General features: G+C 38.6%; 1 long non-coding RNA gene and 1 pseudogene across 2 annotated transcripts; one reads left to right on the top strand and one right to left on the bottom strand.

Annotated features, from left to right (window-relative positions):
- Nucleotides 1-18,238: 18,238 nt before the first annotated feature.
- On the bottom strand, nt 18,239-24,570 carry LOC149029199 (uncharacterized). Of its 2 annotated transcripts, none has more exons than XR_016170926.1 (3): nt 24,327-24,570; nt 23,974-24,087; nt 18,239-22,974 (listed from the first exon to the last, which is right to left on the bottom strand). It is a non-coding gene; the product is annotated as an uncharacterized LOC149029199 (long non-coding RNA). The 2 variants fall into 2 exon arrangements; XR_016170925.1 differs by having other exon boundaries at nt 24,311-24,570.
- Nucleotides 24,571-26,508: 1,938 nt separating this feature from the next.
- On the top strand, nt 26,509-35,140 carry LOC149029200 (subtilisin-like protease SBT2.5; annotated as a pseudogene).
- Nucleotides 35,141-72,089: the final 36,949 nt, after the last annotated feature.

Raw genomic sequence — 72,089 nt, forward strand, 5'->3', positions numbered from 1 at the left:
GGTTCGGCCAACAATTTTGAATTTAAAAAATTCTTAGATGCAGCTAAGAGTTCTAAATCAATTGGTAACTTTCCTCTGAGGAGTTCAATAGTGGGACCCGCAGAAACGAATGAAGTTTGTGGTTCGGCAAATACATGTGAATTTCAAAAAGTCCTTGATGCGGGAAAGAGTTCTACTCACATTAGTAACCTTCATTTGGGGAGTTCTCTTGTGGGCCCTGAAGATGAATTTGAGGTTAGTGGTTCGGCCAATATTTTTGAATTTCAAAAATCCTTAGATGCGGCTAAGAATTCTAAATCAGTTGGTGAATTTCCTTTGGGGAATTCACTAGTGGGACCCGAAGATAAGAATGAAGTTTGTGGTTCGACCAATTCATTTGAATTTCAAAAAGTACACCTTGCTGCGGGTAAGAGTTCTTATCAAATTGGAAACCTTTCTTTGGGGTGTTCATTGGTGGGACCCGAAGCTGAAAAGGTAATTAGAAATTCGGCCAATAAAGGAAAGTGTTTAAGAAGGAGCTCAATGGGGGCTGATGTGGCAACTAGGGAGGATGATTTGGAATCTAGTGGGACCCATTAGAGTTCAGCCAAGCTTGAAAGTGATGGAACACTGCAATTGGAAGTAGTTTTTCCTGGTCGTCCTAAGGCGGCTAACATAGTGAGGAAAGTGTTAACAAGTAAAAATGATTCTATGGCAGAGGAATTCAAGAAAGTAGATGCATCTTTAAAGAAAGTATCTACAGTAAATAAGAGCCTCTCATTGGGAGAAGACAGTGTTGCTATGTAACTGTTACTATGAAGCTCTTCTTTTAGAATATTCACGACATTGGTAATGCGTCTGGGAGGAGGGCTCTTAAACTTTTGTTAATGACACATCAACCAGACATTTTGTGTGTCACTGAACCAAAAGTGGATGTCAGTAAGTGCCCAATTCTAATGGGTTAGTTGTTATCAAATGTGAGTAGGAACCAATGAGGAAAGGTGTATTGGGGGCAACTGTTGTTGCGGGTGAGCGAGGTTGGTTCCTCTTAAGGTTTTAATTGCTTTATTTTTTTTCTTTTTCTTCTTCGCTTTATAAAATGACCCTTTTAGCGAAAAAAATGTTATCACCACTATCCGACCTTTTGACACCCCTACCTTTATGGTTTTTGCATTCACTAGTTTAGCGAGTGTCCTTATTCTTCTTTTTTACTCTAAGAGTCTATGTGCATCAAGAATTAGATTCTATGGTGGATTTATCTTCAATATCTGATTGCACTATTGCAGGTGGTATCTATCTATTCCAATATGACTCAACCAATACTGTTCATCTATTTAATATTAGCAAGACTTTCTTTCATGGATCCTATCAATATCATCTTATTTTCTTCAAGGAAAGCTTTACAAAGAGAGAAGTCTTGTAACTCTATGCCCGAATACAGATAAATATCCAGCACAATCCTTTGAAAAAATTTAGGCATAACAACTTCATGCAGAGTCCTTCCAAAGGTTGATCTCCCAGATGGATACAAATTCTGTGAGCAAGACGTCACAGCAGATAAAGCCGCAGACCAGTGGCAAACCTCATTGCTCACTGCAGAAGGGTATAGAACTTGGAGCTTAAGGGTTTAAATCATCCAGACATGTTTCCCTTGACCCAATTTTCAGGCTCATAGGGTGAGAGGCGAAAGAGATTGAAGTACTATTATTTATCACTGTCAATAATGATAGAAGCAGGAAGAAAGAACAAAGCCAGTACCAGGATCAACGATGAAGGAAGACCTTCAAAATCCTTCAGTGCAGGAGAAACTCATAAGATGAAGATAATCTTGGAGATTCCTTGTTTTAAGTTTCAAATAAAGCAATAAACTTTATGCCTGTATACTCATGCACTACAATACACATAAGGAAATATAAACTCACACCAATCTCAATGAAGAATATGAAAATGATAACTGGCCAGAACTTCTACCTGGTGCTCCTTTTGTTTCCCTCCATTAATTGGTACTCATGATAAAGAGGAGTGCCCTTATCATGAGTTATGCTGAGATAACTGAGTTGCAGTGGAAAGATATATGTCCATATTTCTGCTTCAGCTAGTAACATTTATTTTGGTTAAACTCAAGCTTGATTGTTACTTTCTGATGTAACTAGAATAAGATGTTTTTTAATCAGAATTAAAATCTTACTAGGTTTTCCTTCTAAGGATTTATTTGCTTGTTCAACATGAAAATGAGGTAATAAATTTATGGAAGGATGGCTTATCTACTCGACCTTCTTTTGAGTATTACAAACAAGTGAACAATGAAAGAGAGAGAGGCTCAGGTTTTTTCGAAGGAAACATGTGATAGTTTCCAGAGGCAATTGAAGCAATGGGAAGTTGCTCTTCTGCAGACCGTGGTCTTGATGATGAAGGTAAAGGCATCCAGGACCCCAAATTATAAGGTCGCATAGTGGGATTAACAGAACTGCCGCTGATTTATTCACTGCCAGAACTGATCCAGGTGGGATAGGTGAAGTGAATCTTAATTCCGCAAGATGAGTATGAGGTGATGAGAAATCTATACCAGTTTGCCTTGATCTTTGTGTGAGGGGGGGGGAGACATGGGGTGCAAACTTCAGATTCATAACATTGGATCATATGCGTGAGGAGGCCAGGAAGACGTGCAAACTCAAATAGGCCACACCTAGGGTGCTACCGGAGAAAGGCTATGTTATTTTCAGTTCAATAGTTAAGGTGATATGGCAGAAATCTGGCGACGAGGACATAGCAGTGGGGTCTCAGCTTATCCGTTTTCAACAATGAAGGCCAAATTCTAACGTGCATGAAAATCAGCAGCATTTCTGGTGTGGTTTCATTTGCTGAATCTGCCTAGAGTATATGGAATTATATGAACAAGCAATGCAGAAAATTCACCTCAAACTACAGAAACCAGCAGAAGACCGATTGCTACCAGGATCAATACAATAAAGACAAAATATAATCACTACAACATGTTTTATTTTTTTTTTTTTTTTTTTTTTGGGGGGGGGGGGGGGGTTCTTTTTACATTTGAATGAACAACATGAAGAATAAGAAGAAGAAGGGGGGATATAGAAGAAAGAGTACCAGATGGGTTATCTCAGCCCTGGTCTCTCACCCACAGCCATGATACAAGATCTCAACAAATTTCGCCGAATTTCAGAGATCTCAAGGGTACCAAGCAAGGTGCAAAATTTCGCTCCATGTCACCATTTTGTCACCCATCAAAACCCCGATATTTTGGCGATATGTCACCAAAATACGAGAATATTTCCGTGAAATTTCGCCCCCCCAATTTCGGGGGTATTTGGGATCATTTTGAGCTAGTTTTTGGTGTCTAGCCTAATTTGAGGCCAATAAATACACTGAAATGTTATTTTTGCCTGAAAACTAATGTAAAGGGATGTTCTTGATCGGCACATGTCCGCCTATATGGGGGCGAAACTGGAAGTCCAAAACATTAATTTAAACAAATGTAAATATGCCAATGATGCAAGAGAACACAAAGATCTCCATTAAATTGCAAAAAAAAAAAAAAGGAACAAGTGATCCCATCATCTCAATACCAAACAAGTAATCAAGTACATATAACATACCATGTACAATAGTCAACAGTACAAGTATAAAAAAGTGTAGGCAAGTAAATAGTGATCACATCATCAAAATACCAAGTATCGCCCTGTTTTAGCGACGTATCGTCGATATTTTGTAATTCCGTTTTCGCCAGGGGTTTTGTGTCACTACTTACCAAAACACCGAAATATCGCCAAGTTTCACCAATATTTCTTACCATGGTACCACGCCTAAACCAGTAGGCAATACCGAGATGAATCATATGGCAAAATCTCCGCGAGATCTCACGCTGAAACGAGATATAGAATATCGGGGGCCTTTGTAATTTGGGTCTTTAAAAGTCGTTGAAATTTCGCTCATTTCCGAGAGCCTTCATAGGCGAAATTTCGCCCCATTTGGTGGATTTTGCTCAAATCTCTTGATTTTTTATTTGATTATTCTTGTTCTTGCATGGATCTTACTAGAAAATGCGTGCCTTTGGTGGATCAAGCCTCATTTCAGCTAGATTTGGGAGTTTTTCATCCTTCACGTATACCATTCTTCTCTAAGCTAAATTTTGAAAATGCATGTTAGATAGTTGTTCAATGGGCATGAAATAATATATGCTAAACATCGTGAGCAGCCTACGAATTCACAAGTGGCAAAAAAAATTTCACAAAGTGGATTACTTTTTCATTTTTTTGAGTTAAAAAATATATTTTCCTACATAGAGAATCTAAGAAATATATATATGACATACAACTTGTATAATGATGGAATAAATATAGGTTGAACTCCATAGGCTGATCTACTGTCTCATAGAGTCAAAATATTTTTTCCACCCCAATAATTATTTATTTTATTTTTTGAAAATTAGTATAATAATTATAAAATTTATAAATAATCATGAAATATAGGGAAGAATACGGAAAAGAGTTTTGAAAATTATAGAAAATATAAAATGAATTTCTATATGTTTTTGAAGTGTTGTTCATATGGTTTCATAACCGGTTTTGCTATGGGCAGCAAATTTTATTGCCAACTAATATAAAAATGATTTTATGTTTATACATGGGTAAGGAGAAAAGTACTAGATATGTATAAAATTGTTTTCTTTGTCTAAAAAAAGTTATTTTGACTTATGCACATGGTACAAATTTCAGTGAAAACAACCAAAATATCAACTGAGATCTTAGTTTTTCAAAAAACCAAGATGAAACTTGGATGGAGTCAAAAAAATCCCAAGTTTCGACCAAAACTGGTCGAAACCTTCTAGTCGGTTTATTATTATTATTATTATTATTATTATTATTATTATTATTATTATTATTAATAATAATAAAACTCGTCACTTTCGGTCGAAACCTATGAGATTTCGTAAGTTTCAATTGAGTTCCACCTGTTTCGACCCCAAATTGGAGTTTTCTCTTGCTTTTGTGATTTTAACCCCATTTTCACCCTAAATCAGCAACTCATTTGCCTTCAAACACATCATTTGCTCCTCATTTGGGGATTTTGGGAGATTCTTACAAGGTTTGTTCCAATTTCCCATTTTTATTTTTGATTTGTTCATGGCTCAAATGATCTTGTACTGTTATGAAACTAAAATATGTTTAATTTAAGACTATCATCTATGATTGTGTTGTTAAATTTATTTTTTTCATTAATGCTAGTATTTTTTTTTTTTTAAATTTAATGTATGTGAGACACCATTACTTGATCTACACTCTGATGGTGTTGAATTGAATTTATTGTTGTCAATTATTTATTTAAATTATTTGAAAATTATTAAATTTTTTCTAAATTTTTTTATAAAAATTCAAAAAATGCTAATTTTATCTTCTATTTTATATTTAAAAATAGGAAAATAACCTGACCCAGATGGTCCAACTCTTACAGCTCTAGAGGGACCAGCTCTTGCACTGCCTTTGACTCTCTCATGCTCCTACACCAGTGATGCCCTACTCTGTGCTAGCATCTGCCTCAAATCCCTAGCCTTTGCACACATATGTTAATAGGATCCTCATCCTCATAGTCGAAATCAGAATCAAAAAGAAAAGAAGGCCCTCACTACCTCCTTAAGTGCAGCCCCCACTCTGTCTTAATTTTCCATCCTCTTTGTTCCTCCCTTCATCTGATCTTTGAATACCCCTACTACCTCAACCGATACCTATGACACTAGATAACATCTTTCGCACCGCTAGTCAAGTGTTGCATAAACCTAGTGAAGCCACCTGCAAGAAACTTCTGGTGGAAGAAGTTACACTAGGTCTTTTACTTATCCCATCCACCAGTGTGCAATATTGCCATGCAAGGTCACCCCTAGGAGGTGTCTCTCTGAGCTCCCTCTATGAGAACTCCCCTCCCCTTGCATTTGGTAATAAGAACCCCTCTCCCCCAACTTTTGTGATCCTAATCGCCTCATACTCCTTGACATTATCACTGTTGAATACACAAAATGATTGCACAAGGATTGGAATCTCAGTTTTGACCAGGCTAGAAACTGAGATATATAGGTTTCGACCGAAATTTTGGTTGGAACTTGGAACATTTCAACCATGTTTTCAACCCTCATAGATCATGTTTTCATCTGCATTCTTGCCTCCTACCTATTTAAAGCATAAGAAACACAAAGGAACTAAAATTTTGCTTAAAAATCACTGGAAAGTTATCATTCAAGTATACTAACACAAGATTGGCTCCAAGAAGTACAAATTGTATTGCATACAACATAAAAATAAGCATACATCAATAAACAATAGAAAATTACATATACAAGTCAACAAAATACAATAACCAACTACAAACTCCCTTGCTTCAATTCTATGTTGAGTGTCTGGCTGGTACCAGTGGATGCATCCCCAATCTATAATAGTACTTCAAATGGTGGATGAAAGTTGGCCATGACATGTTATGCCTGAAGTTGTCCATGCACTGATTCACTACGTTTCCCATAAGTGTAATCATCAACATAATGTAGATATCCCATCTTAGAAAATGTGTCATAAGGGAAGATACTCTGATGGACACCTGCTCTGGAAACTGGCCCAATTGGTTATGAGTACCCTAATCGTACTGGAGCTGGACAACTAGCATTGATGGAACTCCAAAGATGGAGTCCGCCAATGATGCATAGGTTGCCGAGGCTGTCAGTCCATCACCATACTATCCATACCCATATGTAAACTGCATCTTGCTGCCATCATAGTCATACGACAAGGCAACCAAAGCAGTTGGGGCACCACTTAGGCGATTAGGCGACAACGTGGCTCCTAGGAGCACGCTCACTTGTTATGATCTGAAAATATGAATGAAAAAAAAAAAAAACCAAATAAAGAGGAGCAGGCTATTAGCAACAAATAAACAATGGAAAGTAATACCAGCCTTTATACTACAAGGTAGTTTGAATGTGTTATTCCTGAGGTTGACACTGAGAGGGGGTTTGAATCAAGGTCACAAAATGACTCATTCAATTCCTACAAATATTTATCACACAGTCATGTACAAGCCCCACCAAACTCAAAGGCTCTACCAACTGTGAGCACTCATGCTACAGACAACACACTTCACAAACAAGGACTCGGTGATGTAAACCCAATTTTAGGGTTAGGGTTTCTTGGATGAATTCCCCAAAATTTAGGGTTTGCCCAGAATCTTTTAGCAACTAATCTCAAAATCCCATGTGTTGATCTAAAGTAAAAGAAATATTAATGGAAAGGAATATGGGTTGTTAAGGAAAATCTAGGATTTTACTAAATTCCCACGGGGAGACTTTGGATCATTTTTTTTCGCTAAAAGGGTCATTTTATAACGAAAAGAAGAAAAAGAAAAGAAATACAGCAATTAGTACCTACCTTGCTCACCCGCAACAACAGTTGCCCCCAATACACCCTTCCTCACTGGTTCCTACTCATAATTGACAACAACTAAACCATTAGAAACGAAATGAAGGATGTCTAGATGCATCCAAATCAAGATCTTTAAGAAAATCTTCATAACAATAGTTACAAAGCAGCACTATCCTCTCCCAATGGGAGGCTCTGATGCACTGTGGATACTTTCTCTAAAGCTGCATCTACCTTCTTGAATTCCTCTGCCAAAGAACCCTTTTTACTTGTTACTACTTTCTTCACTGCGTGAGCCTTCTTCGGACGACCAGGTTTCCGACAAGGAGAACCTTCAGCCCGCACTGATATAGACGAAAACGAAAGTGGAAGAACTACTTTCAATTGCAAAGTTTCATCATTAGCCGAACTCTCCAGCCTGGACGAATTCTAATGGGCCCCACAACAGTCCAAATCATCCTACCTAGTTCCTTCAATGGCCGAACTTCTAATCATATTTGCAACTTCAGGTCCCACCAATGAACACCCCAAAGAAGGGTTTCCAATTTGCTTACAACTCTTACCTGCAACAAGCACTTTTTGAAATTCAAATGGAGTGGCCGAACCACTTTCGAGCTTATCTGTAGGTCCCACTAGTAAACTCCTCAAAGGAAGTTTACCAATTGAATTAAAACACTTTGCCGCCTCTAAGGAATTTTGAATTTCAAAACTAGAGTCCACGGCCAAAGAAGCTGCTTCAAAATTATTCAAATTATGTTGGGCCCCGCATGACCCCACTTAAAGCTCCAAACTAGAGTTCACGTCCAATGCAGCTTCTTCCAATCTAATCGAATTTTGTTGTGTAGAAAAGTCTTCCAAAAACCGAATTCTGTTCCGTAGAAGAGTCTTCCACTCTAACCGATTCAGCAAGGGCCCCACAAGGCCTCTCATGAAGCTTTTCAAACAGTTCAAAAGAGTCAATATCCTTAGGGGCCGAATTGGGTGGAAGTTGGTTGGTCGTGCGACCAACAAAGGTAACCACTTTTTTTGAAAGATTACCAACCAACATTGAACTCTTGCCCTTGTCTAAAATTTTTTGAAGTTGAAAAGGATCACTTTCAAAAGAGAGAGAAAGATCAAGAGAAGAGTTCTCGCTAGACATGATCACCACATCAGAGGGAACCAACCTTGTTGATTTGAAATTTGAATTGAAATTTGAAATTGAATTTTCCACATCCTCATTGGATGAAATAGAGTCCTCTAAACCCGCCACCTCTAGAGCCACACGAATCTGATGTTGGAGTGAGCTTGGAGTCAACACTCTCACACAGTCAGTAGGAATCCCATCCACAATAGGATTATCTGCTGGGAGGTTTTCTGCAGGAACGATAGAGGGCTGAACCTGCAAACCATCCACAGAATCGTTTGAAGCAAACCTACAATGAAGACCCAAGTGGCCTTCTCGATTACACTGTGAGCACCGCAGAATATCATCCTCAAAAATTACCTTCTGAAGAAAACTAAAAACTCGAAGAGTTCCTAGTTCAAGGCGCTCAATCTGAACCTCATTTACTCGAGCAACATCGACCTCCAATTCAACCAAAATTCGAGCATAATGACCAATAGAACCAAGACGAGTTCGTCTATCAAGAGAAACAGGTCTCCCAACAAATTTTGCTATAGAAAGAAGCACTTTGTCATGCCAATACTCAAGGGTAAATCAAGGAAACAATCCCACACCAATTTACCCGCTGGTTAAGGAGAGTGGATATAAAATCCGGGCTCCATCGCTGAAAACGGATGTATTGCTTTCCAACATTCCAAAAACCTCTGCGCCACACCTCAGTCATATCTGCCTCACTATGAAACTGAAAGATGATAAACCCTTTCCCTAATGAATATAAGATCACCCCTTGAGACAATTTCCAAGCACCCCTAGCTAGCTCTCGCAATTCATCCATGATAGTGTTGCGAAAATTAGCTTGCCCAATCAACGAAAAACGGAATTGATTTCGTTGCAGCTCGTATTCCTATTGCGGGATTACAATCCTGCGAAACTTACCCGCTTGTATAGGAGAAGGGAGGGAATCGATCTCAGGCAACAACGAACTCCCCACTACTCCCGCATAAGATTTGTCCCCATTGGTAGGCACCTCTGGAGGCTTCAAACGCAGGAAGACCAATTCCCTAGGCACCTCCGAATTTCCTAGAGCTTCCATCTCCTCCATCTCACATCTTCCTTTTTCCTTTTCAAACCTAACCCTCACAACCATTACAACCCTCATTCTTTATTCAAGAAAATATTATCATCATTATAATGATGCTGCCCAGGATGAATTGCAAGAGCTAGCTAGGGGTGCTTGGAAATTGTCTCAAGGGGTGATCTTACATTCATTGGGGAAAGGGTTTATCATCTTTCAGTTTCATAGTGAGGCAGATATGACTGAAGTGTGGCGAAGAGGTTTTTGGAATGTTGGAAAGCAATACATCCATTTTCAATGATGGAAGCCGGATTTTAATATCCACTCTCCTCAACCAGCGGGTAATTTGGTGTGGGTTCATTTCCCTGATTTACCTCTTGAGTATTGGCATGAGAAAGTGCTTCTTTCTATAGCAAAATCTGTTGGGAGACCTGTTTCTCTTGATAGACGAATTCGTCTTGGTTCTATTGGTCATTATGCTCGAATTTTGGTTGAATTGGAGGTCGATGCTGTTCGAGTGAATGAGGTTCAGATTGAGCGCCTTGAACCAGGAACTCTTCGAGATTTTAGTTTTCTTCAAAAGGTCATTTTTTAGGATGATATTATGCGGTGTTCACGGTGTAATCGAGAAGGCCACTTGGGTCTTCATTGTAGGTTTGCTTCAAACGATTATGTGGATGGTTTGCAGGTTCAGCCCTCTATCGTTCCTGCAGAGAACCTCTCAGCAGATAATCCTATTGTGGATGGGATTCCTACTGACGGTGTGAGAGTGCTGACTCCAAGCTCACTCCAACATCACATTCGTGTGACTCTAGAGGTGGCGGGTTTGGAGGACTCTATTTCATCCAATGAGGATGCGGCAAATTCAATTTCAAATTTCAATTCAAATTTCAAATCAACAAGGTTGGTTCCCTCTGATGTGGTGATCGCGTCTAGCGAGAACTCTTCTCTTGATCTTTCTCTCTCTTTTGAAAGTGATCCTTTTCAACTTCAAAAAATTTTAGATAAGGGCAAGAGTTCGATGTTGGTTGGTAATCTTTCAAAAAACGTGGTTACCTCTGTTGGTCCCACGACTAACCAACTTCCACCTAATTCGGCCACTAAGGATATTGGCTCTTTTGAACTGTTTGAAAAGCTTCATGAGAGGCCTTGTGGGGCGATGGTAGGGTAAAAATTACTTTAAATTAACTTGGGATGAAAAGGATCAATCTAAAACTAATGTGGGAAAGCTCAATTAACCCAAATCAAATGGGTTGGCATAATACTCAAATGAAACAAAAGATAAAGAAGATTTTAAGATTGATAGGAAAAGGGAGGGAATATCCTAAGGTTAACAAAATTGGTATGGGTAAGGATCTGAGATGTTAAGAAGATCAAGAAAAAATAAGGGAATTAAGTATTCAAATGGAATGGGAAGTACCTTAGATAACGGAGGGAGGGATGGGAGATCTTGCAGTTGCAGCAAAGGTACAAAGGGATTTGAGACTTGCAGTTGAGAGGAAGGGATAGGGGAACCTTGCAGGAAGGGGAGGAGTGTTCTTGCTGGATTCTTTCAAGAATCTTGATTTTCTTCTTTTTTTTTTTTTTTTTTTTTTTTTTTTTTTTTTTTTTTTCCTTTTCTATTTCAGTTTGCCGTAAGTTTCAGAACTAAAAGAAAACAGAAATTAAAAGTTCAAACATCTAAAGCACTCTATTTCAACCTCAACCAATGGAGGAAATTTGTTTATGTTGTTATACGTCATATCTCTATTTTGTTTCTTGCAATTTGCCACTTTGTCTCCAAAGTTGTTGCATCTATTACTTTATGATAAACTCTAGTATAGGATTATAGTCATCTTTAACGATTTTTGTTTTGGTGGACTTGCCAACATGAGTTCTTTTGTTGCTGCTCATCAAGACTCACTGGATTTGTTGAAATTTCATTTCAATTGATCTTCACTATATTTGAACAATCCCGTTAAGAGTACCCAAGTCCAGTTTCAATATGAGCAGACCTCTAGACGCTCCAAATCTCGTCTACACATTTTTTCTTATCTTAGTAGAAGTACAATGAATCAGACAGTCGAAAATCAAGTGACTGAGACTACTCATTCTACTACTAGTCGGGTAAGAGACAATGTGCTAGATGAGATTTTAAGCGTTCAAAGGTCACCTTATATCAAAACTAGACTTGGGTACACTCAAGGGGAATGTTCAAATGTAGTGAAAACTAATGGAAATGGAAATGCAACAACTCTTGTGAGTCTTGATGAGGAGCAACAAAAGAACTCATATATTGCTAAGACCACCAAACTAAAAATGGGGGGTAAAGATGATTATACTAGAATTTAAAGGACAGGGCTTTAATGGGTATTATTATGGATGCAACAACTTTAGACACAAAGTGGCAAATTGCTAGAAACAAAATAAAGATGTGGCATTCAACAATAACATCAACAACTTTGCTCCATTAGCTGAGGTTGAAACAGAGTTTTAGATGTTTCAAGTTGGGACATATTGTAGCATATTGTAGGATCATTCTTCCTTCACAAAGGAAGAGAAACCCCAACAGAAACAAGCTCAAAGGCATGCAAAAATAATTCAAAGAAAGACTAAAGAACCTATTATTGTATCACATAAAGCAATATAGGTTGAGAAAGGACCAAAATAAATAAATAAATTTCATTGGTTGTGCAAACAGCTCTCAAGGCTAATAGTAGTGAAGCACCTTGGATTTTTAAAAGTGGATTTTTCACCCGATATGATAGGTGACAAGAATAGGTTCACAAGCTTAGACGCAATAAAAGGTGGCTTGGTTAGATTTGGCAACAATGATGGGGCCAAGATTGAAGGTAAAAGCTTAGTTAAGATGGACAAAAGGAAAGCTAAAATCCATTAATGTCTTATATATGAGTGAGCTAAAAAACAATGTTCTTAATGTAAGCCAAATTTGTGATGGTGGACAAGAATTTCTTTTTGCTAAAGAATGATGTATAATCAAGAAGACAAGGAATGGCAAAACAATGGGTCAAATAACTAGGACTACAGGAAGCTTATATGTCTTGTCAATGCTAATGAAGACAAGTGCGTGGTGGGTCAAGAGGATGAAAGCTTGCTGAAAGCTTACTATGGCATATATGATGTTGGGGTATCTAAATTTCAAAAATCTTGCCAAGATCAATAAGAGGAAAGCTTTGAGAATCTTCCAAAGATGAACAATCCCGCCAATGATGTATGTGGTCCATGTAAAAAGGGGAAGCAAACTAGAGCCACTCACAAGCCCAAGGAGTATTACCCATGCAACCACCTTGATTTGATTCACACAGACTTATGTGGTCCTATGAGAATGGAGGCTATTGGAGGAGAAAGGTACTCCATGCTTATCATTGATGAATGCACAAGAATGACTAGGATATCCTTTCTACAAAAGAAGACACAAGCATCAGACAGCTATATAGTTTTCAAGAAAAGAGTTGAAAATGAAACAGGGAAGACTATAAAATGCCTAAGGTCAAATCAAGGTAAGAAACATACATGAAGAAAATATTCAGAATTTTGTAGTAAGCATAGCATAATCCAACATTTCAGCTACTACAACTCCAAAACAAAATAGAGTGGCGGAAAGAAAGAACCGAACTGTTCAAGAGATAGCAAGAACAATGCTCTCTGAAGAGTATCAAAAAGGTTCTGGAGAGGAGTCTACAATTCAGTCCACATCTTAAACAAGTGCATGATGAGACCAAATGTAACAAAAACTCAATATAAAATGTGGCATAAAAGGAAGCCTACCGTGAAGTATTTTAGAGTGTTTGGATTGAAATGTTTCATCAAGAGAAAGGAAGAAAATTTGAGAAAATTTGATGATAGAGCTGATAAAGGTATCTTTTTGGGTTATTCTTCTAAGAGCAAAAAAGCATACAAGTCTTAACAAAATACTTGGAAAGATTTGTAGAAAGCTCAGATGTGAAGACCGGTGAAAATCTACCTTAGCCTAAATTTATTGTGACCAAGGACCCTACATTTGACAATGTTGAAGATAATGAAGAGTTTGAAAATGAGACACCACATGTAGTAGAGTCTGATGAACATGAGCCTGATGTAGAACCAAAAAGAGATGAAAGGATAACAAGTGGATAAAAGTGCATCCTCCAAATGAAATATTGGCACTCTAAATGAAGGGATACAAACAACAAAGATAAAAATAAAATAAAAGAAGATTGTTTTTTCACTAATAACTCAAGAAGAGCCCAACAGTTCATGAAGCTTATAAAGATGAAAATTGGGTGAAAGTTACGAATGAAAAGCTTGACCAAATAGAAAAGAACAATGCTTCATAATTAATTACTAGACCAGCTGACAAGAATGTCATTGGCACCAAGTGGGTATTTAAGAATAATATGAACGAAGAAGGGCAAGTTGTTAAAAACAAGGCTAGATTGGTGCGCAAGGGATATGCTCAAGTGGAAGGGATAGATTTTGATAAAACTTTTGCAACAGTGGCAAAGTTGGAATCCATTAGGCATTAGGATGTTCCTAGCTTGGCAGCCTTTAAGGGGTTAAAATTTTATCAAATGGATGTAAAATCAGCCTTTCTAAATGGTGATTTAGAAGAGCTGTACATTGAGCAGCTAGATGGATTTGAAATAGGTGATGATCCAAATATGGTGTGCAAGTTAAAGAAAGCATTATATGGTCTATAGCAAGCTCCAACAGCTTGGTACTCAAGACTTGACACTTACTTGCTGCAATTGAGTTTGAGGAAAGGAACAGTAGATAGTAACCTCTATGCCATGGCTAGGATTGTAGTAAATTAGTAGTTGTTGCATATGTGGATGATATCATCTTTGGAGGCCACTGTGATGAAGTGTGCCAAGGATTTGCAAGAAGGTGAGAACAGATTTTGAAATGTCCATGCTTGGAGAGTTATCCTACATTTTGAGTTTATAAGTAAATCAAATGGAGAGTGGCATATTCATAACTCAAATGAAGTATGTCAAGGAAATGTTAAAGAAAATCATGATGGAAGATTGCAAGTGAATGGGAACACCTATAGTGGTTGGATGCAAGTTGAGTTCAAGTGACGAGTCCCCTTATTGGGAGTCTCTTATGCCTAACAACATCAAAACCAAGACATTTTACTAGCAGTGTATCTAGCATCAAGATTTCAACCAAATCTAAAAGAGACTCACCAATTAGCAGTGAAAAGAGTTTTCAGAAACTTAAAAGGGTCTATGGAATATGGGTTATGGTATCTTAAGTCTAAAGACTTCACACATACAACCTTCTCATATGCAGATTAGGCTGACAGTATTGATGATAGAAAGAGCACTAGTGAGGTGCATTCTACTTGGGGAGAAGTTTGGTTACTTGGCATAGCAAGAAGTAAGATTTTATATCTTTACTTACAGTAAAAGCTGAATATATAGCAGCTGCAACCAGTTGTACTCAAGTGATTTGGATGAAGAGACAAATTTCCAATTTTGGCATCAAATGTAATGAATCTGTGGCTATCAAGCATGATAACAAGAGTGCAATCAAGAATCCTATGCAACATTCTAGGACCAAGCATATTGATATAAGATATCATTTCTTGAAAGAAAAGGCTATAGAAGGTGAAGTGAGCTTAGAATTTGTTCCTACAGAAGATCAAGTGGCTGATATCTTCACAAAACCACTATCCAAAGACAGCTTTGAGAGATTAAAAGTAAAGCTTGGAGCGGTGGCTCCAAGGGTGAAGTGAGAGAGTACATAGATCATCATCTCTTCATAAGATAGGAAGATGTTGTGGGCACTCCTATAATATTCTATGTAAGGAGTTTTATATTAAGGAGAGCGAATGCACCCTTTATACTTGTTGTCAAAGGGGGAGCAAAAAGACAAAAGGTGGTTAAGTTGCCAACAATTCGAAAGGGGGAGATTGTTTATCCATTGGCTGAGATTGCATGTGTTGTCATTGTTAGCGACCAAAATGCAGCGTGTACTAAGAGTGTGTGGCTTGTACTGAAGTGAAGGTTCCATAGAAGACTTCTAGTGTTTGTTATGTTTTTAGAGGGTGATCAACACTACTATAATGGTTTTGAGCGCTTATAATAAGATTTGAGATTTCTGGGCGGCAAAGGTTCCTTAGTATGGCAGATTTCATAGGTCATAGCGAAAGGATCATCTTGAATGAATTTTTGGATGGTCATGCAGTTATTTTTTGAGTTCAATTGGAAAAATGTAGTTTGTGAAGTCTTCTTTCCAGCGCACTTTTCAGATTGTAATTCCAACATAAAATGGAGTTATGGTGTTTCTCGTGAGGGTGCACAATATGGAAGCAAATCTGCCCAGTTTATAGATTAAAGAGAAATTGCTCTCTATGATGCTGTTTTGCAACAAAGGTTAAAGCATAATTTTGAAGAGTCTTAGGGGTCTTTTTGAAAGAAGAATTAAGTCTCAGGGAGAAATGTTTAATTATAAAAGCTTGAATGATACATATCCAACGGCTATAAGAACGCCAAGTATAAAAATCTGGTTATAAAGGTTGGGGTTGATGTGCTTGGAGTTTTAATACTCAAGACAAAAAAGATTCCATCGCGTAGCTTGTGGTCGGTCGAGAGCATGTATATATGGTGCACCGCAAAGCATTATGATTAAAATGATCCAGTGTATCACGGATTTAAAATATAATCAAGAAAGATTCCATTCGAAATAATCCTGTGAAATGCATATCCAAGAGCCTAGATTTGACCCACCACTTTAAAGGGATAATCCAACATTTCATGAGTTAGATTTCATTTAGGATTCATCCAGAAGATATAATCGAACGGTTCATATACATTCGCATTCTCTCTCCTAAAACTCGATTTTGGGTGAAACAAAATAGCCCTTTTGGTGATTTTGTCGTGCGTAGACAAAGAAAAACAAGGCAAAAAAACCAACCATTGGTGTGGAGAAGAAGCCTAGAGGTTTATTTTGATTAAAATATTGAAGTAAGTAGGTGAGTTTCCTTTTGTAATCTCCCTCGTTTGAATAGTTTTACCTTTCAACTAGTTGCTTTTTTTTTTGTATTAGTTGTTTGAGTTTGTAGTCTCATTTCTTTATGGGTGCAAGAGTTCATGTTGAACTGGGTGCTCCATGTATTGAATGTATTGGGAAGTGGGTGCTCTCTGATCATTATATTGATCAGATTTTTGTAAGAGAGTATTGAATAAATACAAAGCCCTATTAGGACATCACTCCATGGATGTAGGCAACTTGTCGAACCACATATATCTTATGTTCTTTGCATACTTGTTCTTTCTTGTATGTAAAGTGTGTTGTCTGCAGGATGGGTGTACACACTTGGTAGTGCATTTGAGTCTTGCTAGGGTGTGTGCACAACTGTGAGATAAATATTTACAAGAATCGGAAGAGGTATTTGTGACCCTAACTCATCCCCCTTCTCAGTGTCAGCTTGGGAATAACACTTCTTAAAGATCTTCACTCTTTACACTTGAGAAATAGGCAAAATGATAAGTGATTTATCATATGCTATGATTCACTTATTGTGACTATTAATTCCTTGTTTATTGTCTTTGATTTTCAAGTTGATTTTTCATTTATTTATTTTTCTTCCTAACCATTTTGAGATCAAGCAAGGCCAAGTACAACTCACCTACATAATTAACTTCACCTTGAGTTTCTTCATCATCATCAGATTTTTGTTGAGTTTGAGGTGATTTATCATCTTCAATAGCCACAAATAGAACTTCATCATCTGAATCATTATCTGCATATGTTTCTTCTTATAAAAAGTAGCATTCCTTTTAGTCAAAAGACTTCTTCTTGAAGTGGCTTTTTCTTTTTACTTTGGTAAGAATTTCCCCCCCCCCTTCCCATAATTGCTTTCTTTCACTTCATCTTCTAATTCATCTATGTTTCCTCTCTTAAGAGATTTAAAGGCAAAGTGTCCCATGCCTCCACATTAAAGCACTTAAAAGGTGACTTTACCCTTATATTTACCCATTCCTTTCTCGAACTTTCAAGCTAGTACGCGATTAATTCATCTTCAGATCCTTGGATTCTTTTTCTTCTTTAATCTTTAACCTCTTTGTTGCTTTGACTTCTGATTCTTTGTTTATGAAGTTACCCTTTTCAATTCTCATCTCACAAGTTTTGAGTGTCACATGTACTTCATCAAGAGTAATTGTGTCCAAGTGTTTGGCTTCTTCAATGGTTGAGACTTTGGACTCATATCTAGGTAGCACAGATCGAAGAATCTTCCGACATATCACATTCAATTGTTTCTCCAACTCCCTTTATGGAGTTCATTGATTATAATCATGTAGCTACGTATGTCATCTTCTTTAGTCATCTTAAAGCTTTCAAATTGTGCTCTAAAGACATGTAGTTTGGCTCTCTTAACTTTTCCATTCCTTTCATAGATGCTTTTCAACCTGTCCCAGACTTCTTCAAGTATATCACAGTCCATTACTTTAGCCATGACCTCTTCATTCAGACCAAACATAATGACATTCAATGCTTTAAGATTGTTTACATAAGCCTTTTTAGCTTTATTATCTGTAAATGGAGCTATTGGTTTCTTACAACCATTAACGACCGACTACCACACATAATATCCTGAAGACCCAATATATATATATATATATATATATATATATATATATATATATATATATATATATATATATATATATATATATATGCATTCTTCTTTTCTAGAAGATTTATCCTGTACCATCAAACACCATAACTTTTCCAGAGTCTTTTGAACTTCCTTCACTTGTGGCCATTCTTACAGCCTCTTTGATTAGATCCCGAAGTGGTTAAACTCCTCTTGAAGGGAACCTTGCTTTAATACCAGTTGTTATTCATAGGTTGACACTAAAAGGAGGAGTGAATGAAATAACTTCAAATTCCTACAAATACTTATCACACATTCATGTACACACCCTAACTAGACTCAAAGGCACTAAGAGTGTATATCCATCTTGCAAACAACATACTTCACATACAAGAATGAGGCATTCAACAAACATAAGATATGCATGGTTCAGCAAGTTGCCTACATCCACGGAGTAATGCTCTAATAAGGATTCGTATTTATTTTATACTCTCCTACTAAAAATTTGATCACCACAATGATCAGAGGGCACCCGTTCTCAAAATACATTCAATACATAAAGCATTCACTCCAACATGAATCCTTGCACCCACAATAAAATGAGGCTACAACCTTAAACAACTCATACCAAACAAGCACACCTTTAAAAGGTATTACTAATCAAATAAGGAACATTACAAGAGAAACACTCACCCAGTTTCTTCAATATTTTGATCAACTCAAAATCTGGGCTTCTTCTCCACACAACTTTTTCTTCCAAGCTTCTTCTCCACGATTTTCCTTGTCTCCACACGCCAAAATCACCAAAAATCCTATTACGTTTTGCTCAAAAGCAAGTTTTACATAAGAAACAAGGCGAATGTACAAGGACCATCCAATTACGTCCTCTAGATGACATCCAAATAATATCTAGAATTCAAAACCATTAGATCAACTCCTTAAAGTGGCATGTCAGATATGGACCGTCAAATTTCTCAAATCACGTCAGATCAACTCGAATTAAACAAATTATTTCAAATAGAATATTTCATGATCATACTCTAGATCCGCAATGCACCAAATCATTTTACTCACTATAAATCACAGCACACCATATCACAAAGCTCCCAACCAACTTGAAACCTTGCGATGGAATGCATTGGATTTGCATAATTCAAGCATGGAATAGCCAAAATAACCTTTTATAACTACACCATCCTTCTCTGAGACTTAATTCTTCTATGAAAGAGACCCCCAAAACTCTTCATAATTATAATTTTAGCCCTGTAGCAAAACAGCATCACAGAGAGCAATTTCTCTTTGATTTCAAACTGCTAGGATGCACTTCCCTATTGCACACCCTCACGAGAAACACAGTGCTTCATTTGATGTAGGAATAAAAATCTGAATAGCGTGTCGAAAAGAAGGCTTCACGAACTACGCTTTTTCAGTTCAAGTTGAACCTTAAAACAACTATATGACCACCCAAAAATTCATTGAATGTGATACATGTGCAGCAAGCTGTGAAATCCGCCATACTAAGGAACCTTAGCTAAACACTTAACGCTTCTCATAGGAACTCAAATAGTAGTGCTAATCACCCTCAAACAACATATTGAATACCCATAATCTTCTGAAACTATATATTTTCAACACAAGCATGTACACTTTTAGTACACAATACATTTTGGTTGGCAACAATGACAACACATGCAATCCCAGCCAATAGATCAATAGATTGGATCAAAGGCCAATCTCCTAAATCAAACACAAGAGTTTCTCGATTAAAAACAAGATTTTCTTAGAGGAAGAAGTAGTAGAGCAGCAATAGCAGTTTTTTCCTTAATCCTATTGAAGTTCTGCAATTGCCAGGTACAAGTCCTATCGGCGACCACAGGGGTACTTTGGTCCATGTTTTCCAGCTTTTATTAGGTTATTTTATATTAAAATTTAGTGAAAAAGATATCTCTCAATGGTTATTTTGAAAAAATGATAAGCAAGATAATATGGAAAATTTTGAAAAGGTAACCACATAAAGAGAATAGCACACAAAAGTACCAAAACATAAGAACATCCAACTATGCCTAACAGTTTATTTCAATGAGTTCTCCTCGATGCGACTACGAACGCAATGCAGCTAGCACAGTAGGGAGGAATGGTGGAGACTAGAACTTCTGTTCAGTGATGCGGATGAAAAACATGAACCTCTCCTTCAAATGCTCCTACACTAGAGACGGGTGAGACCCTGGATTAATGAATTCCGGGACATGCCTAAGGATTCCTGGCAGGCTGAAGTCAAGTGGGCCTCGGTGCGATTCCATGGCCACTCATGTAGGTTCAAAGGTTCAGCTTCAGCTGGTTGTTTACAGGGTTTGGTTGGAGTACAATGCAAGGATCTTCTCGGATAAACACATTCATGTCCAAGGTGTTATAAGGCAGGTTATCTGCAACAGGCATGTTAGATTCTTAAACCCTGAAGTCATGGTGCCAGACAAAGAAATTAGTTGCAACTTTTTCCACAGACAGAAAGGTGAGGTTTATGACCCAGATTGCCAAATCAATAACTTGGGAATGACCACCTAGCAGGTGGATCTCTCTAATTGTGATGGCTCCATTCACAATTGCTTGGGAGGATAAAGTGCTCTTGGACATGATGATAATAGGAAGGCAATGTTAACTCTTGCTAGTGCCAGGCATGAGGATAGAATTCTTTTAAAGTGAATTATTGGCAATTAAAAAGGGTCATCAATCTGCAATGGAGACAAGTTTCTCTCAGGTCCAAATCCAATTTGACTCACTTACCACAGTGTCTATTGTCTTGGAAGGTCCAGAATCCCTTGGGATGTTGTAGGATGGGTTGATGACATCGTGGAGCCATTTAATGGGTTTCTAAGTTGTAAATCATCCACCAAGTCACACTAGTGCTGATTACTATATGGCCCACCTTTATACACCTAGAGAGGTTCTGATAGAGCCCTGGGATCACAGTAGTAGGCTACATTGAGGAGAGAGAGAGAGAGAGAGAGAGAGAGAGAGAGAGAGAGAATTAGGGTTGATCAGGGGTTATAAATAGGGGTAAGATGTTAGGAGGAGTTAAGGATTATTTATGTGAGTGTTTGGGCAGCCGCAGGCTGAGGGGCAGCAATGTGCTGTGGGGATGACTGGCACCATTTTAACCAGATTTTTATTATTCTTCGTTATTCTATCAACTAAATAATATTAGTTTTGCATTCGACTCGTGGGTTCTTATCAGGTTCTCTTGCAGTCCAACTACCTACCTGAGAGGCATCATCCCATTCGATATGGAATGATGCCAATGGGAAGGTTTAATATAGATTGAGATTACTTTACTCTGTAATTTTCTTTCTATTCTTTGCATTTATATAAGCTACCAGTTTCCCCAAAAAAAAAGTCTTCCTGGATGGCACATCCACTTAGCAATCTATGGAAGATCCACCTAGTTGTTACATAGAAGGGTTGTGGCAATTCCACAACTGAGTACCTACATGTCAAAACGCAGAATCAAATTTATTATCCACCCTTCCATGTCATCGAATTTTTACAATGAGTTTGATTTCTTATTGGATTTAAAACTTTTACTTTGCCACTTGACCAACTGTGTTTGGGCTGAAATTGATAGGTGAGTAGAGGACCGACGGGTTTACCTATCCGCAAAATTCCAGCCCCCTCCGATCAATATTTTGGCAATCACGGATTCCATAATGGTAGGTTATCCTAGAAAACTACTCAAATTTTCAAGACAAATTGATCTCAGAACAATTATATAGACAGCTTAATGTAGTACTGTATTTGATTGATCAAAACAGTAGCCAAATAGGATCTTTCACATGAAATCAAGTTCAGATTTGATAGACTTAAGATGAAACTGAATTTAGATGTAAAAGAGGGTTGAAACTAGAGTGGTATTATAAGGATAATAGCATATAGTACGGACTGAATAGATCTTCAAACATGGGCAGAACTATGATGAAGAAATTGAAAGGACAATATGAAGGAATTGAGAATAAAAATGTAACACTCGGGTTTCACACCGCAAGGTGGATCGATTGGATCGAACACCAACCTACCTTGATCAAACACAAGGAGTCTCCATAGAAAATGAATGCTAACAAAACAATTTGATTTCAATAGATGAGTTGTGTATTCACCTCTTACATAAATCTCTTTATATAGCATTCTAAAGAGACATAAACATTAATGGTAACATCCAACCACTAGCTAACACCACCTACCTATTAATAACTCAACTACTACCTAACTCTTTGACAAAGGAAAACTCCTTTGACAATGAGTTCTTTTATTTTCAAACCATAGCCCATTTTATTAACTTTTCAAAACCTAAACTTGGGCTTAGGTATAAACTATGAAGTTCAACATATGTGAGGTAACTTTAACCCACTAAAACAGTCATAGCCCATGAAAGCCATGGGCTGATTCAAGTGATAGCTTTAGGTCGTTAATGGGCCTAACCCAATGGGTTTTTTCTTCTTTAAATATGTCTTTAATTTTGCATCACAGCTATCCCTGCCAAGCTACAGAAAAGTTGTTGCAGCATTTAAATATATACGCAAGAAAGATCTACAAACTTGGATAACTAACTAAAACTGACCAATATAGTAAATGCATGTTAACATCAAGAAAATCATTACCAGATATGAATTGTATTATCTCGTGATCATGTTCAGCACAAGTGTTACAGGTAAAAGTCCATTTTTATAAGGATGTGCAGAAAAAACTAACCAATAAAGAGATCTGACCAGCAACCGTCTATTCCCCGACACATTTGTTAATGTCATTAACAATAAATCAGAACCTGTATACATTCAGAAGATCAAACACCTACATAAATTACGCAATATAACAGAGACATGCATGCTAATGATATGAAAATTTAACTTAACCATCTAAAATAACTGACTACTAGTAGAGCTTGCAAAGCAATGGCATACTGTGAATTTGTATTTGGAAAGTGTCCCTACTGCCCAACAGACTTTAGAGGTAGCCCTGGCTTTGAATTTTCAGCATGGAGGAATAAATCTAAATCATACAAGAATAAATAAGAAAGCAATCAAGAAACTGTTGTATCTTAGCTGTCAAACTGGCATACATGGTATTGCCCATCACCAAAAGATTTAAACATGAACTTAACACTTACATACACATGAAGAGGAATTATTCATGGTCAAATGTAGAAAGTGATTGAAATCTTTTGGGGCATCTAATGTCTTTACCCAAAGAACAACCACTGGAGAATAGAATTAGTCAGTCTCTCAAGTTAGCAACACAAAAGTAAGCCATGCATCATCAACCGCAGGACTAAGGTCTTCTGGTTCAAATAAATAAATCCGATGCAAATGGTAAACTATTTATGATTTTATAGTCCTTTCGAATTGTTGAAGTCATTATACTGAATAGTCTAGGAAAGATGCATTATTGGAAGTTAGGATCACCAGATTCATTCAACGTTTCCTTGAAAAGACCTAAATCACTTGGTGTTAAATCTTACAAACCATTTAAAAATACATATTTAATAACAAAAAGGAAAAAGAAAATCAAAACAAAGGAGATTACGGGGAGAAGTAGTCTGTTATAGTAAAGACACATGGACAATCGATCAGGGCCTAACAGAGTCACAGAGATATAGACTACAAGCCTGTATTTTGTGATATCCAAATTCTATTCATATGATTCTGGTTCATAAATGCAATTACAAACTAAATAAGTGGAAAGAAAGCATAACCAGGGATTTCAATTTTAAAAAATTATAGATAATAAAATCCCCTCAAAAGACAAATGCTTTGGAAACACATACATATATTCTATGGCCTTGAGGATAACTTCCATTAAAGCGGGTTGCGAGCTTAATCGGTGAACGCAGGTGAAGCAGAACAGAACCCTTCTTCGGTGACAGCGCATTTTAGGATACCTAAGGTGGGTTTTGCAGACAAGAAACTTAATTACTAACCAAAGAAAAAAAAAAAAAAAAAAAAAAAGGGAGAGAGAGAAAGAAAAATGCCAAAAGGGGCAGAGCGTGAAGAACGTAGATCGAAACTCCTAGTTCAAGCATTTGGTCGTCTTCTTTCTGAACCTTTGGCACGGCCCGAAAGGATAGGGAGCAGTCAATTGAGTTCAGAGCATCAAAGGAATACCTGTTTCATTGCTTACCTAGTGGCTAGTTGGCTACTGCGTACGGGTGGTAAATGGCTTTAAGAATGAAGACAATAAGCTCTGGCTTTTTAGGGTCCGTCGAGGTTTCAATGGCCAAAGCATTCGATCAGAGAAGAACTCTACTCTCCTTTGTTCTGGAAGTACGAAAATACTAAATAAATGTTACCCTGAGGGGCTGCTTAATTGGCAACACGCCTTGCATGGGAGGTCAGACGTCAGGTTTGAATCCCTAGGGTCCAAGGACGTTCTGTGGCATCGGCTTTACATCCCCTACCATTCTCACCCCCACATTTCTTAATTATTCAATAGTTAAAATTAGAATTCAATTAAGAACTAAAAATTTCATAAATTTTTAAATTTAAATCTCAAAAAAAGAAAGGGGATAAAATTGAAAGAAATTTTAGGAATTTATTAGAGCCTGTTTTTAATATAATCGGATTCTAATTCTAATCCTCCTTTTTTTACCAAAAAAGAGAAATTTATAATCCTTGGATAATTAATTGCTATGTATCACAATCTTAGATAAAAATTACAAGAAATTACAGGGCACGAAAATTGTAGAGGATGTGAATCCGCCTTGTTTTATATTTAAATTATATATACATAACAGCTACTACCCGAGGAGCAATTAAGATACATGTAAGTTGTCCCTAGCAAACCTTAGTTTCTCAAACAAAAAAAAATCATAGCAATGCTAAAAAAAATTATTTTACAAACCCTTATTGTGCATTTTATCATAATGCCCCTCCTTCAAGACATGAAACTGCAGGAGTACAAGTTTGGACCTAGTGCCTTGACCTACCATAAGCCGAAGAAAGCCTAGGCTCAAGATTTTGATCTTGCAATTGGAACATTTTGACCATAAATTAAGGTCAATAGTAGGCTTGAGATTGGTGTTTGTCTCATCTGACCAATCCTTTATTTTATATTCTAATTTGACGTTGATCCTAATATTGATTTTGACGTTGATTTTTGTGGTCAAGGCAACCAAATTTGACTTTTAAAGTATTTTATTATCTTGTGGACAAGGATACAGCATGGAGTTCGGATTGTTTTATACTTTAGGGCGTTTTATTTTTAGTTTACTTAAAAAAAAATTTATATCGAATTTAATAGAAAATTGTAAGTTCTATTGCTCGAATTTAACAACTAATAAAATTAGGAAAAAATTATTCTTTTTAATTGTGCATCTAGTTGAAAGGTGCAACTTGGAAGTTATTTTGCTTCTTTATTTTATTTTATTATATTAAATTATTTAAATTTACCAATAGATTAATTTATGATTTTTTTTGGTTAGGCATCTTGTTGAGATTATTATATCAAATTTAATAATACTAGCTTGGAAGTTTCCAAAAAAAAAATACTAGCTTGGAAGTTTATATTTTAGGAAATTCCATTGTTTGATTGGATATCTTATTTTAAATTTAACTAAGATGCTTTTTATATTAGATTTGCTTGACCAAGGCCAGCACCAAGGTCAAGGATAGGGGCAAGGACAAAGCCAACCAAGGACAAGGACAAAGATAAGACAACCCTTCCCGATGTAGCCCATCGGGGACAATCAAGGCATGATTAAGCTTGACTTGGTCCATCAGGGTTCAAGGATAGGGACAAGAATCTTAGGCCCTGAATCAGGATCAAGGCGGGAGGGACCTAGCCAAGAGTAATAAGCTGAGATTGAATTTGTAAAAGCCTGGCCCAACCCATCCCTATTGCAATCCTAATACATTACCCCAATGTAGCAAATCCTCTACCATGAGTAAATTAAAAGAAGGGATTACAAAATAAATGGTTAGGCCCAATGGCTGATGCATTTATGACCTTCAAATCTGTAGACTAACACATTTAATGGCTTTGATGTACATACTGAGCTTAGTATGGTTCTCTGGTGTACACTTTCATTTTGTTTACCTATATATATACTTGATTCATGAAGGATACAGGTATCCACCCACTCGAGCCAAGGTGGTTTGGAAATGAAAGATACATGATGTGTGTGAACCATGGATATTCTTTTAGCCTCAACACCCTCCTGATCACATAAAATCGAATGTCTTAACCCCATAGAGAGCTTCTTCCCTGAACTTCTTCCAGTGTCCGAATCTCTGAAGAAAAAAAATTGTAAATAGCAGGCTTTAAGCTTAAATGAGTTCTTCCATTCTTTGATTCCTCCTTGACAATGGCTGTTGCATCCATTTCCATTCTCCTCTTCTCTTTCATCAGATTATGGGGTTCTCTTTCAGTAGATGCCAACGTGTTCAGGGTTCTAATGGATGATGAGCCTGTCATCTCATACAAAACCAGTCATAACCGTCTGAGGTATGATCACTGTTGCTTTCATGAATATAGAATCTGAACAAAAAGTTAGCTTAATGGCTTCTTATATGTTTCCTTATCTTTCCTTTCTTTGGTTAGTTAATGAAAGTGAAAAAAAACTGCTCGTAGGAGCAATGAAGATGCTTTGATTTACAAGGAGAATATCATCAGGAAGCATGAAAGCTTCTTAGAATTACTACTCCAGAAAGGCTCTTACAATAAACTCTACAGCTACACACATTTGCTTAATGGGTTTGCAGTCCATGTCACATCAGAGGAGGTTTGTTCATATTCCGAAGATCCACATGCATTGCCCATGATCACTTGCTCCATTTCTAATGGCTACATGATCTGTTGGAACCTTTAATCTTGTGTTTGATACACATTCTTGGAATCAATACTTGGTTGATGTTGTATTCCAAAATCATAAAAATCATAAAAATCTCAAAACACTTTCAAAGAATACCAAAAAACCGCTCCGTCATTAACCAATTCTGCTTCATTCAGACTAATTTTCTCCCAAACTTGATAAAGAGTACCAACAGAGTAAGCCTGCTATGAAGGCTTCATATTCAGAGGTCTAAAGGTGTCCCTTAGACAATAAAATTAACAGTATATGGCTGTGAACTGCAATAGATTATGATACTAATTAACATGATTATAAGAACCTACAGTTCTTATCTTCCTTTTTTATATAAGAATTTCATTTTTCCTTCTTCTGTGTAGGCTATTGATGTGCTTCAAAATGCGGAGGGAGTTCGAAAATGCTCGAAGATATAAAGATGGTAAAGATGACGACTTACACACCAGAGTTTCTGGAAGTCACTTCAGGTGTTTGGCCAACCTTGGGAGGTGCTGGGAATTCTGGAGAGGGGGTAGTGATAGGTATGATTGACACTGGGATCAATCCAAACCATCCTAGCTTTACTAGGCAGGTATCTGGAGTTGGTTTGCGTTCAAATAGAAGAAAATTCAAGGGAACATGTACTACTGGTGATGGGTTCCCCCAAACAGCATGTAATGCTAAGATAGCAGGGGCACATTACTTCGCATACGCTTCTATTGCTGCTGGTAATTTTAATGCCACACGCGATTATGCATCACCATTTGATGCTGATGGCCGTGGCAGGCAAGTCAACTCTACGAATTTGAATGATCAAGATAAACAGTCACTACTAAATTAGCTATAATTTTTGCCTACACATCTTCATTTTGCCTGTATCTAGATGACAATTGTTTAACTGTTCTTATTAATGTGCCTGTTTATTGTTTGATTAATGTGTAATAACAGTCACACAGCCTCTATTGCTGCTGGAAATCAACAAATTCCAGTAATAGTAAATGGCTTCAAGTCTTCAACTATGGATATGCAAGTGGAATGGCTCCTGGTGCTGGGTATTGAATTAAACTTCCACCAAACAAAACAACAATATCTGATGGTTTATTTCATTGCTCTCATGCTTGGGCTTCAATTGTTTGATGAACTCTAACTCTGTAAAATTAAATGAATTTAAATGTCTTTCTACTTATTTTTCACAGGATTGCAGTATACAAAGCCCTTTACACTTCTGGAGGTTATATGGCTGATGTTGTGGCCGCCATTGATCAGGTTGGATGAATAAAGCATCCAGCGAACCAGTTATTTATCTGCAATTTTGAAGTTATGATGTCAATTAATACATGAAAGCATAACGTTGGAAGTTTGATTGACTCAACATTCCCTACATATTTACCTTTGATCACCAGCCTAGTTCTTCAAGTAACCTGATAACATATCTTAATTTAAATTAGGCAGTTGAAGATGGAGTTGATATTCTTAACCTCTCTATAGGACCATCAACTGTTCCTTCTGGGTCTTCAACATTCCTCAACCTGCTTGAAATTGAACTACTCTTTGCTACAAAGGCTGGAGTGATGGTTGTTCAGGCGGCTGGCAATGGCGGCCCTGGTTCAAGTACCATTCTCTCTTTTAGCCCATGGATCACAAGTGTTGCTGCCTCCATCACTGACCGCAAATATAACAATAAAATCCTTTTAGGCAATGGCCAAAGCTTCTCCAGCACTAGCCTTGCACGTAAACGTTAATCCTCTGCACCCTACAGTATATTAGCATGGTTTTTCACTGTTGTGTTAATGTTTTCTTCTCGACTTCCTGTTTACTGTTCTTTCTTTTATACCATGACTGAATGTGATGGTTGTGGTTTTGATTGGTGCCTATAGTTGCTTTCTTTATGCCAGCATCAGGGGCTTTTTAGCATCTTTTAGGGAACAGGATTGGGACAATTTGCTAATAATCCCACTGGCTTTCTTCTACAGCTCCCACCAAAGGAGAAGTGCAATTTCCAATTGCTGCAGCTGTAGATGTGTGCAGTAGGAACACAACTTATGATATGGTGGAGAACTATCAGCACAAAGAGCCCTTCATCCAATCACTGGTTAGAGGGAAGTTGATCATCTGTACTTACAGCGATGATTATGAGTTTGCTAGTGCAACTATTTCTACGGTTGCAGATGCAATCCAGAGTGTTGGGGCTGCTGGATTTATAATCACAACTGACCTTCACGATGTGGACATGGAGATCGACAGCATGATGTTGATCATGAGAATCCCAGGCATCATACTAAACAACTTGGAAACCACAAAAGTATGTCTCATGAACAGAAGATAACAACAAACATGGTAAAAGAAATCAGAGATAGTCACACGTGCACCCAGTTTGGATTTTGAGATCAGATCCACTTATCTAGTAAAAACAATCTGACTGTGACATGGAAACATGATTCACACTCTGGTGTCCGCATGGATCCAATCTATGACAAACCTTGATTTTCTCTTGGAAGTAACAAACCTTCAGAAACTGAGATTTCCTATTTACTTATGCAGGATCTGTGGGAATACTATAATTTGTTAGGGTTAGGGTTTAAGCACGAGGTTGCTTAAAGCATTACACCCTGAGTATCTAGTTTGGAATACCCAGACCGCTGCTTCCAGCTAGTATTTATAGAATAAATACTGAAGTCTATTGGTAATTGGACTCTCCTACAAAGGCCCATTACACCGTTAGATCGTAACTAATCTGATGGCTCATATTAGAACATAAGTTGAGTATGACTCAAATACCTCAACAATAAGTTGGGTATAACTTGAGTACCTCAACACAAGTTGGGTATGACTCAAATACCTCAACAATCTCCTCCTATGTTCTACATATGCTCTAGCATTAGTCCCAGAAATGTAATGTTCAAAATCAATTCAGAATCATTCATAACTTTCCAAAAGAGAATAGTATTCAATAAAATCCAAAAGAACATTTTGAATCAAAACATGAGTTTTAGAACAAATCTAAACCCAATCTAATTAGAAGTTCTTCTTGGATTGAATTACTTATTCTCACAAAGAACAATACAGCTGTTCCTTGCATCCTTGAACGATTTACTCTTAAAGTGAATATTTCCTATCGAGATCCATCCTGACAGCTTTGAGTGATTTTACTTGTCAAGTAAATCTTTCCATCAAGCCAGATGATTGGATTCGCTCCTCCATTTTTATCATCCATTGCAAATTTACCAAAATATGAATTTCATAATATATGAATTCAATCATTTGTATAAGTATCTAGCTCAATCAAAAGAACTTAGTACAACCCACATGATGACTGAAAAATCATCGCATTCTCATAGAGTTTCTATACAAAAACAAGATCTAAACGGTTTCTTTTACAAGAACCATTCCATGTTTCTATTTGAAATCATGTTCAACATAATTTGCATTCTCATCAAGTTTCTATATAAGAACAAGATCTAAATGGTTTCTTTTACAAGAACCATTCCATGTTTCTATTTGAAATCATGTTCAACATAATTTGTATTCTCATCAAGTTTCTATACAAGAACAAGATCTAAATGATTTCTTTTACAAAGAACCATTCCATGTTTCTATTTGGAATGTTAGAGTTATCGTGTCCAACATAGTTTATTGGTTATATCATCAAATTTAGAATGATAAACCTTTCTATGGAAGACATATCATCAGATGTGGAATGATATAAAGATAACAATAACATCATCGAAACATATCAACAATTTTCATATTCCTTGAATGGAATAATAAGGTAATCAAGCTTCATACAAAGGCTGTTATATCATCAATGTGGAATGATTTCACAAACCTCTATACTCCACAATCTTGGCAAATTATCTGAAATATGCAAATTGTCATGAATGCTAACTATGGCTAGATGAAATTCGAACAATTCAAAATAACATGAAATTGGATTAAGACCTATCTATCTATAAGGTTTTTAATCCCATCTCCCCCACAATTTTGAATGTTCGATTTGTATTTCAATCCCTTTGTAAGGGCATCTGTCATGTTCTATATTGATCAACTAAAGTGATCACTTCTTGTTTTATTAGATAATTCAGCACAACCTGCATTAGCCTAATTTGTCTCCTCTTACCATTAAAGAGTGAGGTATTAGCTATCATTGTTGTTGCTTGATTATCACAAAACAAACTTCAAGCTAATCATAGGAATATCCAGGATCAGATCTTTTATCCACTCTCTGCCTTATCTCTCCTGAGGCTAGAGAATATAATTCTGATTCCATAAAAGATAGAACTCAGAACAATACAGTTCATCTATTGGATTTTCTTTTTAATAGTCAATTCACCTAGTGTAAGAATAATCACTAGTAGATTGTTGTTCATATTTCTGAGCAATAAGATGCATCAGAATTATCCTTCCAAAATTTGAGGATGTCCAAATTAAAGAAAAACATAGTTTGTAGTACCCTTAAGATATCTCATTAATCTTTTGAGGGCATTCCAGTGCTCTGTACTAGGATTACATATGAAGCAACTCAACATGCCTACTATATAGGCTATATCTGGCCTAGTGCAATTCATTGCATGCATAAGACTACCAATTAGTTTAGAATATTCTAACTGATTCACAACTTTACCATCTTTTGATACAGGCTGTTATAATCATATGGTGCCTCTACTGGTTTGCATCCACTGTATCCCCATCTAGAAAGTAGTTTTTCAATACAACTAGATTGGTTAAGGTAATTCCCTACCCAGAAAAACTTACTTTCACGCTAAGAATGATGTCTACAACACCAAGATCCGTCATGTCAAATTCTTTAGCTAAGGTTTCTTTGATTTCACTCACTACAGAATAATCAGAACCAAGAATTAGCATGTCGTCTATATGTAAGCAAATAATTATGACCTTATTCGACACAGACTTATAGTAAAGGCATTTATCAGAGTTACTCATTTGAAACCAAAACTCTTTACTTATTTTGTCAAATTTTTGTGCCATAATCTATGTGCTTATTTAAGATCAAATGACTAAATTAATTTATAGTCTTTATATTCGAAACCTTTCATGACATACTCTTCAAGTTTGTTCATGTAGGCTTTATAATCCATATCATTCACTCTATCAGAATCCACAAGATTTAAAACCGATATGAATAATTTGATATGGAACAAAACAATTTTTCTTCACTTTCTTGCACTAATTTTATACCCAGTGAAGGTCTCTATATTTGGTCAAGTAAAATTAGATGTATATCTCCATTCAAGTGTTCTCTCTCTTCCACTCTATTTTTTTTCTTAAAAAAAATGCTTAAAAAAAAATATTTACAGAAGAGAGTAAGTTGCAGTTTCTTTTTGGATTTCGACAGTAATTACTTTGTTTACTTTAATCGAATCCTTTCTTTTGCATACTAATAAAAGAAACATAAAATAAATAGCAACCCAAACAAGATAGGTTTCCTATTTTAAATTTCATGCTTATGGGTTCAAATTTGATGTCTTTCACTTAAATTTTACCCATCTAATATACCATGCATATAAACCACAAGAAGGGGCTTTGACCAGCTAACAAAACCCAGCCACTAAAGAGAAATCATATTCTTGATTCCATAAGCAATTTCCTTTATATAAAAAAATATAAAAGAAATCAGAAAGAAAAGAGAGAGGAACAAATCAGTGCATTGTCCAAAAAGAGGCTATCATGCCAAAAACAAGAAAATAATTAAAAATTTAATTCTCTCACATCAATACACAGTAAAAAATAATTCACGGTTTTGTTATAACTCAATAGTTTAAAACAAAAAACAGTAATCATTAAGAAATAAGGAGACTCACTCGTGATCTCTTGTACTCAACAAAAGATGTTGTCGTTGCCTCTGGTTTTGGTTTCTCATCCCAGACCACCACATCTTTCAGCCAACAATACATAATCCCACTTTCAGCTAATAGCCGATTAAAATAGGGAAGTGTTCTATGATGGAAAACCAATTCCAGCACTAGGTAGAAGTCACGTCCAACTCCATAACCCTTTTTCTCTTTTGTTTAGCAAAAAACAAAGGCTAAGCAGTTTTTCTGGACTACGCTTCACCGCCTCGCATGGAAGACTGAAACCCTTCAAACCTCAGGAGAGAGAGAAAGTGTTCAAAAAAGCAAAATTTTCAACGAATTCTGAGAGAAGACGTAGGTTCGTTCCAAACCCTAGCTTCGGATAACGAAGCAAACTGATTTGCAATGATATGTGAATGCTAATAAAGGTTATCGATCCACTTCTTTTAAAACTAATGTTTTAAAAACAGAATGCCAGAAGAAGTCAGTCGCATCTTGAACGTCAGTGCATTGCCAAAAGCAAGAAAAGAATTAAAAATATTCAATTTGGCACATCAATGCACAATAAATAAATAAAAAAGTTACCATTAACACTTTCTTTTCCTCTTTTTCTTTTTCATTCCGTCACACATGACAAATATTGATTCACTGTTTTGTTAAAACTTAATAGTTTAAAACAAAAAAGCATCAGTAATCATGAAGAAATAAGAAAACTCACACTGGTATTCTATTGTCCAGTTCTACGAGTACTGATTAGCTCCAGTTTTAGACTTCCAATCTTGAAATAAAGTACTAGAAAAATAAAACTGTATGAAGAGCGGAGAGTGCAAGAAGGATATACCATAAGCAGAATTCCTGTCAGAGGCTTGATCCTTCTCATTCAAGCCACACAAATCTGCAGCTCCTGTCATCGCAGCCCTTGATCCTTCTCATTCAAGCCACACAAATCTGTAGCTCCTGTCATCGCAGCCCTTGGATGCCTCCTCTAGATAGATTACTAACAAATCCTTCTTAACACGAAAAAATTCGTAATGCTTTAAGATTGTTAGGGTTAGGGTTTAAGCACGAGGTTGCTTAAAGCATTACACCCTGAGTATCTAGTTTGGAATACCAGGACCGCTGCTTCCAGCTAGTATTTATAGAATAAATACTGAAGTCTATTGGTAATTGGACTCTCCTACAAAGGCCCATTACACCGTTAGATCGTAACTAATCTGATGGCTCATATTAGAACATAAGTTGAGTATGACTCAAATACCTCAACAATAAGTGGTATAACTTGAGTACCTCAACACAAGTTGGGTATGACTCAAATACCTCAACATAATTCTCATACCATATGTAACAGGAATGGCGATGCAGTGGCTTTTACAGCAAAAGCGAGGATATTAGATGGACGAAGGGCAGTTTACACAGGGAAGGGGCCCATTGTTGCACCTTATTTGTCAAGAGGTCCAGATGTGAACAACGCCTTCTTGCAGAGTGCTGATGTACTAAAACCAAATGTGATGGCTCCAGGTCCTAACAGTGAAGGCAACCCAAATATAAAAGGTAAAATATGTAAGAAACCGGTAATTAAAACCATTTCCATTCTTACATGTGTGCTCTACATTTGAAGCATGTCCATGTCTGGCCTTCAATGGTGTCCATCTGTTGTATGTGATGTCTGGGTGAAAATTTTGCACTTACATCTGGTACAAGTATGTCTACCTCTCACATATCAGGCATAGCGACATTAATCAAGCAAAAGCACCCAGACTGTAGCCCAGCTGCTATCATATCGGCAATGATGACTACTGTCAATGTAACAGATCGATTAGGAGCTCCAATTCTAGCCCAACAGTACTACCAACTAGCTCCGGTAACCCCGTTTGATTATGGCTCTGGGGCAATCAATCCAGCTCAAGCCTTGGACCCAGGCCTTGTTTTTGACATCAAGTTCGAAAACTACATACAATTCCTATGTGCTGTGGCTGGCATAGACCATGATTCTGTTAGACGAGCAGTGGTTGTCAAGTGCCCAACTGAGAAAACTGAATACAGCAAGTATTGCAGTTTCAAATTTGGCTGGGTCTAGGAAGGTGATCCGGAGGGTGACAAACGTCTGGAGTGAGAATGAGAAGTATCAAGTGAAACTGAAGGAGCCAATAGGCTTGGCAGTCACTGTGTCACCAAAGGTTTTCGAGATAAGTCCAAATTCATCCAGACAAATTAATATTCTCCTAGAAGCAAGAGAGGCAAGGAATGTTTACACATATGGGGAGTTGGTGTTGAAGGGGAATAAGAATCATGTTGTTAGAGTCCCCCTAGCTGTTTATGTGAGTAGTACCATAGGATTTTGAAATCTTCAGCTATGGTAATTTAGTTCTGTTGTTTCAGTCATACTTGTCCTGTTAAGTAACTAGTTCTTGAGAGTACAACTGTCAGTATTCAGAGAGTGGAAGGATAGCCTAAATAGATCCTGGGATGATATTTGGACTACTGGTATAAACTAAAGGAAAAAAAGTGCAGATCTGTAAAACGTATCTAACAATTTAATTGGATTTGCATGTACATGGTGTCTCCCTGTTCCATGATCTAGATTAGATAAAACTGCTTCAGTTAACTTTAAACTTTGACTTAGTTGAAGATCCACTCTCTTTACTGTTCTCATTTTTTATCTGTTGCCATGACCATGTCTCAGGCTCAAATCTTCCGGGTGCCTAGGGAGCCAGGAACACCCAGGAATTCTTTCTGTACTTAAGTGATTGCTTGAAGTTTGAACAGAGCAGACTCTGAAAGCAGTATTAAGTAAATGGATCAAACTTTTTTTAACATGTATATGAATATACAGTAAGTGAATTACCAGAAGATCTATCGCATTGGCAGCTGTGCATGACCAAGCGCTGTTCGCAATCTCAATCCAAATAAAACCTGGATTCTTCTAACAAATTTTTTTACTTTGGCATCCATTCTTCTCTTCTTTCTCCAAAACAATATTCAAAAATTAAATCAAAAGTTAGTTTCCAAATCTTTGTATTGCCAAAAGATTCATATACAGTTGCAAGTTTGCAACCAACACCTCTCCTTTATTTTTCTTCATAGTAAAAAACATTAGCATTGACATGATTGGTTCAGGAAATAAATTACAAGGAAATTTTTTAGGTCAAGCCTCAAGATCAGAAGGGGCATTAAGGATTTCCTACCAGTTAGGAGAAGATTAGTCATTAGAGCCATGGGGTTAAGGGTTTTTGAGCTCATCTGTATACCAGAATTGTGGTAGTGAAACCCATATCCATTTCTTCATGTTTAAGAACTTAAGAGTCAAGGCATCAAGTTCTCTGATTCATCAAAAATATTGGGGCCAATTAAACATGCTCATACTTATTACTCTTTTAACTAACAAAAACACTTATCCAGGAGTTTCTTTTTTTTTTTTTTGGGGGGGGGGGGGGGGGGGGGTTAGAGAGAATGTGTCAGCATAGGCTATGCAGAAAAACAAGAGTCATTGAATGCCTCCTATTGGTTCAATCAATAGGGAGGCATAAAGGTCATTTTATGTAATATGAAGATTTACATATTGCTTGCTTTGTTTAGTATGTCTATATTTGCATTTAGTTGGGACAAGCTTGTCATTGTTGTTGTTGTTGTATCTAAAACAAATTATTCTTAAAAGCACTAATTTTTACATAAATGTGTCTTAAGCATATCCAGTGTAGAGATCTCTGAAATGTCCATTAATGTCAACTTCTCAACGGCTTCCACTTAAGTCAACCGAATGTACAGTGAATGACAGCACTGTGATAACTAGGAAGAAACAAAAGGGGTAATAATTAAGAGAATTAAAAGTAGAGTGCTTGAAATCGCTCTAAATGACCAAAAATTTAAGAAGGTTCTTCCTTCATCAAAAGTAGATTTCATTAGATGTTAACTGATGTTAGATATGCATTCATTCCCATAACCACAGAAGTGATTCAACAACCTATTCAGATGAAAAATCAGCCTTCATAAAACAGCTGATACAAACACAGCCAGAAATTTTAGTCAATTGAAACTCAAAACACAGACAACTGCATTGAAAAGCCATGAAAGAATAGCAGCCAGACAATGTCAACCACTCAATTCACAAGAGACTCCCCAGGCTTGTTATAACCACGCTCTCTGCAGGTGTTCAGCTCTAGTAACCCCCCTAATTAGTCCCTCGTTGACAGAAAACTTGCTAAAAGCAACAGTACCATAGTAAATCTCAAGACCAGATCGATATTGCAGAACCATATACAGACTGAAGTCCCACATGAAATAAGATCATCAGTGTTTCCACTGCAGGAGATCTTAGTAGACTAGGACAGGTTAGTGAATGGAACTTGGAATTCTCCAATATGTACTTAAGGTGTGCAGCATTAACTATCCAAGAATAACACAGGTAATCATTTTTCTGGAAAAAAACATGATATTCATGCTCCTGAACAAGTTAATATCTGATAAATTGTGCTCACCATACAGATTACAACACAATGAGAAGAACATAAATATTCCAGTTTATTCAATAGGTGAATTATTATTGTCAAAAAGGTCTAATATTATTCCACATATCACAAAGCAAATATCAACCAAGTGGACAAACAGTATGCCATCCCAACATTGGATAGAGAGGACATGATCTAGATTAACCCTTAGACTCTAATTTAATCAAATGCCCTATTTGTATTAGTGTGAAGGGTGCCCAGCATAGGGGTAGAGTATGAGGGAGTTGTAAAGGGATCAATTCTAAATAAGGGTACTAGTTTGTTAAGATTGCATTAGGTCAAAACATGGAAATTAGTCAGTTAAGATTGTGTTAGGATTTGGGTTGGGGCAATATAAAGGGGAAGAGTGTGATTGTGACAAGGGCAAAAGGACTTATTAGTTGTCACATCCACCCAGCCGGTACCCTAATAGCGATACCCGAGTGTGTGTTCCACATCCCCAAAGATCGGTTCATGACAATCATCCTCCCACATTCACAATAATATAATCAAGAACAAGACTAAATCAATGTATAAATTTTATTAAGGAAATAATCAATGAATGGTTTTCAGAGGGATTACAAATCTAGAATCAAAGTGCGGAAAATATGATACTAAGGAATAATCAGAGTATAGAGTATGGCGGAAAATTGCTCTATAGTTATAGCAGAAAGCAGATTGAGACTTAAATGGAAATACAATGGAAAATAACTAAGAATGAGAATAAGATTTAGTCTAGTCGTAGGTCTCTTTCAATTCAAATAAAATACGCCTAAACTCAAAGACTTCAGTATCCAAATGCCAGTGCACTAGCTCCAGAGCATGACTAATCCTAGTACGCTCCATTGTCACACTGGAAGTCTTCTCTGTTATAGTCATAACAGCCAGCACCTTGAAAACCATATGAGTCATCCCTCGTGGTCTTGTATTCTGGGTTCTCGAAGTCATTAGTACCTGCAGCAAGATCTAACAAACGTTGTCCCCAAAGGGGTGAGTTCAAAAGAACTTAGCAAGTAGTTCATTCACAATAACACTTACAATGAATTGCAGAACAGTCATGATGCAATATGATATGAGACAGTAATGCAAGTATGCTACTAACTCTATATATATGCTGGTTTCTATTGGCAGACATGCTTTAAGATAGAACACCATATTCCTCTGGTTAGTCTAGTCACTCTTACCTCAATGACTAAGTATCTTGGGTTCTCTATGGTAATTAAGGTTAAGGCATCCCTCTTGGACATTCCATGGCTGGGGTCTAGGTCAACACTATCGCTCACCACTATTGGTATGAGTATTGGTGCATGTCAAGGTTAAACTTAGCCCAATGCAAGTCATCTACTGAGTTATATCAACTTAGGGTCGGATACTTCCCTTCCGTACACTAGACAATTCGTTCTGGTATCATAACCTCCCTTCCGTGCCTAGGCAGTCTATTCCAATACCTTTCCCCCTAAAGTCATCGTATCCTATGGCTCCGACCAACTCGGACTACGGACTCTTAACCATATTGGTCATCCAAAAATAACAAACGGGATGCCCTCATGTCCTCTCACTGGTTGGCTACCGGTCTTGACAGCCCATGAGCCCAAATCTATTAAGTGTGACCCTACCAATGAATGGCCCCCCACAATGTGATTTGTTTCATTTCACGAGTTGGTTACCGGTCTTGAGCGCCCACAAACCCCTATTGCTGTCATGGGTCACTTGGTCTCAATTCCCCTCCAATAGGGTCTAATATAACAGGGATTTTCCTAGACAAACTCAACTAGACATGCCCTATAAGTATGTCAACCAGTAATCAGGGAAAGTGCCAAGGGGCACCATAGGAAACGTCCCATACCACCTCCACTGGTGTCCAAAGGCAGAAACACCAAAATGGCATTCCCCATTCGCCAGTCACAACTTAAGCAATCGCATCTTAATCTAATCATTCATATTCATAGCGGATAAGCAATTCAAAAAGGTAATATCCAATCATTCATATTAATAATGGATAAGCAATTCATATAAGTAATATCCAAATGTAATTACAAAGTTATAATAATGTTTCAATTTTAAACAAGTTCTAAGAACAATAGAAATATCTTGCATATCAATTTCAACATAAGTAAGAATGTAAACTAGGTTATTTGCAAGCAAACGTCCTTATCTTAACTTGATTCAAAAACTCCGGAGAAAAGATCAGAGGGTAAGTCCAAAGTTACCAAAGAAACCCTAAACAAACATAAGTTCAGCATTAGGAACAAACCACCAAAGATTGGAGATGAAAACTGACCAAAACAGTGAAAGTTGTTGTCACTCTCTACCTTGGTTGCTTATGGTTGGTCGCTCAAAGCAACCAAGGCTTAAGCGACCAAAGGTCTGCTGTACGAACAGAAACCCTAATTTTTGGTTGGAAACTCGTCGTTTGGGATTCGAAACACTTCGAATTAAAAGGGAAGATCAATAACACCAAAAGAAGACTATCTTGCATGGTCTAAGCATCTTATATGGTCAAAGGAAAAGAAATTCAATCCGCGAATTTTACGGAGAGACTAGAGTGAAAGGAAATTCATTTTAGGAAAGAGGGAACAGTAGATCATGCTCGAAAACTATCCTAGGAATAGATCTAATATGAAGTAGAAATCAAAAGTCTTCGAATGAATATACATTCATGAAGGTTACACTAGACTTCCCTTCAAAATCTTCCTGTGTAGTTCACGGAAAGAATAGAGTGAATGGGGATTCACTCTAAGACTATGGGAATAGAAGGAAAAGTCATAGTAGTGGCATGAGACCTTCCTCATAATCATAAGGTGGGTAGAAACAAAGGAGAGAGTAGCTTAGAGAGAGAGCAATCACTAACCTTGAAGAAGAAGATTCAACGGAAGGAACTTTAGCGAATGCTTAAGGATCTTCCTTGGCTTTGATGAGAGTGCTAAGAGGTGCTTACCACGTTCTTTGATGGCTTTAGAACATTATGAGACGAATTAGATCGAACTTAGACTATATAGGGCTTTGAAAACCTAAAATTTCAAAGAATGACCAAACTGTCCCTAGGAGCTTTGGTCGCTTGGTGGTTGCTCGCTTTAAGGGACCAAGCAAGATAGTAAGGTCAAAAATTAGATTTTTGGCCTCCGAAAGCCACAAGCTCCATTGGGTCCTTTTCCAACTTATCAAAGGGTCTTACTTTAACTTGTAGGACCTTTTAAAGATGTCAAACTTGAGTTCAAGTCCGTCAAACAAGCTCAACACCAACAAGTTGCAAACTTCTTCTCAAAGTCAGTCAGGGTTTCCAAAAAAGAAACTCTATCATCAATCTCCATTGTCTCTGGGTTAGAGTCAATGGGTTCAACTAAGATGGCCCACAATTGTCTTCTACCCTCACTTCGGGTCTTCGGACCTACAACATAGATTTTTGGGTTAGGGTTTGAGCTGGATTTCACACTCGTTGTGCAAGGAAAGCTTGCTTGTAGAGAGCGGAAGACCCTAGGTTGGGGCATATTGAGTGGTGTTTTCAGATCTAGGAGGTTCCTGTAATGGAATTTACATTTACTTTTCAGATCTTGTTTATCCCCATTAAGTGCTCTCTGTGTGAGTTTGAGTGAATCCATTTAGGGCTCGATTCAAGGGTCTTAACATAGTGCATAGCCGATGTATGTCCATGTATGTGTGATACTGCCATTGGACATTATTGTGCCCTAACTCTAAGCAATAATAGAAGGTATAATATATAAACAATCTTCCATTGCTACATGGATAACAACCTCGTCCAAAACTATCTCAAGTTTAGGTTGTTGAGTGTTGGGAAAAATATCGAAAGATGGTTCACTCTTTTCCCATTTGTGTAAAAGATTGACAGAGAAAAAGGACAAAAAAAGTATTCGTGAATAGTGCCTGTGTGGGGCCCACATGAATAGTACTGTGTGGACCCATGTGAAGATAACAAAAGAAACACAGACATAATACGTGATTCGGCTTGCCTACATTCACGGAAGTAATGGGACTTTTCACTATGAGAAAATAGAAATACAACACTTGTACAGTGCTTGGATTTAAAACCAAACTCAACCTTGTAGCTAAAACTGGATACCCCTGTAGACCCTCTCTCAACTCACACCCTCAACCCTTGAAGAGTTTCAAACCCACTACTCCAACACAGAAAGCACCTCAGTCAAACCCCCAAAACCTTGCACTTAATGAGTTCTCTTGCTCACTTGCCTTTACTTCATGCAAACCCCCACCCCCCAATCTATCTATATATGGGGAGGTGAACGATTAAGAGAGAAACAAAACCTTTCACATTAACTGCATTTGTCTTCATGCAATTAATAACATCTTGACATTTACATCTTTGCATTTATAAGGAGAGAAGAAAACTCTCTCCTTTAGTTTCCTTTAACACATGGTTTTTCTCTTTGTTAACAAAGAGGGCTGAAGAAATGCACCAAATTTGTTAGTCAAATTTGGTTTGTCCTCTTGTGAGGAGGCCCACAACAAACTCCCCTCCTGACTCATAAGGAGGGACAACTCATGCCTATTGCCTGCCATGCTTCTAGAGTAGTCATTTGGGGTTAACAGCTGGTTCTTCTTTGGGCTTTAATGGTTTGGATGTTTTATCTCATGCTAGTCCAGCAAGTGGTTTGGGCTTAGCTAGTGAATCTCTCTCAAGTCCAAGTGTTTCTAATTCACGCCTAGAAGCTTTGGATTCGGCTAAAACTATAGTATATACATGCATGTAGTAATGAGTGACAAATTTCCCCCCCCCCCCCTCTTTTTCCTCTCTCTCTCTCTTCTTGCTTCTTCAAGGCTATATCTTATGGAAAGTGGGGTGTGAAATGAACACCCTCCCTTGTTTCCCCTGTACCTAAAGGGAACTCTCTCCCTTTGTATAATCTTTCCTTTTGAATTAGACTTTAGGCAAAGAGGAAGAAGTACAAGCCATAACCATTAGATTCTGTGTCAAAGTTAACCATTACGGGTATTTGTTATCGAAGAATTGATTGAATGAGAACAGTTCAAAGAGTGATAGAGGGCAATGCTGGACTGAAAGACATTATCATAGAAAACCTAATGTCTCATATTAAAATCAGTAAAATATGAACTTATAGAAAGTGGCAATATGATTCCTACTTAGAAAGTGTATCACCCAGCAAGTCATTCAAACGAAAAGGAACCACTGTGATCATGAAGACGATAAGAAAAACATCTACTCTAACCTAATATTGCTACTGAGGCTAAGACATGCACCCAGAGCGAACTAACTAGAAGAACCTAAAGATTGCAACCATGGTAGACATTACAAGCAGCAATATTAATTGCACCATTGGAACTTGAAGACCCACTAGTCCCATTCTGGGTCGGCAGCAGTGGAGAAGAATTCTCTGGTTCCAACACCTAGCTGGCCCTCTAAAGTCTTAATTTCCTTTTGCTTTGTATAGGGGTTTCGGCAGTTCAATAAATTAACCATCTTTGCTCCTGTCTGTATTGGTCAAATGCCATTAATTGCTGCATCATATATAGCTCAAATATCCTAATTTTCTATAGGTCTTGTCTTCTGCCTCTAAACAGCATTTATTAGTTTTGTTCAATCTAAGATCTATAGAATTTTATTTTTTTTATTCTTTTTGAACACATTATGATGATCTTTTGGCAAAATCATGCATATGTGATAAACTATGCATTCTGAAACAGTGTAGGTGTACTTACATAATCTGCATGAATAGAAACTAATGGCAATAAGCCATTTCTGTTTATGGTTATGGACATGTCTCTTCTGGCTCTTGCACATCTGAATAGGAGTCTCACCCATCTGATTATTAAACTTACACTAACAGGTAAGATTGATGTTAATAGAGTGAGAATGAATCTGAGGTGGCCTTCGGGTGAAACTGTGGTGACTGAAATAGAATAAGTAATGGCTATTGCTATCATGGAGATCTGCAACTCCAATTGCAGAGGAAATCTGCTTGTCAAGATATTGATCATGAATAGCGACAAGTAAAATCCGGTAGAATTGAAGAACAAGAATATCCCAAATGTTACCTTTTGCTTTGTTCCATAAATAGAGACTGCCTTGCTGTGTGATGGGGTGGTGCATCATCCTGCCAAACAACCCCGGGAAGGTTCAAAGACAATGAGATGTGATTGAAAAGAGAACAAAGTCAGCAAAAAATTGAAGAGTTGATCAATGAGATGACAGACATGAAACGTTAATTAGTGGAGGAGAAAAAAGCTTTTAGTCAACTTCGACTTGAAATGACCCAATTAATTCAACTTGTAATAGATAGGTTTGATTCACAAGGTTCAACTCACTGAAAGCTCTGTCTCAAAGCTCTGAAGCTGCAAACATAAGGAAACTTGATCCAATGATAAGATGTCAAATAAACCACAAAATTGCTTGTTTGATTAATTTCATCCCATCTCTGTTCTACAAGAACCAATCTCCATTAGAACTTTATAGGTGTTACCTGACTGCCAAAGAAATTCCGATTGACAGTACAATCTAGTCCCCCAACTCCACCCTTCTGTCCTGTTAAAGAACATCCCAAGTCTGGTTAGAGACTGGTTTGGAGGGTTTTCTTTATTTTAAATTGACTTCAATATAAATATGACAGAAAGACAAACAGATAAACAACACCCACCTATTACTTTGTTTACCAAGAAGATAAGCCCGCACAGGTTCCCCACACAGGCTTCCCCATTTTAATAAACTCGCTTAGAGCAGGAAAATATCAAAAGAAAGGATTGTTCGTTTAGCAAAGCAAGAATCCATTCAACAGAACCACTAATCTAGTTTTGGACAGGAAAAGAAGAAAACAAACAAAAAAATTTAAGGTCATCTCTTCCTAAACTTTCTCTAGTATCATTTTTCCCTTTATTGACGTTGCATGCGCATTATGCAGGTGATATGCAACACACAGAGAGCCAGACTCGTTGTTACCTGAGGCTTAGCTTCTACTTCCAGTCAAACCAGTATGTAGTTCAATTTAAGTTGCAAGTAATTGTTTTAGTTATACTGAATAAGGATTCTATTGGTCCCATCTTGTTTTGAGTTTGTTCCTTTTATTATTCACATTCCAAGTGATTAGGCCTTTCTTTCTTGGTGTACGAGTCTATTTTTGAGTTTTATAAGTTTTTAAGGGAGGCTAACATTGAATATGAATTAATCAGAACGTTACTGCTGTTTTCGGCATTGAAGACCTCCATGTGTAACCAAGGTTTAGGCTGGCAGGACATCCAATTTAGCCACCTTGAGGTGTGAAACCTGGGTGTTTAATTTCTATTTGTTTTTGCTCCTCCATCATCTTCCCTTCCCTTCATCATTTTAGTTAACTACTGTACTCACTAATTCCTTCCAATTATGTTTTTTAGTAACTACTGTTCTAGTTCCGAGATTCTGGTTCCAGTTAGGTTTATTTCGAGAGAATCTGACCATCAGGTTGCTCTCTAATATTGAACAGTTTTTCTTCAACTGAAAAAAAAAAAAAAAAAAAAAAAAAACCTGGATCAGAATGCTGCTCAAATCAGATTTCCTGATCTGGACTAATATTGACTTTTACAGCCCTTTAATTTGGAGTTGGATTTCATGGTCTGTTTAATTACTGTTCTCTAATCTATATACAAAATGGATTGACAAGTTTTCCTGTAGACACAGTGACTTTATATTTTTCTCTTCTATTAAATGCGGGGATCATTCTCATGGAATGTCACAAAATTTATTTCATTCTATTGTGGATTCCACGAATAACTAAACAAAACAAATAAAATTTATTCTACTGATGCCTCAGGATTGTTTTTCATTGTACTGCATCATCTGTATAGGGTTAAATCTTGTAAGGAGATTGTTTGAAAAGCTTCATTTTGCTGCTCTGATAGATGTGAATGAACGTTAATTTTGCAAGCAATATGAACAAGGTGAAGCATTTGCTGGAGTTGCCCCATATGTTGAGACGCACTTGAAGTTATGAAGGCAGGCCTTAGTGATGAAGGAAGCTTTGATGAAGCTATCCAAGGTACGTTGCACCGGAGTATTTCATGTTGCTACTCCCATGGATTTTGAATCCAAAGATCTTGAGGTGAGCTAGCTAGCTAGTAGAGAGTTTCAATAGAAATAAAAAGTCATTCTCATGAAGTGTCTCAAAGAAGGATAGGGTAATAGTGTGGGTGATGATCACCATGGATTTAACAGTTTAGTTTAGTTTTTAAATCATGTGTATTCTACTTTAGTTTTTCAGGGTTTCTTAAAAGAAGAGGATTCAGGGGATTGATCCTTATTTTTGTTTTACTATATTTTTCTTTTCAATCCAGTCCTTGCATTTCAGAAACGGAAGAACTAGATAACTTCTCAGGTGAATTGATTAAGATAAATCTACATAATGAAATAATTGTAATGGATACTTTGATGGAGACCCCTGTACAACGTTAATTTAATTTACCCAAAAGTGCCCACAATGTATTCAGATGCAGTCATAAACTATCATAACTTCCTGTGTGTGCTTTGATCTAGCGAAGGCTTGATGAACCTGCCCACAAGGGGAAATGATTCTAGTTTGACAATATAACAGGTGTTTATGAGAATCAATATCAAATAATAAAAGAAAACCCAATGTTTTTGAAATGTTGGCATTTAACAAGCGCTGTTGAATAATATATATTCTACCTTTTACAATGGTATTTTGAAAACACCGCGAAAAAAAAAAACATTAACCACATTATATGGCGGCGTTTTGTCAAAATGTCGCAATCAAAAGACTCTAAGGGCGTTTAGCAAATGCCAACAATGTGAAGACATATAACAGCGTTTCTAAAAGTGCCAGCAATGTGAAGGCATATAACGGCGTTTCTAAAAAACACCGGCAATGTGAAGAAATATAACTGGGTTTTTTAAACGTCGGGAAAAGTACCGTCGTAAGTCACCATCACCGGCATTTACTTTTAATGCCGATGTTGTAATACGACACAGCTTTTGCCGGCATTTTTTTTGGCATTTTTGAAGTGCCGGGAAAAGTTTACGATGACATTTTTAGATTTATGGCAGTATGTTCAAAACGCCGTTGTAGGCCTGTTTTCTTGTAATGCCTGTCGCGCATCTCCAAAACTTCACTTCTCTCTTTCCATAATATAAATTCTTTGTAAAGACACATCCCTAGTCTGCTTGGCAACCATAGCTTCCGAGTTAGACTCCACCTTTTCAACTTTCAACTTGTCCACCACACTCTCTAGAGTCCCAATCAAGTCCAAGTGGTGCTCAAATCTGTTTATTCAATCGAGAGTTCTCATCAGAACTCAGTGCACAACTATCTTGCCTAGAATTAATTTTGGCAGTTAGCTTCCTTTCTTCATCTTTCCCATCTTCTAATCCTTTCCACATAGTTTCATGACTGACTCAAAGTGAGTGAATCTTCTTCTCCGGTCCTTGGTTCCTGATCAATAGAGTCTCAACAAAAGCATTGAAGCTGGCCCCAAAGTATCTAGAAAAAGCAAAAGGGTAAAAGAATAAAGAGGAAAGGATGGAAAGCAAGATGGAAATACACGCAGGGACAAAAAAGAATAACTTGTCCCCAACCATGCCTATAGAAATGAGGGTTGGACATGGCACTGGTTTCTCTTACGTCCCTAGGAAGTCTCCCTTTAGTCCCCCATTTTTCAGTTGCTTGAATTCCAAACCACGTTGTGGTTGACTTGCAACTCCCACATGGTGTGGAACTTTTCACCAAGGCTTAAGTTTTCTTCACTCTCAACTCCCTCACTTTGTTCTTGAGCAATACCTCCAGAGGGACCAAGGATATCAGAAACAAGGACGAATGGGGATGCCCGAACTACGGGGACATCAGAACTAGAGACAACTAGAATAGCTTGAACTTCAGGGACTTCATAATTAATAGTAACTAGGACTGCTTGAGAACCAGGAACAACATTGACATTTTCAAGAATTGTGGTTTGAGTAACAACTGTAGCCACTTGACTGATCTGAGTAGTGTCAATGACTTGCTCCTCTCACATCCTTGCTTTACTTTTCACTTCAGAATTTCCATATACAACACTCCTAGTGTGAAACCCAGCCCTGACCCTAATCCGGAAACTTTGTTATTTGTAGGTCCAATGACCCGAAGTAAGGCAAGAAGTCATCTTTGGGCTATTTCTGTTGAAGACTTGATGGCTGGATTGGAATTCATGAGTGTTGATGCCGGTGTTCCAATGATGGAAACTGCACCTTGATGAAGATTGGATTAGTTGATGGTCTTTGAGTGGTCTCTGTATTGATTCAAAGGCATTTCTAACTCCTAGGTATGTCACTCTAGGTGTGTGCAAAACCCCTTGATGTTTGGATTTGATCTGAGCCTTCAAATCCACATTTTGAAGTTGCTGTCTTAATTGGTCAGCTCATTGGTCGATTGGACCAATCGACCAATTGGTTCTGAATTTACCAATTTGGTCCTGTCTCTTCTATTTAAGTCTATTCTCGGGAATACTCCGCCTCATCTGCCTCCTAAGCCTCTGGAACGAGTTAGAACCCTAATCTAATTCATTCCCTTGCATTCTTTGGTGATCTCTCACAAAGACTTAAAGAATTCTTCATCCTCCTACAACAAATGTATGATTTCACTCACTCTTTCTTCTATCTCTGATTTTCTTTCTTTAATTCTGTTCTTCGTTGAGATCAGGAAGAAGATGATGCACTCTTGCAACCATCTATTCCATGATCTCATCATGTTCTTTAAGATCCATGATCATCATCATGATCTTAACCTCGGCCTGATGGAATCTTGAAACCCTAACCCTAATCCTTTGAAACCCTAACCTGTGTGATCATCTGGAGAACTTTTGGTAACCTCCCTTGTGAAGGGAAACCTCTTGGGTGACATTGTGTTAACCTAAACTTAATCATCTATATTTTCCTGTTTTGATAGTTAACAATTTATCTTCTCTCATCCAGAGCTCTCAACTCTTTTTCCGGGGGAACCAAAAAGGGTGAAACCCTAATTTTCTGGGATCAAACCAAGAACCCCTAGTTTGATCATGGTAACCCAATCAATGTGTTTTCCATACTATATCTGTAATCTTCATATCCTAGTTCTTTTATCTTTGATTATAATATTTTTCCCTCATAATCTATGTTTAACCTAGTAGGTTAACCTTTTTGTTCCTAGGTTACAACTTGGGAACTTGATTTGATTTATGAATTGATATCCTCTATACCCTAGAATACTACCATGATAATTTCCCTCTGATTTGTACCCTTTTGAACCATCAAATTCGGCTCTTGATTCTCAAAATTCTGATTCTTGTAGGCCATTGTCTCCATTGGTCGACTCATTGGTCGACTGGTCCAGCAGACCAATCAATCGACCAATGAGTACAACAACCTCATTCTTGGTCTGTTTCGATTGATTTATGATCTTTTCCTTTATGCATCTTTCCTAACATGTTGTATGCACTTGTTTAGGACTGTCTTCTAAGGTTTAGTCAAGATCATACTTGATTCTTTAAGTTCCTATCCAAGTTAGAAGGTAAGGACAGTTGATTCCTTAACTGCATTGATTGCTTGTTCTCTGGTTTCTACTTTATGAAACTATGAGATTACTTACTGTTGTTGTACTTTAATTCTGATCTCCTACTATGGGAACAGTAGCACTTGTTTATATTGTCTTTTTATTATTCATGATATATGAATTACTTATTATTGCCTAATCTGATTTTTGCTTTTACATTCTCTTGTATATGATGAACTGCTGGTTGTGTATGTCATGACTGTTCTGAGAATGTGTTTGCTTAAGTTTGGTTTGGGATTGGGGAGTATCCTTTTGATGCTTCTGTCCTTGGACATCGGAGGGAATAGTATGGGATGTTCTCCGAAGATGCCCATCGACGCTTTCCCGAATCATTGGTTGTCATACCTAGGGATGCCTAGCAGTGTTTGGCTAGGATATACCCCTGTTATATCAGACCCGATTCGGAAGGGTATTGAGACCGAACGACCCGTGGTAGCAATGGGGATTTACGGGCGCTCAAGACCGGTGAGTTATATCCGTGAGAGGACGGGAATCACATTGTGGGGGCCATTTATTGGAGGGTTGCATATGGCTAGACTTGGGCTCATGGGCGCTCGAGACCGGTGAGTTATATCCGTGAGAGGACATGAGAGCTTCCCATTTACCATATGTGGATAAACAATAGGGTTGATGAGTCCAGTGAGTAATATCCGTGACTCTAGTGTGAAGGATACCGGAAAGGATCCCGAGAGGGGAGGAATGGAAGTATCTGGAACTGACTTGATGTAACTGACTAGATGACTTGCATTGGGCTAGGCTTTTCCCTGACATGCGCCGGTACTTATGCCAAATGGTTGTGAGGGAGTGTGTTGACTTAACCCCCCCTACCATGGTTTGTTCGAGAGGGATGCCCGGACCCACTACCAACAGGAGCCGTATGCGTGACCTACCCAAAGAAGTACGGTGCTATGACTTAAAGCATGTCTACCATAGAGACCAGCATACATAGAGTTTAGATGCATTCATACTTTATCTGTTTCATACTGCATTGCATCATGTTATGTTTTGCCACATGTTATCTATGACGTTATGGATTAACTACCTTACTGAGTTTCTTCGAAACTCATTCCTTTTTGTATATTCTTTGTTTAGATTATCCTGCAGGTACAAATTATTATGACAAGCAGTACAGTGAAGCGCAAGCCGATGAAGCGTATTACACGCAAGGTGCTGGCGACGATCAAGATTACTCTAATGATCCCCCGGCGGATCAAGCAGCGTACTACGTTTGAAGGCAGCATAGAGTTAGAACAAATTCATTGGATTGACGAAGTCCATACTTGTGAAGACGTTATCTATAGACTAGAAGATGCTTGATCTTAGTTTATTTCTTAATACATTTGTTTCAGTTGTATTTCCTTTTAGACTTTCATACTGCGTTCCGCTATATTGGTGGAGTGAGTTTCCGCCTCACTTTACTCCTTTTGATATCATTGGATATCTGGTATCTTTTTCGCACTCTGATTATACTGATTATTCATTATTGTTTTGAACCTTTGTTTATAATATTAAACCTTGATTATTTCCTGTTTATGATTATGTTATTGTATATGTGGGAGGATGATTTCCTCGATACTTGATTTTCGGGGCTGTGGATCACACTCTCGGGTATGCCAGTTAGGGTACCGGCTGGGAGGATGTGACACCTAGGGCTGTGATGCCAGGGTATTCTTCGAACACTACAAGATGAACAGGGGATCGAGGGGGAGAGATCTTGTGGTTAGAGGATGGGATGTCAACTGCCATCTCCTCAGTCCTACCATGTCCTCTAGGATTCTTCTCAACATGCTGCCTTTTGGTTTTCTGAGCTTCTCTTTGAGCCCCAATTGCCATACTGCTTGAATGAGTCCTCCTAGACTCCAAAGGCTTGCCAAACTCCACATGTTTGCCTTTTTTTCTTTCTCCCTTCTTTCTTTCCCTAGCAACTTTCTCTTTCTTTTCCTGCACATCTTTCTTTTTCTTTTCCTTTGCACCACCGATACTAATTCCCTTCTTATTGCTACAAGTATCTCAAATCACAATACCTTTTTCTTTTCGTTTCCTTTTCCTCACCAAGGGCTCAACCATGGGCTCTTCTTTTGTGGAGGTCTCGTTCTCAGAAAGGATCCTCCTGGTGATAGCATCAATATCGGGGATTGAATGCACTTGCCACTGAGTTCACAAGCAAATAGTTTAAAAACAGATGACATAAATAAAAAGAAGAAGAAAAGAACTTTTCATACAGAAGAATCACTTGGGAGAAGACCAATATCCACTAGGTCCTCATCATTCTTAATTCTACTGGCATCAACCTACCTCCCCATCAAGAACTCGTCCTAAGTAATCTGGTCATATTTGTTGAGCCTTGGTACTTCATTGGCACTTTTCAGTGACTCCAGGGTGTGGGTGGCCCATTGCAAATGTTAGTTTTGGAAGGGCACAGAATAGAAAAAGTATTTTTCTCTCCACCCCTATAGTCTAAGGGGATTGAGCTATCAACAGAAATTTATGGTTTTGTTGGTCTAAAGATTAGAAGACCCTCTTTGCAAGGTTATGGTAACCATGCTCCCTAGCAAGTTTTAGTTGGAAATAATTCCTAAACAAATTAATGGAGGGTTCTCTGCCAAGCCCTTGAACATAGATGTGAAAACAATAAATGAGCTTCCAATTGTTGGGGGGAACTTGACTTGGACAATGCTTTTGAAGGTCTTTTTAGAACTTGTTGAGTCCAAGAATGAAGGGGAACCCTAAATCCACCCTCTAAAGCAATAAGACAGATGGAAAATTTTCCATGTTTGATGATGAAGACGTGCTTTCCAAGGGCAAGAATCCTATGTAAAATCCCTTTAAAATCCTAATTTGATAATCCCTTGTTTCATGTCTACGAACCCGGAGTACTAGTAGAAGGAAGCTTTGGACTATTTGAGTTAAGCTAAGGAGTTTGGAAAATGGACCTACGGACTTGGACGAGCTAGGAGATGACGTGAGCACCTTAATGGATTCTAAAAGGAGAGAGAAATTCACCTCGAAAGGCTTAAAAAGGCAATTTCGGCACACACAAAAACCAATGAAAGAGGACCTCAATGCCAAGGTACCATTGAGTCAAGCATATTTAGAGGTTTCTACCCTCTGAAGCCCGTTGGAATCCACATTTGTATGAAGAAGTTATGGGGGAGGTCTCCAAGGGGTGGTTGGTTAAACTGAATGCTTACCCCCTACCCAGAAAGGGGAAGTTTTTAAGTCTTGAAAGCCTATTTATAGTTGCTCTGGCTCACCAACAAATTGTTTCTGTACTTTGAGGCTGAGGGCTTGGGAGAGGGGAATAGCTTGGTTTTGTGTCAAATCACTAAGGATTGAGGCGTGCCGAAGCATGGAAAGTGGAGATAGTTGCGGGTTGAGGTAAGTAGGCCTCTAAAATCCCATTTGCAACTATTCTTTCGAGGTATTTTAGATGATTGATTACAATAATCGTGGTGGTTGATTTGAATTGAATGGTTGTTTATGTTTTCCTTTGTGTCTCCCAACCCCAATGGATGATGGATTGTGTTATTCCTCCCATTTGAGACCAATTCATCATCTCAGAGAAAGCCCGTGGGCAACACTATATTATCCAAATTAGGGCTTTTTGCTTGGAGACTTGTTTGGGTGTTTGGAAGGTATTTTTGGGATATTACTACAGTTCCATTGAAGTCCCAAAAGTTTGAATTTTGAAATAAGCTTGAGATTAGCTTTTTTTGGTCCGCAGCCCGGGGGTGATTTTGTTCTGTTTGATGTGTGGTTTGGTCCCCAACCTAAACCTAATTTAATCTACATATTTTTCTAGGGTTCTTGTAGCTTGTTAGCACTTTGAATTATGGATTTATTGGAGATCATTCTTGTCGTTGACAGGTGAGGAATACATCATCATGTATTTTTATATTTGATTTAAATTCTATTTCTTGCTATTACAAATGTCGTATGTATTGTTTTGAATTGTACGGTGAGACTTTGCACGCATAGATGGTAATATGTCATTTTATGCTTATGTTATTTATTACTCAATTCATTTTAAGTTATGATTGTGAATATGATGTGTTAGGAATTGGGTTGTAAGACCTTACTTATATATCAACTCGGGGTTGTGGGTTCACTCATTACCCTTGGTGCTTATGCATTCACTTAGATACTACGTACATTATCAGTAGGTTTCTAGATGCATTGGCTAGCTAACACTTGATACATGCTACTACCCATTTGGCATGGTATTAAAGCTAAGTGACCCGTGATGACAGTGGCTGGGTCTTGTGGGCGTCCAATAGGATATGTTATTTTCGTGTGGAGACACATGCCCACTGTTATTATGCCTTAGGAAGGTTGCATATATGGAGAATTAGGACTCGTGGGCATCTAACACAATGTGTGATTTCTGTGGGGAGACCATGAGACCGTCCACCTAAGCATATGTGGACAACCATAGGGGAACGGAATGTTAATCCAACATGATGTATGGTTTTGGTGGGGAATAACATGCCTCGGTGAGAATGATACGCAAACCAACAGGGTATTAGACACGAGGGAAGGTATTCGGATCACATGTAGTATGAAATGTAGATGAATTTGCAATGTGTTAGATTTATCCTTCACATGCGCTAGTACTCATTGCCAATGGTGTAGTGAGAGAGCGGTTGTAAAATTCCTCAAAATCATAACCCGAAAATCCATATTGTAGGTCTGAAACTCCGGAGTGTGGGAAGAAGACAACTATGGGCCATCAGAATTGAAACCATTGGATTTGACTTTGAACCAATAGAAGTAGATGGATATGATGATAAGTTGGGAACTTTGTCAGATTATGGAAGAAGAACTAACTTGAATGCTGATAGACTTGGTAGATGGATCAAGAGTACAGTAATGACACAAGTGGAAGGTCTTGAAAAATCAGGTAAGAACCTTCTCTAACTTGGAAAAAGGACCCAAGAAGAAGCCAGGGCTTCTAGAGCACCAAATTCTCTTTTTCGACCAAAAGTCTAGGGGTTGGCAGCCTGCCTTGGTCGCCTCAGGCGACAAAGTCTGTTTGGGGCAAAAATGGCACTTTTGGAAAATTAGGTTTTTGAAGCCCTATTTAATTGTTTTTCGTTCTAAAACGTGTCATTATGTTCTAAAGCCATATGAGAATGTCAGATACTCTCTAGAGAACCCTCTCCAAGGTGAAGGAAGGTTTGGAAGCATCTGTCAAGGTTTCCGTTGATAGTTTTGCTTTCTAAAAGGCTAGCATTCATTCTCTTCTTTCTAGTTCTTCCATCCGATTGTTTTTACCTACTGTATAGACCTTCTATAAGATTTATATTTGTTATTATTACTTATTTTTCTATTCTCCATGTTCTATAGTGAATCTCCATTCACTCTAGCTCTTCCATGAACTTCATTGTATGATTTCGGTAAAGGCCTAGCATAAGATCTATAGGATTTTTATTCTCTTTGATTAGTCTGATATTCAGACCATGTTAGATCATATTCTATGATGATTTCAGACTTTATTCTACCACTCTCTTTACTCTAGAGTGAATCTCCATTCACTCTAGTCTATTTGTGAATCATGCAGTTTGATTTGGGAAGACACCTAATATAGGATTCATCAGGTTTTCATTCCTTTTGCCATGATTAATGCTTAGACCATGCTAGATAATGTCCAATCATGATTTCATAATTTTCTAGTTAATTTCGGAGTGGTTTGAAACCCAAATGATGAATTTTCTATCAATCAAGGCTTTTACTGTCTAACAACAGCCTTGGTCGCCTACCTTGGCAACCCTAGGCGATCAAGCTTGGTGCTGACAGCATGAAGTTTGGGTTTTGTCCTCTTTTCATCTCCAAACCTTTAGGGTTTGTTTCTAACATTGAATCATCATATTGTTAGGACTCTTTGACAAGTCTGAACTCAAATTTTGATTTACTCTTCAAAGGTTTCAATCGACAACAAGGTGAGGACGTTCACTTATAACCTTAGTTACATTCTTATTTGTAATAGGACTTAAATGCATGTTCTATATTGCTGTCATATGATTTAGACATGATCATTATGACTCTGCAATTTCAGAACATAATTTAGTAATGATGTTTATCATATATGGTCTATATGTGACTATTTTGTATGATTTATGATATGATAATGTGATTGGAATCATATTGCAATGCATATGTTAAGTTGTGGTTGTGAACTGGGGAATGCCATTTGGGTGTTTCTGTCTTGGGACATCAGTGGAGGTGGTATGGGACACAATCTTGCGATGTCCCTTGGCTTTTTTCATGATCATTGGATGTCATCACTAGATAGTCTAGAAGTGTTTGGTTATAAACCCTGTCATATCACACCCTATTGGCGTGGGTATTCATGCCAAGTGACCCATGGTAGCAATGAGGATTGTGGGCACTCAAGATTGTTAGTCAACCTGTGAGAGGACACAATCACATTGTGGGGGCTACTTGTTGGTAGGATCGCTTCGTAATAAGCCAGGGCTCATGGGTGCTCAAGACCGGTAGATACCCCGTGAGAGGACATGAGAGCTTCCCGTTTATTATATGGATGACCAATAGGGTTAAGAGTTCGTAGTCCGAGTTGGTTGGTGCCATAGGATATGATGACTCTAGTGGGAAAGGGTAACGAACTGATTGTGAGAGGCATGAGGGGAAGTATTTGACCCTAGGTTGATGTGACTCAGTAGATGACTTACACTTGGCTAGTATAACCTTGACACACGTCAGTACTCATACCAATGGTGTGGTGAGAGAGCTGTGACCTAAACCCCAGCCATGTTGATAGTCCGAGAGGATGCCTTGACCCCTTATCCGGGATCCCAAAAGAGGTAGCTAGTTCATGAGGGATCAGAGACGATACCTTCCCAGAGGAGGTTGGTGTTCCATCTTAATGCATGTCTGCCATTAGAGACTAGCATCTGTTAGATTTAGTTGCAAATTTTGTATATTGTCTCATATCATATTGCATCATGCTATGTTATTGAATTGGATTGTAATTGTTATTTGTATGTGAACTACTCGCTGAGTTCTTTTGAGCTCATCCTTCGAGGACAATGTTTGCTTTAGATGATTTTACAAGTGAAGAAGAGATCCCAAGCTCCTATTTAGAGATCCTTCCCTCATACCATAAAGCTAAGGAGCCAGTGGGAGTTGACGGTAGCTCGTGGTACGATCCATGTACCAGTATGGAGTACTCTTTCGGCTCCGATCAACAATGATAGAAGATGCCTTGCTTGCCAATGGGACTATGAGCTGGACATGAATCCCAAGTTACAAGAGTACAAGCCCTCAGAGAAGAAGGCGAAAATAGAAGAAGAAGAACCATTAGAAGACATAGATTAGATTTGATTTTCTTTATTCTTTCAATTGTATACATTAGATTTGATTATTCTTCCGCACACTTTATTACTCTGATTATTTGACATCACTTCTGCACTCTAATAGTTGTTTTGAGATCCTTCTGAGATCCTTACTTTTGATTTTATCCTTTAATTGCATTAATACAACGATTTATTCTTGCTCATGATTGTACTATTGTTTTATGTGGGAGGATGATTGTTTGAAACATGATCTTTGGGGCTGTGGATCACACCTTCGGGTATTTCAGGTAGAGTACCGGCTGGGGGGGTGTGTGACAACAGTAGCATGTAAAGAGGTAACCTAACCATGCATCTAGACATCCTAGTCATAAAGGACAACAACTAAGGAAAGTGTAGGAAGCACCAAGAATAATGGTCCAGACCACAGATGTTCAAGGATAATGATACCAATCCAAGTACTTCCCAAGTCAAAATCATATTAAACATCATCTCACATCGTATACTAAAGTAAAACACAATAATTATCATTTATGTTTCACAATAAATAATTAATCATGCATAAATAGTATTTATAGCATAACAAAGGATTACAGACATGGTTAGGATAATCAACAGATCACCACATCAAACAATCTGGCATAATATGTAATTATGTCCTTACCTAACTTACCGGAAAAATACTGATAAATGACCAAGATCCTTACAATCAAGCACTCCAGTAGATCCCAGTAGAGTTATGTTCATGAAGTTACATTTAGGTTTAAGAATCAAACGGAGCAAAATCAACATCAAAACAGATTCAGGAAACCAACCAGTTGCTTGAGCAATTTGCTTGAGTCGGTTGATTCAAGTGACCTCCTCAAGCAACAGTTAGGATTTCTAGTAGTTTTTCAAGTCCGAAATTTAAACATTTGATCACCCATCTTTGGTAGATTTTTTAGATGATACTAGACCTAAATCACATTTCTGAGACACTACACAAGCTTCTCCAACCATGAGAAAACAGAAAACTAACTACAACATGGACATAGAAATTTATATCTCTTTCTGAAAGTATTTGCCATAAAAAAAGATATGTGATATATTCTACTAGCATGATTTGATAAAAAACGAAAGAAAATAACAATTTCCCTTCTCCAATCTTCTCCCAGTAGATATTTGTAACAACCACTCTCTAAAGAGGAAAAAAATTAATAGAATAAGAGAGTAGTTAGCTTACGTTCTTTTAGAATCCAAAAGTCAATGAACTCCGCAAGATTCTCCACTAAAAGAGGTCTTCCTTCTCCAATCACGTGCTCTCTGATTTTGCAGCCGTTCCCGACAGTTAGAAGCATTAAAATAATACAAAAATAGGGTTTACCGGACTTTAAATAGGGTGCTGGGGGCAAAACAGGCAAATTTGCTTGTACTATCCCAAGTGATTGCCAGGGGTAGCGGTTGCTTGGCCAATCAATTGCCTCAAGCAACCGCCTCTGTACTTTTCAATACTTGAACTCTTTGCAGTCCCGGTTGATCCTTAACACTGTTGCAAGCTTAAACATCATAAAGAAGACTCTTATGTTGCTCATTGACATCTTCCAACCTTGACTCTTTTTGCACTGGATATCCACTGCTCAAACCATTTGGACTCCAATTGGATCATCTTCCGGTTCCAAATAAGGTAGATTCTTCGCCATCTTCAACTAGATCCATAGGTTCTCGAACCAAAACATGACTTTCAATCCGCATGACCCACAACTTCTTCTGACTTAGAAGTCTAGTTTTGGGAAATACCTTCGGATTGAGCACAGGAGTTCATTAGGTATATCAACTAATCCACCCCTCTTCGGTGTGCAGATTCAAAACTAACACTGACAATGTCCATGGGCTTGGGCTCCGACACCAAATCATCAACCAAAAGTGTCACATCCACCCAGCCGGTACCCCATTTGGAATACCCGGGATGTGATCCACAATCCAAGGATCAATGATCTGAGGTCCATGCCTCCCACATACACGGTAACACAATCATGAACAGTAATAATCAATGGTAAAAACAGTTAATACTAAATATCATGAATAAGATAAGACTAAATAAATCAGAGTGCGGAAGGCAATAACATTAAAGCATAATCATAAGGGTGAGAGAAGGTATGATAACCACTCTCTCAGAACAGCGGAAAAGAAGTGTGATAACGTCAAATACATGTCTAAGTGTCAAAAGATAATCTCAAAGATAAGTTAGTTACAAGACCAATGGTTCCACAAATACACCAGGGGAATGGGGCACTATGCTAGGGTTTCTTCTATACTAATGGTAGTCTCCTCAACAGTATGGATGAAGTAAACCCAGCGCTGCCGCTCCCGCACGACTGTGGGGCTAACCCTGGTGCGAATAATAATCCTCCTCGGCTCCAATATACGAATCCTCACCGACGCCACTACCCGGAGGGTAGTATGTGGAATCATAGTCCGCCTCATAGGAGGTGCCATCGTAATCTTCGGTACCTGGAATGTAATCTAAAACATTTGCACAAAAGGAATGAGTTTGAAGAACTCAGCAAGGAAGTTATTCCATAATTAGAAATCATACACATTCAGAACATATAATAATGCAATGTGATATGGAACATATGATGCAGATATGAGCCTAACTCTATGAATGCTTTGGTCTCTAAGGTAGACATGCTTTAAGTCATAGCACCGTACTTCTCTGGGTCGTCAGTCACTCTCCCATTTCCATATCTTGGGAATGCCCGGGGAAGATCGGTAAAGTCATCAAAACCATGGTAAGAGGAAATCAGTCACCGCTCTCTCACATCACCATTTGGTCAAGTACTGGCGCATGTCACAGTAAAGCCTAGCCCAATGCAAGTCATCTACTCAGTTGGTCAAGTCAGATTCAAATACGTCCATTCCTCGCCCCCGGGGATCCTTTCCGGTATCCTTCACACTAGAGTCAGCGAAATCCCGGATTTCGGACTCATCAACCCTATTGGTCATCCACATATAGTAAACGGGAAGCTCTCACGTCCTCTCACGGATTGGTTACCGGTCTTGAGCGCCCGTGAGCCCAAGTCTATCCATATGGAACTCTACCAATAAATGGCCCCTTTCAGGTATCCGTAGCATGGTTTATGTCCCCTACCGGATTAGCTACTGGCCTAGAGCGCCCATCCAACCATACACTACCACGGGTTGTTCGGTCTCAATGCCCTTCCGATTCGGGTCTGACACGACAAGGATGAACCTAGCCACACAACTAGACACTCCTATGTATGTCATCCAATAACTCGGGAAAGTGTCGATAGGCACCATCGGAGAACATCCCATACTATTCCCTCCGATGCCCAAGGACAGAAATGTCAGTAGGACACCCTCCAATCCCAAGTCATACGTAAGCAATCACACATCAAATCTCATCATTTCTCATGCATCCAATGCATATTCATATAGTACTCAAATCATGATATTGAAACGAATCATTATAAACATAAGCAAATCAAAATGATAGAGTAACACAACAAATGTATAAAGATTTAAATGTTACTATTCTAACACATATGTATCAGTATCATAATGATTGAAAGAAATTTAGGGGTTTCATTCTTTGAATAAAGCATAGTTCAATATTTGATGACTTATATGTTTATGGATATAACCATCCTTACCTTGGATGAGTTGATGATGAATTGAGAATACCAAGAATAGTCCAATAGAAGTGTTAAGGTCCTAAACAAACATCAATAATAAGTTAGAAAAGAAGTCGGGAAGATCGGATGTCATTTGAGTCAAAACTGACCAAGGTTGCTGTCAGCAACAACTTTGGTCGATGGTTTTGGTCGATGGTATCGACCAAAATGATCGACCAAAATAGTCCTCGGGCAGAATAGTGGATTTTGGGGATTTTGGTCCGAAATGAGTCTTCCGGTGTTCGGATCAATCTGAAACTTGGAGGCATACTTAACAACAGTAGTAGGACACTATAAATCAAGGAATTAACCCAATCCAATGGTCTAATTAAAAAGCCCCAATTTGAGCTACGAGTTCAAGTGATAAACATCATGGCATGAGTTGGAATTGATTGCATTGATGAGGAATAGCATGCAATAGCTAGAGGAACTAAAAGAAATTCGATTGGAATCATATGGCAATGTTAAACATGAACATAATACACTTTATAGCTCAGTTTGATATCAAATGGTATGATGTTAATAGGTAAATCATGGAATACATATGCTAGGCATGAGATATAAGCATTAGCATCAATGAATGGCTAAGGGAATCATGGATTGAGCATGAGTAGGCACTTGGAGTGGTGGTTGCAAGGTTGCAGCACCATTCCAAATGTCCCATCAGCAAGATGACAATAGAAAAGAGTAGAAAATGGTAGGGTAGAGAGTGGAATGAAGAGTCATACCTTAGTGTAGAAGATGAAGGCAAGAATCAATGATAAACTAAGTGTCTTTGATGAGATACCCTTCACACTAACCAAGGAGCTGCTTTGGGAAGCTCTCCCCACGTTCCCAGGTGAGAAAAATGATTGCAAAAGGCTCAAGGCTCGAGGTCATATTAAATAGAAAATGAATATTCCATGGAATCATTAACTTGGCAGACTGGGACATTTTGGTCGATGCTTTTGGTCGATGGTATCGACCAAAATGATCGACCAAAATGTTTTCAGCAGAAAACTCAGGTTTAGAACATCAACTTCAAGTAGGGATTTGAAACGCTATACAAGGTCAAATTGAGTGAGGTTTTCTTCCACAATTCAATCAAGAAGTCTAGTTTCGGGGAATACCTTCGGATTGTGCACAGGAGGTCATTTGGTACATCAACCATATTAATCTTCTCCGATCCGCAGACTTTCCTTAAACACTGACAATGCATTTAAGCAAGGGGTATCATTGTCAATGTCCATGGGCTCGATCTCCGAATCATGATCATCAATCAGAATGGTCCATAAATCTCTTCTTCCATCGCTTCGGGTCCTCGGACCTGAATACAACAGTGGATCCGGGTCAAAGTCAAGGTTAGAATAGGGCTGGATATTACAAAAAGGGTCTACAAGTCTCTTTTTCCCCCACTTTGGGTCTTTGGACCTACAAACATAACAGATCCGGGCCGGGTCAAGGTTAGGATAAGGCCGGACATTACAGATCTACCCTAAGGGAAAGGTCTGGCATGACTTCCTAAGGCTTTCAAAGATAATAACACTGAAATCAAGGTCCAACTTTAAGGTGTAACATTTAAACTAACCCTTCTTTACCCAAAACAGATAGGGTGTCCTAGCTAGGTTTGGGCTGGATTTCACAACATCTCTAGCCCATCATGCTCCAAATCAGGCCCATTTTCGCATTTGAGAATTTGAATGGATCTCTTGACGTGTAAAATTGCATGATTCATACCCAAAACTCCAAATATTTGCTTAAATATTGAAAAGTCCTAAAATCTACATAAACAACATAAAACCCAAGGTAGCTCCACTCTAAGTGTATAAAATGCATGCTTTATGCCCTAAGATTTCACACATAAATGTGGTCATCAACTACCTTGTGGTAATATGATGATTCTATAATATTTAATATAAAACTACAAAACAGGTTATAACGGGTTGCGGTTTGATTTCAGGTTGGTGCGGGCTCCGCCACCCTTAGCCCAAACACAACCCATTAAAGTTCGGTTCAAGCAGTTTGGGCTATAATGGGCTGATGCAGTTTTAACTGTTCACAAAATGAAGTCAAGTGACCCATGAAAATGGTGCTAGGTGTGGTCACCCAACAACTTATTGTAGTAGGTGAGTGGATACAGTCACCCACCAAACCACATGTCATTCATGGTTGGGTTGCATATGGATGAGGTAGGCATACTGAGTTGGTTGGAGTCATAAGGATACAGCTTAACCCATTGTATGATGATGACCATAGGGTTAAAAGAGGCATAGTTTGAGCTGGTAGGTGCCATAGGATGCGACCTTTCCTAGAGAGGTGATGATATCGGACCGAGTTGGTTGGTGCCATAGGAAGGATATTCTAACCTAGCATGTAATAATTACTTAGATGACTTTTTGCATTGGAGTAGGAAGTTATGTGACACATGTTAGATCTTAGGCTAATGGTCGTGGTGTACGTGAAAGTGTGCAGTGGCCTTATTTCCCAACCATGGTTGATGATTGGACTGTTATCCCATATCTTGGTCATGACGCCCAGTCCGGTTGGAGCCGTTAGGGTCTATGTGAGACTTCCTAGAGGAGGCTGGTACTATATCTTAATGCATGTCTATCTGTGGAGACTAGCATGGTTAAATTTATAGAAGTATATTTACATTTGCATTACATCTATACATTTTATCTGCATTTCAAAATGCATACATGAGTTAACTGAGTATGTATTGACTTCACTGAGTTCATTGGAATTCATCCCGTGTGGAAACTATTTCTCTTAGACTCTTACACAAGTTATGAGGACACCATAATCTTCGAGTATCCGGTGTCGCAGGAGCCGTACAATGCACCGGCGAGCGAGGAGATGGAGACCCATGGCGGCGCTTGTCCATACTTGGATTGTTCAACTTTTTTGACCACCATGTGGTAATTTTTAGGGATATTGTGGAGTTTGATTGGAATTGCATTACTCTGTTTTAGGAAATTGAAGGATTAAACATTTTTTGATAACACTTTGAGACTGCCACTATAATGACTGTAAATCTGATTTTAACTTTGATTATAAATCTGACTTTAAGATTAATTTTGGATAAATGTAATAACCTATAATTGATACCTTTTTAATTGGTTGCTCCTTTGATTATGCGATTGTGTATTGTGTATTGTGTGGTTATGGATTGGCCATGAACCTAAATTCTATAGTTATGAATCACCTTCACAGGTATTCGGGTAAGTTCGATACTGGTTGGGTGGGGTGTGATAGTGGACACCTATCAAAGGACAGTCAATAAAATCTTTTTTAGGCAAATTGAGAGGAACAAGGAGGTTTGCATTGACGACATGCTAGTGCAGAGTGCATTCGAGGAGACCATATAATTAAACTTGCAAAACTCTTTGAGGTTCTCGGAACCTATCAAATAAGGTTAAATCTAGAGAAGTGTGCATTCAGTGTCTTAGGCTTCATGGTGTCCCAGTATGGGATAGAGGCAAATCTAGAGAAGATCAAGGAGCTGATTGAGATATTGCCTTCGAAGACGGTCAAATATACGTAGAGCCTTATTGGTCGGGTGGTAGCACTCAATCGACTCATTGCTAGGTTCAGAGACAGATGCCTTCCACTTTTCAAAGCTTTAAAGAACCAGGCCACAACAAAAGGAGTCGTGTGCATTGTCAATAGTCATTTGAGGATATGAAGAGAAGGTTGGGATCACCACCACCATTGGTGAGATCACTCCCTAGGGATGATCTATTTCTATACTTGGCAATGACAGCGAGAATAGTTGGTGTTGTATTGATCAAGGAGGAGGGGTCGGTTCGACACCCCATGTATTATGTAAGTCATGTATGTATTGCTAGATGACGAGGCTAAATGCCCCAAGGTGGAGAAGCATGCTCTAGCATTGATGGCGGTTGCAAGGAAGCTTCGCCCATATTTCGAGTTCCACCAAGTGACATCACTCACCAACTTCCCTCTGGAGAAGATTCTCCATCGTCCCAAGCTGGCTGGAAGAATGGTAATGTGGTAGTAGAACTCAATGAGCACCATATAGATTTCAATCCCCAAACAACTATCAAAAGACAAGCCCTAGTAGATTTTGTGGTTGAGTCTAACCCCTCGCCATCCCTAGGTATGGAAATGGAGGTCTGTGTTGATGAATATGATTGTCAAGTCAAAGACTAGGCAGGGGCTTGTGGAAGCTCTTAGAAAGCGTTAAGATCCATGTTGGAGAAAGGGTAGCCACGGAGGACACTATGTGGAATTCCACACTTGGCACTATAGAAGCTCCTATAAGGCTTTCTAAAAGGGTAGGGAGCTCCTACGTATCTCAAGGAATATACTTAGTAGCCCAAGAGTATGACAATCGTTATGTTTGGTTTACTGTTATTCTATTTTATACTGTTTGTTTCTGTTATCCTGTGTTTGGGCAATCATTTTGATGCCTCCATGTAACCGTCTTGTTATGGTATGAAGTACCCCCCAGCAATGAGAAGAATAACAAGATTAATTTTCCTCAATTCTCTCTATCTATACTCTTTTGGGCTCTATTCTTATCCTCTCTGTTTCTCCTTTTAAGGGTTAATTTCTGAACCTCTGCTCCTCTCTAGAAGAATCACATTAGTTGATCTGACCTGTGGATACGAAGATGGTGGAAAATACTCGTCTTAGACAACCGGACAAAGCTATAAAGAGCTTGAGTAATGCATCTACCACTCAAGGGCAGCAGCTAACAAGAACTCCGAAAGGAATGGAAGATCAGAAATTTGCTTTCACTACTTTGGCGGTAGAACTCACCACCCTCTCAAGCAGAGTGGAACAATTTATGAGACCTTCATCCTCATCACAGTCAGCCGAAATCACTACACCCCTAAACTCTGCAGCAACATTGACTAACCCTTCATTCCCTGCTCAACCTGACCTTGGAACAATTCAAACAAGGGCCACACGATTGGACTTTCCCAGGTTTAATGGAGCTGAACTAGATGACTAGATATTCAAAGCTGAAGGATTTTTTTAGTATCACTCCATCAGAGAATAACAGAAATTGTTACTCTTTCATTTCCACATGGATAGAGTGGCTTCCTATTGGTTTTGTTGGATGCAAAATGCTGGACAAATAACAACATGGGCAGCTTTCACTCGAGCCTTGATGACTCGATTAAGACCCTCGCCGTTTGATGAACCCCATGGAGCCCTTGCGAAATTAGCACAAATTAACACCGTCAGTGAATATCAGGCGAGATTCGAGGAATTAGGTAATCGAATCATAGGGTTATCTTCCATATTTCTCATCAATTGCTTTATCTCAGGTCTCAAAACAGAAATTCGGCACGAGGTCGTAGCGTCTCGCCCAGCAAATATGGTAGACTCCATCGGCATGGCCAGATTAATTGAAAGCAAATTACAAGAAACTAGAAGAGGGCCATATACGGGCCATTCCTATTTCTAGTCGCCCACCTTTGTTGCCAAACCCACCTGCCAAACCATTTGCCTTACCATCTGCTTCATCTCTATTGTTACCCATCAAGCGATTGAAACCAGTTGAGATGTAGTCAAGATGCGAAATAGGGTTATGCTTTAATTGCAAAGAGAGATTCTCTTCAGGGCATCATTGCAAGGCTCAACAACTACTCCTGTTGGAATACGACAAAGTAGGGGAACCGCCTGGAAATGTAGAACCATCAATGGAGGAAGTCATAGAAATCACCGTGGCAGAGGATATACCTATCACCACTGAATTATCCTACCACTCACTCACTGGCGCAAATTCTACCACCACCTTGCGATTCACCAACAATGTTAATGGGGTGCAGGTTCTAGTCGACGGCGGAAGCATGCACAACTTTGTGCAAGGACAAGTCACGCGACGATTAGGGTTAGCAATGGAGCCATCAACGGTGATAAATGTGTTGGTGGGAGATGGCAGCAAACTCAGTTGTGAAGGCTTGATTAGGAATCTCCATCTTAAGGTACAAGAGCATTTAATTATTATTGATGCCTATGTTTTACCTGTCTTTGGGGCGGATATTGTGCTAGGGGTGCAGTGGATGGTTAAGTTGGGCCCTATAGTGTTTGACTATAGCCAGCTTACATTACAATTCTTGGATATGGGCCGAGAAATTCTACCAAAGGGAAAGGTCAATGAAGGCCCACCCAATTAGATGCTTGATCTTTGAGATGCCTGACAGAGGACCAAAACCATGTTACCTTCTTCAAATTAGATCTGCAACTTGAGAAGGCCCAGCTCATTGTGACAATTGAACCTGAGCTTCAATTAATATTGGATCACTTTCAAGATGTTTTTAAGGAACCCACTGGGCTTCCTCCACCTAGGGCCCAAGACCATTCCATCCACTTACAACCAGGGGCCAGCCCAGTGAATGTGAGGCCTTATAGATATCCCCATTTTCAAAAAAAAAATGAGATTGAAAGACAGGTGACTAGTATGCTAGCCAACGGAATCATACGGCCAATTATAAGCCCATTCTCATCCCAAGTATTTCTAGTCAAGAAAAGGGATGGTACTTGGAGATTTTGCGTAGACTACCGCGCACTAAACACCATCACGGTCAAGGACCGATTTCCAATACCCACTATCGAAGAGCTCTTTGATGAGCTACATGGGGCACATTATTTTTCCAAGCTAGACTTGCAGTCAGGATATCATCAAGTAAGAGTGTGAAGGCAAGATGTGGACAAAATGGCCTTTAGGACCCATGACGGTCACTACGAGTTTCTTGTGATTCCATTTGGGGTCACAAATGCACCCTCAACTTTCCAGGCTATGATGAATGATGTGTTTAAGGTCCATTTACGAAAATTTGTACTAGTTTTCTTTGATGACTTGTTGATCTACAGTTCTAGTTGGGCCGAACACTTGAAGCATTTAAAAATTGTGTTGGGCCTATTGCAAGCCCATCAACTTTATGCTAAAATGAGCAAGTGCTTGTTTGGAAGGGAAGAGGTGGAATACTTGGGGCACATTGTCTCAACCCGTGGGCTAGAAATGGATCAGGAGAAAATCAAGGCAGTACTAGAGTGGCCCATTCCAAGGACCATTAAAGAAATCAGAGGTTTTTTAGGACTAACTGGATATTATTGCAGGTTTGTTAAGGCTTATGCACAGGTGGCAGCCCCATTAATTGAGTTACTTAAAAAAGGAAATTTTCTTTGGAACCCAACAACAGAGTAAGCTTTTCACGATTTGAAGCAACAACTAACTCAAGCGCTTGTCTTGACATTGCCTGACTTCTCCAAACCCTTTACAGTGGAGACGGATGCCTTTGGTGTCGATGTTGGAGCAGTTCTTACAAAAGAGGGCACCCTATAGCCTTCTACAACAAGAAGCTATCTCCTAGGTTGCAAGCTACATCCACATACAACAAAGAAATGCTTGCCATCACCCTTGCTGTAGCACGATGGTGCCAATATCTTCTCGGTTGATGATTCTATATTCTTACGGATCAACGGAGTTTAAAGGAGCTTAAATCGCAAATTATTCGGACTCTTGAGCAACAAATTTGGCTTGCCAAATTGTTAGGGTTTGATTTTGAGATCCGCTACAAACCAGGCAAAGAAAACCAAGCGGCCGATTCTCTATCTCGGGTGCCTAAAGTAACACTTGCTGTTATCCTCACAGTTGCTCCAATGCCATCCTTTCTAGAAGGGTTAAAGAAGGAGGTTGCTGGCTCGGAGGAGCTAAAAAAATTAATTTCAGTAATCTCAAATGGGTCTGATGATTCCTCCAAGTATGAATTTCAAGATGGGCTTCTATATCCCAGCCGAAGGTTAGCCTTGCCCTCTACTTCTCAATACAAATCCTATTTTTTGAAGCAATTCCATGATTCTTTGATCGGAGGACATTCTTGGCATCTACGAACCTTGAAGAGAATTAGTTCAAATGTGACTTGGAAAGGAATCCGTCGAGATGTCAAGGAGTACGTTCATGAATGTTCAATATGTCAATAGAACAAAATTTAGAACATCTCCCCTATTGGCTTACTACAGCCCCTGCCAATTCCACAATAGGTCTGGGAGGATATCTCACTTGACTTCATTACTGGGTTACCAACGTCTAACGAGAAGGTGGCAATACTAGTGGTGGTTGATCGATTAACAAAATACACCCATTTCTGTTCATTAACTCTAGGATACACCAGTCAACGAGTGGCAGAGGTATTTGTTCAAGAAGTGTTTTAGTTACATGGGGTGCCTAAGACCATCATCAGCGACCAAGATCCCTTATTTTTAAGTGGTTTTTGGAAAGAACTTAACCGATTGCAAGGGACCACGTTGGCTCTCAGCATTGCATATCACCCTCAAACAGATGGCCAAACTAAGGTGCTTAACAAATGTTTAGAGATGTATTTGCGAAGCTTCATTTCTGAGAATCCGAAGCAATGGGCGCAGCTTCTACCATGGATAGAATTATGGTATAACACCTCCCATCATACTACAATTGGGATGACACCATTTCAGGATCTATATGGGTGCCTACCACCAACTCTGAACCGATAAATTTCCTGCACTACTCAAAATCCTGTTGTAGAAGAAGAATTGGTTGATCGGAACCGTATCTTGGGAGACTTGAAGGCCAATCTCCAGCAAGCTCAATCAAGGATGAAAACTTATGCTGATACGCGACGATCTAAGCGCACGCTGACTGTGGGAGAACGGGCATATGTCAAACTCCAGCCCTACAAACAAACTTTTGTTGCACAGCGCTTGCATCCCAAACTTTCACGACAGTACTTTGGTCCATCCAATTTTTGGAACGCATAGGTCCAATCGCCTATCACCTTGCCTTACCTAAATCCTCCCAAATACACCCAGTTTTTCATGTTAGCTTGTTAAAGCAACACTACAGCCCACCTCCGGAGGAAATTGTTGTTGCTCACCTACCTCCAACTACCCTCACTCGTCTGGCTATTCTACAGACCAGAACTATTTTGCATGACCAAGGACAGAAGTTATAATTTTTGGTTCAATGGGAAGGCTACCAAATGGAGGATGCCACTTGGGAAGATGCCATGCTCTTTCAAAATCAGTTTCCCACTTACAATCTTAAGGACAAGGTTGCTCTTCCAGACAATGGCAATGTTATGTTCCATGTTGGAGAAAGGGTAGCCATGAAGGACACTATGTGGAATTCCACACCTGACACTATAGAAGCTCCTAGAAGGCTTTCTAAAAGGGTAGGGCAAGCTCCTGCATATCTCAAGGAATATACTCAGTAGCCCAAGAGTATGACAATTGTTATGTTCGGTTTACTGTTATTCTATTTTATACTATTTGTTTCTGTTATCCTGTGTTTGGGCAATCATTTTGATGCCTCCATGTAACCGTCTTGTTATGGTATAAAGTACCCACCAGCAATGAGAAGAATAACAAGATTAATTTTCCTCAATTCTCTCTATCTATACTCTTCTGAGCTCTATTCTTATCCTCTCTGTTTCTTCTTTTAAGGGTTGATTTCTGAACCTCTACTCATCTCTAGAAGAATCACAACAGAAAGTTTCTAGAATGGATCAAAGAATGTTAAGGATAAACCCCCAAAAATGCTCTGAAGGTCAAGGATAAAAAAAGAGTAAAGTAGACCCTATATGTAAATGGAGCCAGCAATTCCATAAGATGTGGCGCAAGAGTAGTGTTATAGAGCTCGGGAGGCTTCATCAACAAGTGTGCATTGAAAAAATGAAGCAGAGTACAAAGTCTTACTCGCAGGTCTAAGGCTGACAAAGTCAATCTTTGAGAACTTGAGGTGCATAGCTACTCCCAATTGGTGTAAACCAAGTCTCAGGATGTATGATGCCTAGGAAGTAAAAGTAACGGAGACACATGGAATTGGATTCCTATTGAAGTTGGGTAAGTTTGGTTACAGTATTGGCATCTAAAATAATGAAGACAGCTCGTTGGATATTGATACGGAGAAAATATGATTGGACTTGGTTCATTTATGGTTCAACCCTTGACTCCGGTCGAGACGAGGGGAATCGACTCGCTTCCGAGCGAGCCGGGTTCAGGAGATAGCTTGCTGAGGAAGAAAACTAAATCAGCCACAAGCACGCCCTAATCCAGTACTTATGGAGGAGGTTAATTAACCTAATGACGGCAGGCAGATTTCGGCAACTGTCACCTATCGCTTTCAAAAGGATAACCATCAGATAACGATCAGGTTATCCTAGGAGTCTTCTACTAGTCCAAACTAGTAGAAGTCTATCACTCAACGGATCTATCTGTTGAGATCGAACGATTATCCAAAGAAGGCTCAAATACATCCAACGAAGAAGATTCGAAGGTACACTCTATATAAACATCACCTCCCCACAAGGGAGGGGGACACACACTTGGACGTGAACACTCAGATGCTTACTATCTGAATTGTATTCCAGTTATTTATTCCTTAGCTCTGTGTTCTAGCATAGCCATTTGTGATTAAGTTCATCAACTGACTTAGCCTTCGGAGGTGGACTCCCGACCCCAGCGGTCGGGCCACATCTGACGCTTTATTTTGCAGGTCATTCTCAGAAGATCTAAGGGCTGAGCAGATTTTGGACGCATCATTTGGCGCCGTCTGTGGGAATCGTTTCAGAAAGCTATGGTGACTAGATCAGCGGCAGCAGCAGCAGCTGCTGCATAGCGAGATGTTGGCTTCCAAATTCCTAGAGTAAACAATCCAGATATTCCTCAAGGAAGTCGGCCGCTCGAGGTAGATGGCGGTCAAGGAGGTAACAATCCTCCAAATTCACTCCAGCATCAACTGGATCAACTGAAACCCCAGATGCTGGATGTAAGTCAGGCACTCCGGGCACTAACCAGGCAGGTGGTGGTGCCACCAGAGCCCGATCATCGTGATGCAGGAAGGCGCGCATCACAGCGAGACCGGAGACTGATTGACGAAAAAAATGTCGGTCAAAACTTCCGTGAAGGCGATCGAATACCTAGGAGAACTGAAAATCTCCCTAGGCGTGATGATCGGTTCGATGGACCACAAGGAAGTACTACTGATTCAAATACAAGGTTGGTTACAGGAGTGAGAACTCACTCACCAACTATTAGACGTGCTGTTCGTGATGATTGTGCTGTTCGTGATGATCGTGTTGTTTGAGATGATCTCACTGTTCGTGATAATGATTACGTTGTTCGAGGTCGCGATCGTGTTGCCGAAGATCGATCGACACATATTGGTCAGAACTGGCTAATATCAATCAAAAGCTCGGGCAATTGGCGAAAGGTAGGATAACTGATGATATCTATTCAGTTATTCGAAAGACTCCGTTTGCCGAACCCATTTCCGGATATCAGTTTCCTCACAATTTCTGTCTGCCAACTTTTTCTACATTCGACGGCTCAGGAGATCCTACGGCCCACATCGGTTATTATCAGCAGACTATTGCAGTTGCAAGTAATTCTGATGAAATTCTCTGCAGAGTCTTTGGTTCATCTTTAACTGGAGCGGCACAGAAATGGTTCTCGAACCTCCCATAGGGAAGGATCGTGAATTTCGACGAGTTGGCACGCAAATTCATAGGGCGGTTCCAGAGTGGAATTCAGATCAAGAAGACCGAAGAAACCTTGTTTACTATTAGACAAGGGAAGAATGAATGAATTCGGGAATATCTGAAAAGATTCAACAGGGTTACAATGGAGATAGAGAATCTAGATGAGCAAGTAGCTAAAATTGCTTTGTTCACTGGTCTCACTAATAGAAGACTCTTGGAGTTATTACTTCAGGATATGCCCACAACTTATGCCGAGTTGGTACAGAGATGTCAAAAACAGGCTGAAGTCATGGAAATCTTGGACGCCCGCCAGGGGGACAATAAAGCCTCCGTGAAGGAGCAAAAGGCTCCTGAAAACAAGCAAAAGCCGAAACAGAATATTCGAGATCGAGTTGGAAAGCCTCATCAGGCATGGCGGCAGAGATCTCCCGACAAAAGTGAGTACACTCCACTAAGTATTCCTCGGGGTGATATTCTGAACATTATCAAGAAGCGGAATATCTTGAAGTGGCCTCCGAAACTTCCTTCAAAATCAGGGGAGCAGGATCAAGAAAAATATTGTCGTTTCCATAAAGATTATGGTCATTATACCAATGATTGTAGACACTTAAAGGCAGATATCGAGAGATTGATATCCCAAGGACATTTGTCCAGTTTCGTCAATAGAAGGCGAGAGGAACCATGCGATGCAGCAATAAAAAGGGACCGTTCCATTAGCCCGGATCAACCGGCAGAGGCTCTTAAGTCTAAGAAGGGTAAGGAGGTAATTGACGCTTCTCGGTCACTGATCCTTACAATTTTTGGAGGTCCCG

Source organism: Hakea prostrata, chromosome 1 (assembly GCF_041222555.1).
Source record: "Hakea prostrata isolate BN-2017 chromosome 1, UWA_Hpros_2, whole genome shotgun sequence".
Lineage (NCBI taxonomy): Eukaryota > Viridiplantae > Streptophyta > Magnoliopsida > Proteales > Proteaceae > Hakea > Hakea prostrata.